The 72,089-nt window shown below is 38.7% G+C and overlaps 2 protein-coding genes across 3 annotated transcripts; both read right to left on the reverse strand.

Moving 5' to 3' along the window:
* Window positions 1-737: 737 nt before the first annotated feature.
* Window positions 738-13,646, reverse strand: LOC146498968 (regulator of G-protein signaling 21). 2 transcript variants are annotated; one of them, XM_085137856.1, is made up of 6 exons: window positions 13,420-13,646; window positions 4,130-4,183; window positions 3,950-4,045; window positions 3,813-3,862; window positions 3,546-3,712; window positions 738-1,771 (listed from the first exon to the last, which is right to left on the reverse strand). In XM_085137856.1, the coding sequence occupies exons 2-6, from the start codon at window positions 4,153-4,155 to the stop codon at window positions 1,586-1,588; spliced, it is 525 nt and encodes a 174-aa protein (XP_084993982.1). In that variant the 5' UTR covers window positions 4,156-4,183; window positions 13,420-13,646; the 3' UTR covers window positions 738-1,585. The 2 variants fall into 2 exon arrangements, with proteins under 2 accessions (XP_084993982.1, XP_084993981.1); XM_085137855.1 differs by lacking the exon at window positions 13,420-13,646 and having other exon boundaries at window positions 4,130-4,771.
* A 7,134-nt stretch (window positions 13,647-20,780) lies between these two features.
* On the reverse strand, window positions 20,781-32,230 carry LOC146498969 (regulator of G-protein signaling 8-like). The gene is made up of 4 exons (XM_085137857.1): window positions 31,882-32,230; window positions 24,360-24,425; window positions 21,209-21,375; window positions 20,781-20,975 (listed from the first exon to the last, which is right to left on the reverse strand). Exons 2-4 carry the CDS (start codon window positions 24,412-24,414, stop codon window positions 20,799-20,801), a joined length of 399 nt encoding a protein of 132 aa, XP_084993983.1. The 5' UTR covers window positions 24,415-24,425; window positions 31,882-32,230; the 3' UTR covers window positions 20,781-20,798.
* Window positions 32,231-72,089: the final 39,859 nt, after the last annotated feature.

Genomic DNA, 72,089 nt, shown 5'->3' on the forward strand with positions numbered 1-72,089 from the left:
TAAAATCCATATGCATTTCTATCTAATGACTAGTAACTATAACAGGCAAACTCAAACAGAATATACACCTAAAGGCCCAATCTTTCGTCCCTATAATGGCAGCTGACTAACAGACTGGGATGTGTTTAGACTCAACTGCCATGACACAAATATTTGTGTCATGTTGAAGTGGATGTTGATTGTAAACTAGCTAACACAGGGAAACAATATAGCAACATAGTTTCACAGCCTTCTTCACTTGTGTTGGAACTACAAAAATTGAGCTTCATAGTTTGTTTTCATACCTTTCATTGGTGTTCTCTTTCATATGGTAGTACATGAACTCTGGGCTTTCACCTTTATATTAAAAACAGAGCAAATGCCTCAATATAGTATTTTAAAAATAGGATTTCCAGTCATAAAGCTATTAGTCTTTGACCAGATAGCGTTCAAATATCCTTTTGAGTAATGGTATGAGGCGCTTACTGTTGCAAAAAATATAAGCTACTGTCCTTTTATTATCAAATCTGATAAGTGATGAAGCAGATTCTCTATGACCACGTCCACTTTCTTTGCCCCACAGTACTCATCATGGTTGGAAAAACTGCTTAAATTTGTTAACAACATCAGGCCATGAGTACAAACCGATGTGACAAAAACCTTTATTAACGTGGAACTGTTAGACATACACAGTCTCTCTATTTTCATCTGAACAAACCTTTCCCAGACTACTCTTTCTGGCTTTTTTTAAAAAAAAATTTCACAAGTATTTTCCCCAGTCATTGTCTGTGGGTGATGAGATTATTCCCCTAACAAGGCAGCACATTGAGGGCTGATCTGTTACGCATCAGGTTGTCTGATGACTCCTGTGTTGTCATTTAAGCCCTTGAGTTATTATTAGCTGCCTCAGTACTCCTTTTTAAGGCACAATCTTTAGGAATAAGGCCGTTTACAGAACAGAGTGGGATCGAGGGTTAGAGTGGGGGGTTACTTTTTTCCAGTTTAGTAAACCCTGATGTTGGTGTACAGAGTCAGGCCCACACCTAATTAAAGGATATAGCAGACATGTGACTGAAAACAAAATCCCTTTGCTGGGTAAGCTGTGGAAACTGTTATCCTTTATTTTGACTCATGCCCTTCCTCATGTCTCAGTTAGTCAGTCAGATAAATATAATTCTGACTATATTGGAATAAAAAGAATACTTATAGATGAATGACTACAGTTACTGACTGAATCAGCCAAATTTGGGCAAGAAGTCCTAACATTTCACATCAGAAACAAGCTTAACTTACCTAGACTTTCAGTTAACACATACAGTATTTCAAAGAACCTTGAACTCTGCAAAGTCCTCTAAAGTACTAACACATACCAACATTCTTTATACGTACATATCTCCACACTCACATTACTTTTCTGTCATTGTGTTTGCCTTGCTGTACTATAGTCCACGGCATTTTATCAGTACAAAAAGAAAAAATGATATTGCACACTGTTAAAAAAAATTTTTTTTTCTGTTTGGGTTTAGAGTGAAACAGTAAATTAGTTGATCCAGTGTGAAATAAAGTTTTGGAGCAGCTGAATAGAAAACAGGGATGGTAGCTCTCTTTAAAGGTACCACAGAGTCCTGGATTTGCGCTTTAGACTCAGGTAGGCATCTGAGTGCAGGAATCTGGGGCAAGAGTCTCTTTCCATCAGCAGGTAAACATGTTTCTGGGCCTCGTCAAAGCAGGAAAGGCTCGCTTTCTCAAGTGCCTGCTTGATCTTCTCTCTAACATGCTGGTCTACATTGATCTGAGAAGGAAACAAATGTGACAAGTCAACATATCATCATGTAATGTGTTCCCAAATTATCTGTGTTTGTTTTCAATTTGTAAAATGGTGCCTGAAAAACGTTAAATCCAAAATAATTAAAATGCCACCACCAAGATGTACAAAATACACCCCTGGAAGGAGGTAAGAAAATACCTCTTAATCCTAGGGTTACATTTTTAAGAAAAAAAAAGTCTATTTTGTGGTCAATTTTATTACTGGTACAATAAACAAAACATTAAAGCAAACATTAACTTGCTAGCTCTCTTATATGTTTTTCAACTCAGATGAAACTCCATGAAATTCAGAATTCTAGCTACTGAGACAGATCACACATACACACTACTTGTCCCTGAAGAGTTTCCTGTCCTGTTTTGTTTTTTTAAACTATGTTATTTCTTGCTCCATTTGTATTTGGATTCTGCTTTTTCTTTGTAATTGAAATACTTCATTCTTTCAAAGAAACATTGAAGAATATTTAAAACATTTAGCTTGCCATTTAGCTGAATGATTACTATTGTATTGGTCTCGCTTCACTTCAAGTTGCAACTAACTAAATAAGAAACCATTGTGGTAGTTCCTTGAATGGCTACATAAGTCAGTCCCCCATAGACTTATATATTATATTTCCAAGAAATACAGCATTAAAAAATTTTTAACAGCCTGCTTAAAAAAAAAAACAAAACCTAACTTTATTCTCTGTGGGTAAAATCCCTCTTTAAGACAATGTTTTTTAAAAAATACCTTATTCATGTGGATGTTAGAGGTAGGAGTGTGACTGCTTATCCTGTCACAGGCAGCTGGTGGCCTTAGTTCTCTAACTCCAGTTATTAAAATGGACTTCTTCCTCTTCCCTTTGTCTATTGTGTTATTGCCTTTTAGAGGACTTTAATTAAATTACCTAACAAATAATATAGCATGCTGTGAGGTACATCCTGTATTAGAAGTTTGTGTTTCAATTTACGATTGCAGGTTGCTAACCTAGCACGCTAGCTATAGCTCATAACTTAAGACTCCAAACTCCAAATATGGCCACATCCGACTCCAAAAAACTAACATAAATATCTAATCCTATAATAATGTGTAGTAGAATTAGTATCCAAGTGTATGTTGCTTGACAACCCCACATGATACATGTGCTGCTTACTTGCCACCACTAAGTGATTTCTTACTAGGAATGTATATATTGTGTGTCCAGTCTGTGGTTCACAATGGGAAAATTCTGTGCCATGAAATGAAATGAATAACACACTACATAACCTCCCTCCATACTCTTCTACTTTGGTACTTTAACTTGTTTGTTGGTATTTTTATGTGTTCGGTATTGTTCTTACTGTCTTGTACAGAAGAGGATTAGGGCCACTGAAAAAAAAAAAAAAAAAAGGGGGCACGTCTTTTTTTTCCTTCTTTTCCTGAATTCTGAGAAAAAAGTCAGAATTCTGACTTTTTTCTGTCAGAATATGTAAATTCTGACAGAAATATGACACAGCAAATACTGTACTAAAAGCACCAGAAGCACTGGAAGTTATGAAATTTGGTAATCATCTGCGTTGCTTCACTGAATTTGTAAAAGTTTTGTACAGTTTTTTCTATGATGCAATCATACTTTCCTCTTTTCTGTAATGCCAGTTTGATAAAATGCAGTTTATATTTGGGCTTACTTTTAGTTTACAAAGTTACTCAGAAAGTCCAAGAAAGTAATTTCTTCTTTTAAGCATGAAATATTATTCAGCTCTGGTATAACGGACAAACTGACCTCTCTGCAGGCTGTAGGCTGGATGAACTCCCGGTAGATCTCCTCTGCTCTCCATTGAAGGTCTTCGGGTGAGGTAGTCAACCTGAACTCTTCACATGCGAGCCAGAACTCAATGTTTTCCTCACTGAACTCAGACTGCAGAAAAGAGTGGAATGCTGCTAAATACTCTGCAAAGAGGGAAAGGGTTAAACATACAGAATTATTCATTACGTGAAATTCATTTGTAGAATCACATGGCTCAGTTTCGTGAAGAGTAACACTTCTTACTTTTGTCCTTTAGCAGTTTTTCCAGGTGAAGTTTATGGTCAGTCTGACAACTATAAGGAAATGATATATGGCTATTATTTTCTTTCTAATATACACCATGGAGATGAAAATAACTAACAGTTCCAATCATATGATACCTCAGCTTTGAAGAGTACATCTCATCATTACATTTCTGTACACTGACACACTGGATATCCTTCTTACGCCTCCTGCAGTTCAGTACAATGTCAATCCTTAAAAACAAAATCAAGTCGAATATGTTTGTTAATGTAAAGTTTATAAATGTAAACTTAGTATCATTAGTGTGCTTGGCTTACCTTCGTGGCCGCTTCATGTTGGGCATTAAATCCTTAAATTCGTAAAGTCGAATCCTTGAAAATAAGAGTTTGGGCATTTTAATATCCCTGTAATTCCCTGTAGGGAGATACAATAGCCTGCTGTGATATGTGTAAAAGCACTGTTCCATCCTGGGCTTGTCCTTAAACTGCCAGGAAAGGTATACTTATGACGCTGTGGGCCTGCTGGTACCTGTATCTAAACGGCAATTGGATACGAATTCAAATGTCTGTTGTTAGACTCATCTACCCTTGTTACTGACTCACAGCTGTAAAATTCCTATGGGAGAAATGTTTTTTCTGTTACTCAGATTTCTGGAAAAAGGTATTTAAGTGACTGGTTGACTACTTGATGTGTGTGTAGTCCATATAGGGCGATATGAGCGCTTGCCTTTTTGTCTTTTGCTTGTCTGTATGGAGATTCTAGATGCACTACCTATGCCATATTTTAAATCAGTACTTCACAAATGGTATACCGAGACATGGGTGTGCCGTAAGGGAAGTCCAGGTGTGCTGTGGGATCTTGTGAGAATCATAATTCATTGTTACAATGAATGGCTGGACAAAAGTCACGAATTAGCAGTTAATTTACTGATCAGTTGTTTACATGCATTCATGCCCCTGGGAAAAAAAGGCATAACTTTTGTTAAAGGCAACCGACTGACTGTGATTGACAAGATTTTCTTGTGTGAAAGAGGCTATGATTAATTAACCACCAGCAGAGATGACCCACAATCTTAAAAACCCAGAAAAAACAGCTGTATTGGGATGTAAACATGCAGTAAAACAGGGATTGGATATTGTATATATGTCCATTTTTTGTTGCTATGTGATGACATGAAGAGAAAAATTATGGGAATTCAACCAACTGGTGAAGATGTGATAACACATACAGTGAGCCCAGAGGTATTGGTACAACAGGTCAAATAATCTTGAAAAGGAAGGGCGCCAAGGAGATGATGCCATCAGATGAAAACATAGCTGACAATGGCTGCAGTGAACAATGTCAATTGTTTTTAACACTGTTTCACTCAAACATTTTTGACACTGTTGTAGCAGTGATATAGTATAGAGCTGTTATATGTCTACAAAGCATCTACGGATTACCAAGACAATCCCATGCATCCACATATTTTTTTTCCCCATCAAAAATACCTATGACCTCATCTTCTGATGCTTCTTGCACACACTTGTTGCCAGGTTACAAATTTTCCTTCCTAGTTCAATCCCCACTTTATTTTGATTAGTTGGCGAGAGACATTAAACATGGATGAGCGCAGAGAAGATTCAAAAGTTGAATCGTTTTGAGCCGAGTGCAGAAGCAAAAATGAACTTGGGGTTTTTCTTGTTGCCGAGGACTCTGTGAACACGGAATTTCATTTGTCTAGAACATTAGGCACTACAGGTCAGTTTGTATTTGTAGGCACAGGCCCTAAGCCACCCATTGGCAAACATTAGCTAATGCTATCACTGTGCACAGAAAATAAAGAGGAACCAACCATCCCTTCAGAGACAAACCTCACCTATTTCTGAATCAGAGTGCTGGATCTGAATCAGAGGGAGCAAAACTGTGAAACTGTCTACATGACAGTCTTGATTTTCAAAATATTAAAGGTATTTGATGAATTGGACAAACAGACTTGTACATTTACTTGTGTAAAACAATAAAAGTAGAAACAAAGACAAGGCATAAAAAGACTAGCAGTTTTCAAGCACATTCCAAAGTACCACACCCTTGAATCACTCTTTTTGCTAATTTGATTAAATGATAAGTTATATATATTCTGCATACCAACAATAAATTGAACGTCATGGTAACAAGTGGCTTTCAAGTGAGAGCGGCATAACTCTAACACCCTAAATATTGGGTTGCAAGGCAATACATTGTAGAGCTAATGGCCTCTGATTTTAAGCAGGCTCCAGGACAATTGACCACCAAGTTGGGCCTTTGAAGGTACTGTTGAGGAATAGGGCCCAATAAGTCATTTGCAGGAAGCTCTTTAGATCAAAGACAGCATGGCTATAAGAAGGACAACCAAAAAACGAAAAAGAATAACTCAAAAGAAGCTGTTTTGAAAACTGAAGGTCCGAAAAACATGCGCACAGAAACCGAAACATGCACTGAGTCATACAAGGACAGAGTAGCAGCATTTTAAGGCACAGGAAATTAGTAGGGAAGTTTCTATAAGTACTGAAACTCCTGAAGCGAGTGACCCAGACAGTTCTGAGAACAACTCCTAAAATGCAAATGTCCCCTCTTTACTGTCCCCATCAGCCTTAACATGCAAGCCTTAAACTATATGTGTAAACCGGCAAGACAAAATTCCTCTTCTCTGATGACCCATATTGATATACTAATGGAAATTTTACAACACACAAAGTCGGTGCTTGTGTGCATTTTTGGGTGGGTGTGTTAAATCAGGTGTATCCATTTGGTGCTTTTCAAGATTCCCTCAGGGGTCTCGTCGTTGGGTATACTGCTGTGTTTGTGGTTAGGAGAATGTTGAAGTGGGTTTATTTCAAACTTTCCCCTCTAACACTACAAGAGCTGTAGCAGATGCACGTGTGAAGCTGGAGATTTAAATTTTCAGTAGCCAACACCCTTAATATTGCATGCTTGATTGAACTGCACTTTCACACCAGGGCATGAGAAAATCCACAGAATACAGAACAGCTCTTTGTTAATCAATGTCTTCATCATGGGTCCATTGAGTTTGTGAAATTGCAACGTTGTGTCACAAGTTCATTAAGTTGTAACAAATGGAAATGGCATTTTAATAGTCTATATAAAGTATAAGCATTATACAATACTGTACAATCTGGATTATCATTGTTACATTTATTAGCTTTGATATATTGCCCACTTCCAGGTTAATGTCTCTTGTACACCCAAATAGGTTGTTAATCTGCTACCTGTGCACAAGCTATAGATAATAGCATGGCTAGCTAACTAGATTCAACAATAATCTTGTAACATTCAAAAGAAATAAGAGCTTTTGATAATGTAGAGAAACATTCAGTGAGGCTATCAATCGCATTTTAAAAAATCTATATCAAAATTGTAAGCCAACGATTATTAGATTTTTTTTCTATTGCTGTCCTAACTCCAGAAGCAGTGTATATTACCATGCCTAGCTACCTACTAGCTTCTGCAGTGACAAAAGGACAAGATTTACATATAGTTATTTTGTGAGTCAATAAATTGAATATGTATGTAGAGATAATAGTTAAATAATGAACCAAGATGAAAATATACAGTTATCTAGAAAGAAAATATTATAGGGTCATTTAGACTAAATGCAATGGCATTTACTGAACAACTGGTTACAAAGTTTTTTTTTATCTGCATTCTATTGACAATAATTTAAATCAAACTTCATATTTTTTTCTATGTTAAAGTGTAGCTTTTGCCAGAAACAGGATGTGTTTCAGGTGTGATACACGTAAAAGTTCTGTATTTGCAGCTGTTCAACATAAGTAGCAAACATGACTTTTAAAGTTTCTTTTAAGTTTAAAGTTCCTTTTAAAGTAAGTTTAAAGTGGAAGTATTATGTAGGCCTGTACATTTATATATGATAGAGGATACTACAGCATCTGCTGTGTTACAGGAGAATTATAGACTAAATGAAATACACTAAACAAGGGAAAGCCTCATGCTCATATGCTGAAATCATTTCTTTAGTCAAATGAATGTAAATAATATGACCCGAATACAGGCTAAAATAAATTATGATAAGTCCATACAATTCAATTTCTAAACTGGAACTCTTTGGACCGTGGATAGAATTAGAAAGGTAAGGGTTGTATGACTATCCCAAGGATCAAACATACAGAAAGGACCAACACATTGTAGAAATGGTTCATTTTACTATAGGACTTGTATTCAGCATTCTTTTAACAATAGACATTGAAACGTGATTTTAAAGCAGCATTTAAGCTTCCCAGTGCATGAATTGACCTCAGCAGTTAAGGTAATTTCTAATAAAATAGTAATCCCAAGCATGCCTTTATCAAGTATGTGAAATATCTGAATTTGAATCCCACTGAAAGTCTCTGTGGGATCTATAGAAAAAAGCAGTTTAGGCATAGAAAATTAGTAAGCTGCAGCTTTACCTTAAGGAATAAGCTAAAACTGGAAGTTTAAATGTGTTTGAGGATTGAATCATTTTCCATTTTTTTAAACATCATGTCTCAAAATATATCTTAAAAATGCTTTTTTTTAGTTATCTTTTTTATGTTTATCATGACTGGCTGATATTTTCTCACTGAATTAAATTTGCATTAATATCTTGGTTAATTTATTTATCTCACCCTGCTTTGTTTTTATAGCCTTTAAAGTAAATGTTCATGTGTGCCTGGGCCGGCTTGAGATTTTGCAAATGGGCAACAACCTGCTACACGAATTATTTCCTGTTAGTATTTTTTATACTTGATGCTGTTTCTAAATGAAAATGAAAGGCAAATGATAAGAGACCACAAAGAAGAGCAACAGCTAGCCAGCTTATCTCAGCGATCCTGACACAGATTGTATTCCTTATAAGGTAAACTACACGGGATCCATTCAGTGGCCCAGGTGTCATTCACGAGCCATTACAACAAAACCACTGATTGGAGTCATAAAATATTCCAGAGATTACATTTTTTTCATGCAATTTACAAAAAAAGTGGAAAAAACTGCTCTGTGCTAATTAGCTTGTAATGAGTGACGCTAGTAATGAGACGTGTTCAAGTTAACAAAACAGGTTTCAGTTGTGCCGTTTTTGTTCTCAAATTGTTTTCAATTTAAATATATAAAGTAATACAATTTTAATAGACTAAAATCTCAATTGTTTGTATATAGATGGTGAAAAATTTGAACACTGGAGCTTACTCGGTCAAGAGGTGGGTTATCAATGAGACTCAACCTTTTGATTACAACACATTAAAAAAAATGCAGGGCAGGGCACTTCCAGTGCTGCGGCTGCCTGTGACACTTGCAAAACATTGTGGCTCTACAGCCTTGTCTTCTTCAGTCTAAAACATCAGCTAGACTGACTGACAGTTTAATTAAAAACAAATGGAAACACACAGTGGGTTGATTTCCTCTTGTGTTGCACGGTCGTACAACAGAGCAACCGAACAACGTGCCTTTTTGCCGCAGTAACTTTATTGTAGTTTTGCATCACAGGGCACTCGGGTGATTTTGCCTACACCGTACATGAGTTTCACTCAGATTTTGTGGTAGTTAAAATTATTCCACATGCGTTTAAACTTCATTTACAAATGATCTAGAAATATGTGAAAATGCTTATTTTACTCAATTAATTATACCATCTTTAGTGACTCATTTTTCTATTTTCTACTTTACTTACTGTGTCTGTTAACGTCATTCTAACATTATATCTTTGCTATTTTCCTGGTCAAGTGCAGTCCTTAGAAAATCAAGTAATGTTATCTGTAACAGACTGTTCTGAGGTGACAGCACAGAAGCACAAAACTACGTGTCATTTTTACGCTAACGAATTGAGTCAAATATTCTGCTGACACATAGCAGTATACAAACAACAAACACAGGCATCTGACTGAACAGAAAGCATGGTCGTGAACATTCTTTTCATATTTAGCCATTCAGAGGAGCTATTTTTGGACTACTAATATCTCTGTAGATCTTGTTGAACCTGACACATACTTTCCATCAAATCAAGTTCATTCCCACCTGCGTGCAAAAGAACATACAAAAAAAAAAAGCTTTATGCATCAATCCGGTTTACCTCATTTTTAGGGTTTCTCAGTTTAAATTTGTATTCTCCCATTAAATATCTAATGGTCTTACTGTTATAACTTATTAAACTACATAATGGCTACTGTTAATGCAGTAGCAGTGGTTCTGCAGCTTTGGAAGTTAAGGAGAAACAAAAGTTTTTAACAAGGTTTTAAATACCTAATGTAGATAGAGACAGTGCTAGCTAGTTGCTGTTTACCAGGAGCACTGTTTTTACTCTTGTTCTGATTTAACCACTTATTTGCATTTTAAACACCGTGGTTCTTCTTTTCTTTGTGTCGTATGTTTTTTCCCAAGTATGTTTACTGCATTAGAATTTCCCCAGATTTTCAATAATGTCCTTCTTTCTTAGTCTGCTGTATAAAACTACCTTTCAGAAGTGCGGTTGTGACATTAGCATTACATAATAATGGAAAATCATGAAGCATTTCAACATATCAGGCCTGACTGACTGACAGGAAGTGGACTTGGTGAGACAATAACTCTAGCAGCTGTAATAATGTGGTGAAAAAAAAAAAAAAAAAAAAAAAAAAAAAGGACACTAGAGACCATAAAAGGTTCTGTCACTTTCACTTAACTTTGTAGGAACAGCTTACAGTAATTACGTTTAATTAATTTATTACTAGGTAAAAAAACAAAACCAAAACAAAACGTCAGCATGTTTTCATTCTACGCAGATGACAGAGAGGTATTTAAGATTTTGCTGTGAGTACTGGGAACGCTGTTGTTACTCTTACACGGAATTCAAACAGCTCTTTGTTCTTCTTCTGTGAAAGTGTAGAAATCCAACTCTATTTTGTCATAGATGCTTTCAGGTCATTACAGCTACCAGCGCTAACCCTACTCTGAGCCCAACCCTATGTTTTAGAGAAACACATTAATGTCAGATTGATTATTTTCCTTGTTCCCTTGTTACAAAAACATATGAAAAAAAAATCTTTTGATTGCCTACGATGATGGTGTTACGGTTGGGGACTTCACCACAAGGGATCTCAGAGGGTTTAGTGATACCCCTCACCACTGGAATCCTCTGAGTTATCAGTAACCCCTACCTCTAACCTCTAACCGAGCCTAAGCAATCAGAAATTGTAGTTTGGATATTGAATCAGGGATGGGGTTAATTCTCACCATCACCCAGTCACTTAAACCCTTCTCTGACCCTAAGCTTATGCTATCAAATTATGTATTTTTTTCTTTAAATTATCTCAGCCATCTTGGAAAAAAGACATTTCTGTAAATATACAGAAAGGCACTTTTTGCTTGCTTCCAGACCACAGGGGTAGTTTTCAGGGCTAGATTTGGGGCTGACATAAGCCTTACAGTGATAAGAAGAAGAATAGCATTGATGTTGCCCACACATCTGAACATATCCTCTGCTTGCCCTGTGGGGAATAACAGCTTTTAATTAGATTTTATCTCATCAATCGCAGGCAAGTTAAAATTGGCACCAAGCTTTGTTTGCACGCATGACTCAGGCGGCTCAAGAAAAGACCCTTTACTATTTGAGTCATCATACGACACAATCGTATCAACCCGAGGAGCTAGAAGAGAGAGAAAAAAAAGCCCTATCTTTGTTTTTGGAAATGATTTCTGCCAACCACATAAATGATGGCAAACAAAAACAACTGTGGTCACTGTGACATGCCGTCCCACTGAGCCTCAGGGTCGCTCGTAAAAGTGCCGCATCGGGAGTCGGAAGAGACGCACAGAGCTGATCCTCCGTGCTGTCTGGAATGAGCTTTTCCATCATGTTGGACATGGTCATGTCTATATGAGGTACAAGTGTGAATGAATAACCAGCTCGCGAGAGGAAGTGAGGAATTCTAGTACTCTTTTCTACAATAAGGCTCTGTGTTTCAAATTTAAGAAGCCCAGAAAGGGATTTTATGGGAGTCTCTTTTATCGAGTAAACAAAAAAATGTTTTGTGATATAATTTTTTGTTGGGGGGGCTTCACACAGAGACATGACTCACAGTTGATAGGAAGCGCCTATGTAGGTTTTGTTTCTTGTGAAAGAGAGGTGTGATGAGGAGCCGGTCAGGTTTCATTTTCAACATCGTTACAGTTCGAGAAAGCTGTATGCAGCGTGATGTTAGCAGCGCACATTGCATTCAGCATGATCATATTCCTACTTTTCCACCCATGATTAAAGATCAGCTACTGAGCTCTAAAGCTTTCCTTTTAACCCAAGTCTAAATATGTAAACAATTATATTTAATATGTATATTAAATATAATAGACAATATCACAAATTGCATGCTGAGTCTGCAAAGACCTTCACTCATAGTCCTGCTACATTTAAAATCATGTCTCTTGGTGTGCTGACCTTCAACTTGGTCACATTGAAAACCACCTCTGTCTCAGCAGCCTGACACTGTGAGGAATCGGTGTCGCAAGTGTTTCACCAGAACACTGTGTGGAAGTGAAACGGCTTTCTATAGCTGATGGACACGAGGCTGTTTTGGAGGGAAGTCAGACTGTCATTTTCTTATCATGTCATCTACATTCCCCAGACTTGAGCCTGTGCCGCAAGTGTCACTCTTTGTGTCAGCATGAATTTTTACCACATGACACTTTCCTGTTTTTAGAGCATAGCTAATGATGAAATCTCTCAAAAGTCTTGTGAACATACACAACCTGGTGCTCATTCGACTCCTACAGTGTTGTAAACACAAAAGTTGCTCATTCTTTGTATGTAAAGTTTGACCTAAGGTTAGAGTTAGGGTTGATGACAACTTATTCTCGGTTTATGGTGCAGTGGTTGTGTTCCTACAGGTAATGGAACCATTTGCACTCAAAAACCCCTATAGCATGTAGTAATTTGACTATGTGTAGATCGAATAATGATTGGTTGAAAAGTGGGCTGGAACAGGGAAGGGAATGCCACTAAAAGTCACCAAGAGTGGAAGAAGTGCAAAAAAAAGTTATCAAATACCAAAAAAGAGAGCAGGGAAAGAACAGATTGGCTGCAGTGGAGACTTTTCATTGTTTTTAAACACTCGGCCTCAGTTTGGCCCTTTTCTGTGGCTGCTTGAAGGACCAACAACGGCACAAACAAGAGTGGCCCACACACTGGTTGTGCCTACTCTTGGAGCACCCAGCAACCAAAGCTCCACAGCCAACAGAACCATTTTCCAGGATAGAAGCACCTCAGAGGGTTAAAAAGCTTGCTGCCTTTCCTCAAAATAAGATTTGGGGGGGGAGGGGAACCCAGAAAGCCTCCAGATATCATTACACAACATGCTAATCATAACATGTGGTCTCAAAGGTACCAAAGATGCAAATGAAATAAAAAAAAATAAAAAAGTTAAAAATGTGCAGTATAGTTTACTCTGCCTGATCCATGTCATACCCGTCTCATATGAGGCTGAAATGATAAGAGCTGGCATTTGTCTCCATCTAGTGGTTGGGTGTGAATACTAATCTAAAAGAATATGCAGAGTGAGGCAAGATTTAATTACCCAAACAGTTGATACAAAAAAAGGAAACTACCCTCAGGCACAAACAGTACCTGGTCAGAGGGCCCGGTGGCACCAGTGTCCGGGAGCCTCGCCTCTGTCAGTGCGCCCCAGGGTGGCTGTGGCTACAATGTAGCTTGCCATCACCAGTGTGTGAATGTGTGTGTGAGTGGGTGGATGACTGGATGTGTAAAGCGCTTTGGGGTCCTTAGGGACTAGTAAAGCGCTATACAAATACGGGCCATTTACCATTTACCATCTAGAGGCCACCTGTAGGTACTACTTTGTTTTCATTTGATTGGTTCTTAATCACAATACTCATAAAATGCTGGAAAAGATTATTTTTTTCCAAAATGATGCACTGTGTTGCCAAAAGTACTCACTCACCCATCCAAACCATTGAATTCAGGTGTTCCAATCACTTCCATGGCCACAGGTCTATAAATCTAAGCTCTCGGGAACTGACATCACAGAGGGGGAGGGGGGGGGGTGAGTGGATGCTGAGGCACAGCACATTGTAAACACAAACACAAGACCAGGGGTGTCCAACTCCAGGCCTCAAGGGACAGTGTCCTGCAGGTTTTAGTTGTGTCTTTAAATCAACACAGCTGATATAAATGGCTAAATTACCTCAACGTGTCTTGAACACACCTGATTCAAAGTAATCATTTGATTCAGGTGTGTTGACCCTTCAGGCCGAGAGTTGGACACCCCTGCACTAGACACTCGTTCCAGTTTTGCACCAATTTTAACCCCTGACTATGGCACACGGTTTTGTCCCTTTCATCTTTTTTACGAGACATCCCCTGGTGATTAAGACAGAAATACGATTGCCTTTCAGTTATGGAAGGCATGCAGTGACGTGTTTGTCTGACTGCACTGTGCCAGAGTTTGGTGGAGTAGGGATTATGGTGTGGGCTATATGTGAACAGTTTAGGGATGGTCCCTTACTGTTCCAACATGACTGCACACCAATGCACAAAGCAAGATCCATAAAGACGTGGATGAGTGTGCAAGCTAGCCAAGTTCTTCCAAAACACAGTCAGAGAGAGTCCTAACCTCAACCCTTTGGATGAATTGGAACAGGGACTGTGAGCCAGGCCTTCTGGTCCAACATCAGTGTCTGACCTCATGGTCAAAAGAATGGTCAAAAATTTCCATAAGCACTCATAAACCTTGTGGAAAGCCTAAGGGTGGGCCGACATCCTATTAAACCCTATGGATTAAGACCAGGATGTCAGTCGAGTTCATATGTGTGTGAAGTGCGTGAATATTTTGGCAGCGTAGTGTGCCTTAGTGTATCACTGAGGTTGAATGGACGTCTTGAGAGTACTTCCTTCCTCATGAAGCCTATAGCTATTATTAAATCCTTCCTCTTTCCTTCTCTCGCACATTGTGTTCCCTCTTTGCACCCTATTACCACTGACACCTGATAAACCAAAAAACAAACAAACAACAACAGCGATAACTGTGTCAAATATTCTCTGTGAATGATACAGCGTGGTTTTCCCCACTTTGTTTTTTTCCCCCACATTAACACACCTGTCGGCACACTAGCTGGGAGAAAGCTACACGGGAAAAGTTGTCACATCCTTAGATTACAAGCTAGCGTAAAAATAAAAGCACTCTTTCATCACTTGCCCCATATCTCTAAAGCTTCTGTGCTAAAGCGCTGAAGGTCTGCCACAGGAGAAGTTAATTTGTGGGAGTGTGTGTTGAGACTGTGTAAAGTTGGGGGAGAAGGAACAGTTTGTGGGAGTCAGCAGAGACTCGGTTGCCTTATCTCCCACCCACTGCGAACTCTGCCACTCGTGCCCCTCCGAGTCCCAAATTCCCGGGGCATTATCTCTGCCTCGGCTGCTCACATTACATCGACCTGCTGGGCCTTCTCTTCCCCTGAGCCCTCCTTCTTTAACACGACCCCCATCTTTTTTCCTACCCTTCTTTTGCCCTGCCATGCTTCTCTTCTCAATCACTTCCTGCTTCCTCTGCCTTCCTGGATCCCACTGCTCTTTTCAATTTTCTCCAGTGTTTGTGCTTTCACTTATTTCTTTCTCTATACCCTTCCTCCTCTCCTTACTGCCTTTCCTAATTCACCCCCACCCACCCCCCCATTTCATTGTAAACTCACCACAAATCCTTCTTTTTGTCATTACTTGTCTCCCCATCTTCCACTCTCCTCCCTATTCCTAATCCTTCTCTGCTTTCCTTTTTTTCCTTTTTCTAAATTACAGATTCTCTTTTCTTTTTGTCTCCTTCTCCTCCTACATTTTGACCTTCGCTGTCAAGCCCCTTTTCTCCCATCCCACCCTATCCTATCTTATCCCGTCCTATCCTGTCTCTCCTGAGTATTAAGTCCATGCTGAGTTCCACTAGCGCCAGAAATACAATCAGATAATGGCAGACCAATCAGACAGGCAGAAGCTAGCTCCCTGCAGGATTGCTTGCACAGAGCGACTACATTCTGCAGATGCCGTGTGTGAGGTCCACAAAAGGTTTCCATGCATGGCTCATTCAGGAAACATAACATAAGGTCAGAAAATATATGTCACAATCTCTTGTTTATATCATGCTGTCCTCATTTTGATACATCTTTGTTTCTTTTACTATAAATGACGGTAGTTGGGAATTAGATGCTAATTTCCGTCATGAGAAATGTGTGTTGTTACATTTTACTTTACACTTTTCTTGTCTTTTTTTGTTGTGCTATGAAAACAGATATTTTGCCTTTCAGGGAAAATAAATGGCACATTTGCATACTTTGCTGTTGTGTGGGATGCTTGTAACCAGTCTTGTAACCACTAAAAGATTAATATCTGTAAGCTCTACTCTGCTGTTAATGTAACACAATATAACAGAAGCCACTAAAAAGCGTATGACTGACTATGCTTAAGAAATACAGATGTCCACAGAGAGTCGGTACATTTGGAAAGATCATCATTTATTAACAAGTTTCATGCTAACTACTGGAGTTGTTAGCAACCCAAGGAGGACCTGTTCTGCTCATTTCCAACTTCATGAAGTTATTCTTGAACTCGTATGCGGTAGCGGAATAGCTTTGCATAATTCACCGTTCAAAGTAGCAGATGCTGGGCCATCTTTGCACTCTGCACCATGACAGTGAATATGCTATACATATTGTTATTGTCTGTGCCATGTTGTTATTGTCACTATTGTCTGTTCTGTTATGAACACTGGGAGCAAAATAATAGCATGTTTCCTTGTATGTGTGCACATACTTGGCCAATAGAGATAATTCTGATTGTCAGTCCACCTTCTGTAGCCAGGTAGCTGGTTTAGCTCCCCTCCCTCAGATCTGGTTTCTTCTTGGAAGCAGCAAATCTGAAAGACTGATCATGGCTGTTTGCCTGAGAGGACTATATTAAGGATATCCATATCTGTCATTTTGACATCTCTTTGGTAGCTGAAGCCTGAGTTTTTGGTTTAGAGGCATTACCTCTACATGCACCGTGCTTAATTTGAGCATTCTTCACTATAACGATATCTGTGCAATATATGTTCCATTGTAAAGGGCTATTTTATTCTATGTGCATGAGGGAACGTGATGGAAAGAATGAAAAATCCTCTCTAACCTTCACTAAGCACCCATTAACTGAACACAGGACACATGTGTGAGGCAAGCAGTCTTCTGAATGCTGGGTCCAATCGTCACTCTTACCTGAACTGAACTGAGAACCTCCTGCATCTTCATCAAAGGGACATGTTCAATCAGCACGGGCTGCAAACTTGAGAAATAAATTCACTTTTTTTTTTTTTTTTTTTTTAGAAAAAGTCACTTCAGCTGGGATTTACTATATACTTAAAAGCAAATGTTTTTAACCCATAACCCCCATCCCCCACAAAAAAATAAATAAATAAAAAATAAACAAGTAAATAATTATTTTAACCAGCATGGTGGTGTCAGCTTACTTCACATATTGAAGTTACAACAGTATGAAGAATGCTTCATTGCTTACATGGATGATGCAGTGGTGCTATGTGTTATGGAGAATTCATGTAAATCACTGATTCCCATTATGTAGACTGTGGCCCTCCGGTGGACCAAACGTATACTGCAAGTGTACAGTGTACAGAGGTATGTACAGTTTTATTGATCTATCTATCAGATAGATAGATAGATAGATACTTCAGTTTCTCTTGTATTTTGATTCAACCGAACATTTAAGGTCAGATGGGCCTCTGTAGGATTTTCTGCTTTTGAAGTGGGGTGCAGCACTTTGACTTTGAGAATGGTTGATGTAAATTCTCAAATCTTATTCAGTGACATTAGCTCCCTATGAAAAAAATCACTATGGAATTAAGTCTTAAATCACTTACAAATAGTGACTCCTTGCTGGAACATGTTACTTTCCATGTTTTTTACACTTGTTGTATAAAATCAGGCCCAGGACTCCTGACGTCCATTGTTGGGTTTGTTGACTTTTCATAGCAGGCTGTGGTGTGCTGATTAGGAGAAGCATTCATATAGCTGAATCAGTAACTTTGGAGAGCACCTCGGTGTATTATTTTCTTTTTTTTCTCTCTTTGAAATGCCTCTTACATTTTCAGTTTCATTCCAAATATTTCCAGAGTAAGCTTTTCATGACACTTCAGCACTTGCAGTTCATCAGCTCTTCATGTATGGTTACAGTATCTCTTCTGCATTCTCAGTGACCGTCCTCCTTTGAGGTTTGATTTTCCATAGAGGAAATCAAACCTCTTGTCAGGCTCTATTTGCACTTCAAAGTACTTGAGGTCATATCCTCAAAATGCTTTAAACCACTTATAAGGTGTCAGAAGACTTTTATATTTTTATAATGAACATCTTGAAAACTGACATTATCTTTAGTTAGCTTGGCTCTTAGATTTAAGCCTCTTTCACAGAGGCTATGGAAGTAACCATTAGTTGATAAAAGTCATGTCACAAATATATGAACTATTTTTTTACACATGTAATGCAGCCCTGAACATTTGTAGTAGTATCACTGTCGTTAGGTCCCTGTTGTCCTTCTTTCACACCTCAGTAGCTACAGTATGGGTTGTACTTTAAACAACACTTTTGAGAAAGTTGTAGAAGATTTTTTTCATCCTCAAAAACACTTTTGCGAGTAATTTATTTTAATTCTTTTTTTTTGCTTGAGAATAAAACAGCAGAGATTCTGTTTCTCTTAAAGTCTGTTTTTCAATGAGACCACACGAGGACCCAATATGTCTTCATACCCAAAGTGGCTCAAACTAGCTGTTATTTACCTTACTTCTGAGGGGTGTACTATCTATGGAGCAAGCTTGACCTAGCCTTCATCAACAAATGTTATCTAGAGATGGTGATTTTAAACTTTATCTGTTAACTTAGGCTGTCTGCGTCAGGCTCGCTGTGACACGTGACATTTAACTCTCTATTTGTGCAAACACGGACCTGATTCAGGCAACTGGAGCAAGTCATTTACAGTTTTAGAGAATATAAGAAAATTATAACAGTCAAGGCAAGAGTGCAAACCTACCATAGACGGTATAAAATGGGTGTGAAACATCAGAGGCCAGAATTAACCTGGAAAAGACGACAGTTGAGCGCCCTAAATTTAGTCGTTTTAGCTGTATTTTCATAAATTTTACAGCCTGTCCTATTGATAAAGAACTCCCCGACAGCCATTCATGATACAGCAAAGCAACAAAGTATACTATATACTATAGAATCTTCTGTTTTTTTACAATGTGTCTACAATAAAATTAATAAATTAATAAAAAAAAATAATAATTGTGTTGTATAATTACAATACAATCATTGCAACAGGCTACCAGAACGTTTCCAGACACTTTTACGCGTGTATTTCCTACAATTTCCTACAAAAAAGGCCAAAGAGTCGTGCTGACTGATTTCTTTCATTTACTGCAGCAGCATTTCTTTTCGAAATGGTCCACGTAAGTCCTCAGGTTGAGTGTTTTTACCTTCACCACCTTGAAACTGAACATGACAAGCAGGAGGCATGCCTGTCTGTGAAACCTCATGCTCATTAGCCAATTATTAATCCTCAGCTCTGGCTTTTAGAATAACTCTAATTTATAGAACTGACTATGTTTTTTTGTTTGTTTGTTTTTGTTAAATATGATCTGACATTAGTGACTGGAGCCATAAACTCATCTGTAAAGTATTTATTGAGGTCAAATCATTTTGTTACAGACTTCTAGAGTTTGCTCCCTACTGGCAGTTAAACAGAACGCAAGTTTAAGGCATTTTCCTTCTGTCTAACCGTTTTAGGCCTGGAATCTAAGTCCATCTTTGATAATGTCCACATGCTACACACAATTCTTATTCTTATAAGTGAATATATTTATTTCACCACTCTATTTTAGCAAACCAGCTGAACTGTGCTGGTCCTAAACGCCAAGCTTGATATTACAAAGCAAGTTTTATGTTAGCTGGTTTGTCAAATCCAAAAGCTCCAGTCAGACATAACGGGTATCACAATGGTGCTCATCAACTTTTTGCTGTTAACCCAGGCTTTGTGCTTCAGGCTCTGTGCGTGCTCACATAGAAGAGGTGCTTGACACATCATTTGACAAAATGGCCACAGTGAAGGCCACATACACTCATTTGCAAACACACAGGCTCGTGCAAACTATTTTTTAACCACTAATCAGCCACAGCGGCTGCAGCATTTATCCAACAAAAACAACAATACAGTGCTTTTTTAACACGATATTTACTGTCAATATTTTGACAGGGAGCGTACAATGCTCCGGTGGTATCACATTGTACAGTAATCAGATGATTGGCAGCCTGTTTCCAAGCTGTGCAGCAAACAAACTCTTTCCAGAGGCAGCAGGTTATGTACAGCCAGACTAAATTAAATCTAAACCCGTGTGATTCACTGCTGCAACGATAGAACATTTTCGTACATTTCCTACTGCCATAAAAAAACACTTTTCAAATATACACACAGAGAATTTCATCAGGCCAAAGAGATGACATCACCTGTTACATCCTATCATATTGCTTAGGCACTGTTCACATCTTATTAGTTTGTGTGATTGGATACCAAAAGAGAGTGTAATGAAAAATTTACTTTCCCAAAACATATTCTAAATCATTTAAGGAGGCGCGTTTACAAATGACAGAATTTACCCTTGATGTTCATCCAAACAAATGTCAACCTTTCAAGGCGTGATATCTTTTTTTCTTTTTTTTTGAATTACAGGCGTTTTGTGCAACATCAAATCCAAAACAAAAATTGACTTCAAAAGCAGCTTAATACATTATTTAGATCATGTTTGGCTTTTAGATCCTGTCAGTCTCCATACCAACAGCTCTGTATCTCCTTTCACTCCTCCTTTGTCTGACAGGCAGCCCTTTTTGTTTAACTGAGTTTCTAAAGAGTCTTATGAGGTGTCAGCCGTGGTTTTTTTTGTCTTCTTCTTCTTCTTCATCTTGCTTTCATTGCTGTTCAACCTGCTCCAGGAGATCTTGGTAGATTTCTGATTTCAGAAATCGTGGGTAACAGTCGTTTTCCATCAGGCCATATATCAGTTTCTGCGCCCTGTCGAAGCAATTTGGCCCCGGCTGAGAGATATTTTTACTGATTTCTTCTCTGGTCACACAGTCAATGTTTATCTAGGTTCAGAAAACAGCAGCTTTTATTTCACCCTTTCTTTCTGAATATATTTTTACATCATGTGTTTAACTGTAAAAGATAAACTGTGTAGTACTGAATAACAGACAGTGAAAAATTTCCTTTTATTTGAATGTTTTTTATCGTAAAAGTGAGTCAAATCACCACCAACCGGGGGTGATTTGTAGATACACAGGTCTGACTTTGTTTACTCCTCAATTCACAAAAGCCATACCTGTCTAGGTGCACCAACTTGGACAAACTCAGTGTATATCTGTTTGGCAGCAATGGTCATTTCTGTCACTCTGATTATTTTCTTGTACTTTTTGCAGGCCAGCCAGAAAAGAAGGTTCTCATCACTGTACTCTGTCCTCAAGAAGTCCTCAAACACCAGCTGGCCAGCTGTGCAAAAACAACAAAAGCACTTTGAAATACAGTCAGTTTCATTTCAAACCCTGAAGAAGTAAACACTTGAATTTTTAAGGACCTGTGTGTTCAGACTGCTACAGTTTTATAACCCTACAGGTTGGATTTTTTTTCCTCTTCTGTATTACACCACAAAACTCAATCAGTCGCTTCCAGAGCTCAGGTAGCTCACATTTGTTATGCTAACAACTGCATATATAAAACAGTATATCTGGTAACACCCTAAACATACAGTAAAGGCACTTTAGCCTATTATTTGTGAATCATAACATGTCATAGGCCGTTACATTATTATATTTTCTTTTAAAAGTGTCTTATAGTGTTATATATACATATATATATGTAAACTAGATTTTCGATTCCATAAATTATTTAAAAAAACAACAACCTTATATTCCTCAAAAGTATGTTACCATTTCATATTTTCATTTTAAATTGCTGGAATTATTATTAACTATGTAAGCTGTGGAAAATTACGCTTAAATCATTGGTTTCACTTGTGCTTACTGATAGTTGTTACTTTGATGTCTTGGAATAAAAGATTATTGATTAGACAGCTGTTTAAAAAGAAATATCTTTGAACCATGGTTTGATTAGTGCTGTGTGCTTTCACATTTATGCTATCAAGTGAAGTGTTTTTTCTAAAAGTTCAAAATTGTTCCAAAACAGCGGTGGGGAGGAGGGAGCCACGTTAACTTTCTTGCCTGAGAGTTTTACAAATATCATTTGACTGATAAATACATTGTTCACTACAAATATGTCACTTTTTAAGGTTTAGACCTTAAAAAAATATCATGGTTTGGGTTCAAATACAGTTGCTGCCAGATGCTGTTTTCTTAGTTACCATGGTGACACAAATTTGAAATGCATCACTACAAATACATGTTGTTCAGAGACAGGAAAAAGCGTAATAATTCATGCCCACAAAGACCACAAAATATTTCTTTTTTAAAGATTTTTATGACTGTTTCACAAAATGCCATGAGACCTGACAGAGCCAAAGTAGGATCATTTTTAAACCTTAACCACATATGGCAAGGTACAAAATAGAAAAAAAAAATCAGCTTGTTGAATAGTTAAATTAAAAATGATCTTGTTGAACATTACATTGCTTTTGGCAGCCTTCCTAATCATGCTGCATCTGTAAGCTACTTTGCAACCCACCTAAACCCCAGCTCATCTATTTCAAGCTATTAACTTTATTTTTGACTTCATCAGTGTCATGTCCTTGATGCCAATTGCTCTCTGTACTGAGGGAAGCTACTACTGCTCTCCCGACTGGGGAGGACTCAGAGCAGAACCAAATCGCCAAATATACAAGTCAATGGGTTCTTTTAGACTGAAGGTCTGAAACTCAAGCTCTACCATTCCTGGGACTCTATCCACCTCTTTAGATGATCATTTCAGAATGAATTAGCTTATATGATGGCTATTTTACATCCATGCGCATCGTCATAATTCATCACAGTCATTGCGGCTGATTTCAGTGAAAATAAATGAAAGATCCAAAATGGTAGCATGGACGTAAACTTGAAAATAACTTTTTACACTGATTTGAAGGATTCACATATCTAATCTACAGGAAACAGCAGCTCATTTGGACTTTTCTGCTATTTCAATTTCACTGTCTGTCACCAGAAACTTCTGCCCTGTGCTCTTCAAAAGAGGCCTCTTTTGTTCACTGTAAACTGCTGTAAGCTCTTAAATCAAGTTTTCCTGACGACAGGGACAAAAAATTGGGTGAAAGCAAATTTAAACGAATCATTCACTTTCAAATTTATAAAGTATTTTAGGTAAATTTCATGAGAGCAACAAGCCTCCTCTGAAGGTTAAGCAATTCTGTATCTTTCTCTCACATTCTCCTTTCCTCCTAACAGTGCTCGAAAGCTCAAAGAAGTCAGTGAACAAAGAGACGATGCAGAAAACTGCCAGGCATTGTGGTGCATGTCTGGAGGCCCTTTTAACTTCAAAACCTTCAAAAAACCGAACCCCGCGTGCTCTGCCTCTGCATCATATAATTGCACACACCAATATTTCTTGTTATCTGCTCCCCACACTCCTTACCTTTGTTATGGGCGTATTCATGGAGCTCTGATGCCAACGCGGGTGTTAAATACTCAGCTCGTCTTAGGGGAACACAAACAAGCAGCTAACTGCGAGCACCGGTGTTATTCACAGAAATCGCTTTACATAAATCACAGCTGGCGCTCTGACAGTAATTGACAGGAAACAAAACACATCCAGAGGCCACTTGTTCCCGTCTACAAATCACTCCATATCTGAACTTTCAATCACAACAGAGCTGACTGGTTAAATTCGCATGAGACGTAAAGGTATATGAATGCCATTAGATTTTTTTTCTTTTCCTTTTTTTCTGCCCCTGTTTACCTGTTTATCAAACGTGTCATTGCAGTCCTTCAAAGGGAAATGGAGCAAATGGAATGCGAGATGAAATTTATACTCCGGAGGGCAGTCAATCTTGATGCCGAAGACAACAGGCTAAAATATTACAGATGGGCTGAGTTCATTTCAGTGGAGTGATGAGAGACGAAAGGCAGCGTAAAGAGTGGGAAAAAGAAAGAACTTATCTGCCACCTCAGTCATTTTCAAAAAAAAGGGCAGGAGTGTGGTCAGGTGATAGCCGCGAGCGGGTGCCGGCTTTATAAATGAATAAGAGTTGGTTGAAATCATCCTATCTACACCGGCAGCTCAGATTACGCTTCTTATCTCGGCCAGTGTCGTCCTCCTTAAATATATCTTCCAAATGGGTTTGATGAACTTGAGGGGAGAATATATCCTCGATCCTCCTAAAGAAGTCTCGAGGGCAATTCACCAAGATTTGCAGGGCCGAGCGGCGCAGAATTGAGAAGGTAGAAAAGAAAAAAGACAGAGAGAGAGAGGATGAGGAATTGAGAGAGAGCAGCCTTTGACAGGACAATGAGAGGAGTAAGTGGCCTTACTTTTACACTCCAGAAGACGGTCAAATGACTCCCCCCACGCCATCAATGACATCATTAACAGGAGCTCTGCAGAGCAAAATTGAAAAAAAAAAATCTTCATGAAACGTACATCTTGTCAAACAGACAGTGTACATTCTGTACAAAGGATCAGGGCACATTCACGTCAGAGATAAGCTGATAAAAAGTTAAATCCCAAATTGTACCTACTTATTACATTAGATTAACTAATTAACGTTTATCTCTTAAACGTCACTTTTTAAATTAACTGATATAAATCATTCATATTGTCAGTTTAATAAAATTCCAAAAGGGTACCTCATCTTGTCATATTTCCAAGTCTAGAGGATGAAATTAATAACAATGAGTAACATTTTAGCTGATATTGGCTCCTAATTGAATACCAGGTATCAGTACAGTGAATGACTTGATATCTGATGCTAAATATTAGATCACTCAGTGCTTCTCCTGGATGTGAGTTCATTCCTGACCACAGCAGTGAAAGAAGTATTCAGATATTTTCCTTGCAATTTTTTGCTTTTACGTATCATCAGAAAGTATGTCATAAATGCTGACTTCATAATGTGAAAATCATTGGTTTGATTGGTTGCCTATAAAAAGGAGTGCATGATTTCATCCCAGAAGGATGGGACCATCAGCTTAATCAAATGATACAGCCATGCGAAAAATTAAGTGCATATTTACTGTTTCCAAAAGGAATTTTGAGGATAAGTAGCAGCCAGGTGCTGCACCTGATTAAATGATCATCATCAAGTGTGAGCATTTGTATAAAAGCATAAGAACCTGAATGCAGTCTGGAGCATTCAGGTGTGTGTTAACACAATGCCAAAATCTTCCCTGGAGTGGATGGATGCCCCAGAAAATTCCCCAAGAGAAATTCATGTTTAGAGGAACTGCAAAAAACCCAAGAGCTGCATCTCAGAGTCAACTGGCCTCAGTTAGCGTGTTAAATATTAAAGTTTATGACAGAGCAATTTGGAAAAAGCTGAACAAGTACAACAACAAGTATAGAAAGTCTGTTATCTCTAACAATAACTTGGCAGCAAAGGTTTGCAAAGCTCCATCTGAATAATCCGCAACCAAATTCTTTGGACAGAGAGACCAAATTGGAAATGTTTGGTCATAAAGTACAACACCAAATCAAACGCAGCATATCAGCACAAATACTTCATTTGTGCATGATTTGGGGTTTTTTTATACTACAGGAGCTTGACTCCTTACAGTCTTTGAGTTCATCCTAAACCTCTTTATACCAAAGTGTTCTAGAGTCAAATAGAAGCCATTGTGCTGACAGCTAAAGATTGGCAAACGAAAAGAACAATGATCCCGTTCAACAGCAGCAAAGCTTTCACAGAATGACTGAAAAACAAAACCATGGTGCTGCAATGGCCCACTCAAAGTCCAGACGTCAACATGACTGAAACGCTGTGGCAGGATCTTAGAAGAACTGTGCAAACATCAATGAACTGAACCAACGCTGTAAATAAGAGTATGCCAAAATTCCTTTGCAACAACATGAGAGTCTAATAAATTAACTAAAAAAAACAAACCAAAACAATTACTTCAAGTTATTGCTGCCAAATGTTTTTCTACAATGTACAAAAACATAGGGTGTATGTAGTTTTTCGCAGAACTGCATAGAGTACTGTGAAAACTTTGTTTTTCAACACTTTATAATGTAAAACATTTGCGAGATAGCCACCTGTCATAATAACCACTTTTACGTTAAGTGTCCCTGTGGTGTTAACACATTTCACCACAAAGGTTGCAAAGAACCCAGGATGAGCGTATGCTGACTCGTGCACTGCATCCAGAGCCTGAGCTGGCTTATAGCCCCCATTGACCATGTTTCTACAAAGGAAGTCTCTGTGGGCTTGTTTTCACCTTCGATTGTGTTTCTGGTTTTGTTTCAAACTTGAACATTAAAAGACTGATCGTGTGTGTTCTGATTAGCATAGAGATTTTTGTCAATGTGTGGGATTATAGCCCAAGGTTTCTATTGTTAACCGACAATGCATTTCAACTCATGTTACACAGTGAGGCAAATGTAATGTAACCAGTAGGGTAACAAATAACTCCATTGAGAAATAATACAACATAATGTATTACTTAAAAAAATAATATTGAGTAATGCTTCTCCTTCAGAAGATTCCCGGATAAGATGTAAAATGTCTTCAAAAATATCTATAGAAGTTCAGTTGCCTTTTTCTGACTAGCAACCCCAGCACTTCTTAAAGGAAGGTGAACAGAACAGTTCACGCAGAGGCAGGATAAAAGTCTGTACCTCAGTTTTAATGGAGTGTTTAGGTCAGTTGACAGAAAGAGCAGGAAAAAGTCTTTAGTCCAAAAATGCAAAAACTCCAAAGGAACCCCCCACTTTGCTGTAACTAAAATTGCAAAAATTTAAGAGTCGTAAGAGTCGTAAGCACACTGCCCACTAGAGGACAATGGGCTATCAGGCCACCCTCATAAAGTCTGTTGCTGATTGGTTGTTCAGAGACAACACACCAGTGATTTGCTGGAGGTTATGTTGTAGCTGTGGCAGTGCTCATCTTGTTCGTCCTTGCACAAAGGAGCAGTTATTGGTCCTGCTGATGGATTAAGGACCTTCTATGGCCCTGTCCAGCTCTCCTAGATGAACTGCTTGTCTCTTGGAATCTCATCCATGCTCTTGAGACTGTGCTGAGAGACACAGCAAACCTTCTAGCAATGGAACATATTGGTGTGCTATGCTGGAGGTGTTGGACTACCTGTGCAACCTCTGTAGGGTCCAGATATTGCTTGATGCTGCCAGTATTGACCAGCCAAATGCAAAACTACTCCAAAACAGTCAAGAAAGATGAGGAGGGGGACAGTGTCAGTGACCATTCTTTTTTGGGAGGTTGTCTCATTGCTGTGCCCTTAGTGAACCAAAGCAGCTGAAACTGATTAACAACAACCTCGGCTACATAACTGACCAGATCAATATCCCAGAAGTTTAACTGACTTGATACAACACTCATTAAAAAGTGCTGCTTTAAATTTTTAGAGCAGGGTATATTGATACAGGTTGGATAGTTCACTGGTGAGGAAAAAGTGTGATAGAACACAAAGGGAGGAAGCAGAACTAGGAACAAAAGGACCGGGTTCATGCAGAAGCATTACTTTTATGAGAATACTTGTTTAGCCATTAGGCAAAACAGTTACTCCCTACAAAACTGTTTTTAGGCTCTCCTAGATCCAAATTTGATGATGAAAAGCAGATAATATCATAATAGTCTTTTAAAATATGAATATAAAATAATACAAATGCAGGAAAATTATCAATACTGCAGTTTGGAAACAACAGTAACTAAATATCTTACACATGAGCTGCTAACATTATGCAGATGGAAGTTAGACAGCTGTGGGGACTGGGGGTACTAGCATGGACTGAAAAGCCTGTAAGTTTAATTGTAACTCATCTACAGTGAGTTAGATTTATGTCAGAAATCTGTTTTTTATGGCAAACCAGCAGCATCCTCTTGCCATTAATACACGTGTTCAGAGATTCTAAATTAGATGAAACTTTAATGATTCTTGTGGGCAAACTGGGTCGTTGCAGCAGCAGGGAACCAGATGAGAATAAGTCAGAGCGGTAAATGTTATTCAAGGAATTAAAGCAAGTGAACGTGCTGAAAAGTAGAGCAAATAAATAAAAAAAATCAGCGACAGACTCACAGGATCAAATACTTGGCAAGACCTAGTCACGCTATCTGACATTCGGATGACATAAGAGCTGCTTTACAGATAATGTCAATGACAGATATAAATATGGATTGTAAGCAGGCAAGTACAGTAGCTTCTGCTTGTAGGGAAACGTGTGCTATTTATATCTGTGACAGCTCCTCGGGATTCTGTTAGGTACTATTTTTTTAATGCAACCTCCTGTATATTCCCACAGGCTCTTCTAACTACAGCATACATATTCATAACCCGGGGTGGGCTTTCAATTACTTGCTGAATTATATAAGGCTTAGAACTATTTAAAGTAAGTGATCTAAGGGAGCACTAATAGGAACAAACAGGAAAGATGGCCAAGATCTGACGGGAGGAATATGACGCACTGATGATAGCAAAGGTTTCACTTTTTATGCTCGTAAACTAGTCTGACAGTACAAAGTGGTAGAGCAAGGACTAAAGCGTCCAAGCTTTTGAGCGTAAAAAAAGACTTTATTCTACCTGCGTTAAAGAAATGTTCCAATAAATACTTGAAGATGAGCCAGCTTGAATGTTTTTGATACTGTTGTTACTGAGTTTCTCAGAAGTAAAGATGATATTAGAGCCACATATGCTCCCATCCAGATTTGATATCCTTTTAATGGAAGCTGTTGCATACAGTATTTTGGCAAGACAGTGCTAAACCCCATACTGGAGCTATTACAAGGGCATGGCTTTGTTGTAAAAGTGTCCAGGTACTGAGATGGCTGCAGTCCAGACCTGTTTAGTCAGACCTGATTGGGCACATCATGGAACGAAAAATATGACAATGAAGACTCAGGACTGTTGAGGAGCTGGAATCCTACATCAGACCAGAGCAGGACAACATTCCTCTCTCAAAAATCTGCATGCAACACAGTGAAATTGCCACCCAGATTTAAAGTGAGCTGTTGTTTGTTATCAACAAGTAACACGTCCAACCTAAAACATCTGATATGTTTTATATATTCTCCTGTTCTCTGAATAAAATTACGATTTATGAGATTTAAAAATCATTTCATTCTGTTGTTTACATTTTACACAGTACCCCACCTTTTTGGAATTGTGGCTTTTTGCTTTAGCTTGTGCTAAAGTTGATTTGAACTGAACAAAAATTGGCTGATGCTTAGCGGTTCAGGTTGGAACTTTTGCATGTATAAAGCTAAAACAATTAACAATTTCAAGTCACCAGGTGGCCAATTACAGTTAGGCCTTCTATTTCTGTAGGACTAATATTTGAGACTGGAGTTTAAAAATAAAAAACTGAAAATGAACTGAGAAAAGAACAAAGGAAAGCGCTGAGAGGAGCAGGTGCAGCAGAGAAGAAGCTGCTGGTGTGTCTGAAGCCACTGGAAGACAGCGCTCCAGAGAGGGTACACTTTAAACTTTGCTCTGCCCTGCTTCTTTATAAGATACACACTGAGAAATGTGCACATCATAGATGAATGTCCTGTGTCCGAGATTCAGAGGATGCCTGGCAACCAGAGCTGTGAGCTTTTTTGGGGACCGTTTTTAGAGCCTCAGTTATGGGCATCATAATTTCTTTAACAGTGCTTGAGAATAATTTTCCCATATGCTAGGCTATAGAGAGCTGTCAGTGTGAAGAAATATAGAAATCAAGAACACTTCCTCATGTCAGTGGATTTTTTTCTCTCTGTAGGATGTCATTAAGTCAGCAGCATCAGCCTGACACTGTAAGCCAGGCATTAGTACCTGGTGCAAGACTGCTCCAGGCAGCACAGTCCAGCCTGCTGTGGCAAGCCAACATTGCAGAGTTAGTGTCATGCACTTTTCTGCTGTGACAGCTGCCCAAATGACTGAGCATAACAGACAGATGCTGGAGACTCGTGTTGCTTGCAAACTAGCAGATTTCCCCCATATTTTTCTATCAGATTCTAGTTAACAGATTAACATCTGTTTTTGCTGAATTCTATGAAACATTTAGCTGCAAATTAATGCCCTGACGAAGGTAAGCATATGAACTAGAGAACCTTTTCTTCTTTTAAATTAAATCGGAGGCTAATTCCCTTCCATCCAAATAAGTGAAAAATGTAAGGGAAGAGCACGCCGCCTTGTCCTTTAATGTTCATTAAGGTTGTCAGAATAGTACGATTTTAAACTCGATAAGAGGAAAATCCTGGAAACCATTTTTTGATATGATGTTAAAGATTTTGACCCCATCGTTCAACAACAGAAGTAATGATGACAAAGTCAAATGCTGACAAAGTTTACTTGTTAATTAACAACTAATTTCCCCTATTAAAAGTAACTTTAATAGGGGTATTAAAGTACCCCTATTACTTACTAAAGTAAGTATTTAGGAAAAGGTGCATTTGTTTTAGAAATTATTTTGATCATCACGAATCGTGAAGATAACATATTTTAAAACCTACTAATAAACAAAGGATACAAGAAACAACACAATACCTGGCATCTCAATGATTTAATTATTGTGGAAGAGCAGTATGGAAAATGCAAAAGAGACACACACACAAAAAAACCCACAGATCGCTCACTCTCAGTCTGCATTTCTTTGCATCCTTAGCTCTGCTTTTCAGGCCTGAGGTCTGTCTGATTGCACTGCTGTGCTCTAGATGTTACTATTTATTTACTCAGATTAGTTCCCCAAACTCTGAACCCTCTGCTCAGTTCAGCTACAGTTCCCCGGCTGCCGTGCACAGACAGCAACCTGACGGATTCTCTACATGTCCATAATCTGCTCTGTCATGGCTTAATATCCCATCTCTGACCTGTAGTTATTCTTCTTTTATCTAACTATCATTGCTAGTCTCTATTATAATGTAGTATGGTGTTATGAATGTTAACTACTTCAGCTGTTAGTGAGGGGAGGCACTGTGACCCTGTCTGTCTGGAGCCATGCAGTGTAAAGCTGTGTGTTAGTTGGAGGAGGCAAAGACAGAACTGCTTTTGTTAATATTTATGCTAAACGTCCAGAAGAAGAAGAGACGAGAGATGAGGGTGGAGGTGGGTCTCAAAGTAGCTTGCAGATGCATATAGCACATCAAATATGAGAAGCTGTCTTTACTTTTTCAAACCCTTTTGCTTTTTTATGGTGTTGACAAGATGCTGAAGGCAGAAAATGCCATATAAGAGATTAATAGAAAGGCTCAAACTGACAGCCTTGGCACATATTTCTGTTAGATAATTGTGTAAAAAGCTCACTTGTCCAAGCACTGTTGCTTTAAATCATTCAATTCCTAAAATTATTCATAACAAAACAAAACTCAGCCAAAGGCTGTGACATCTTTAAGTTCTGTTTGCAGTTTCATGACCATTATCAAGCAGTTCTTCAGAAGTACAGGACAAGGCATCAGAAGAAAGGCTATCCTAATGCAGGCACTCAGTTTTTGGAGTGCATCATATAGAACAGAGAGCACACTCAGCTCAAAGTATTCTCGCTCGTCTTTGGCCCTTTTTCATGTTTTCTTTGGGAGGGAAAGAGTGAAGGGAAAGAGAGCTGCAGGCATACTGAGAAATACAAAGGAAGAAAGTTCCAATAAAAACGGCACAGATCACAGGAGCCCCATCAGAAACACTTGTTCTCCAACTCGCAGACAAGAGAAAACCATCCGCAAAACACATCCCAGTTTTATTTTAGCAACTTGTTTTCTGTATGGGCGAGATCAGAGAAAGTCAGTCATTACCAAAGAACAAAGCAGACCGGAGGGGAAGTAAAACAGTGAGAATATTCAAGAGTACCAAAAAGCTCACTGACAGACAACCTCTTTGTCTTGAAGCGTGAAGACAATTTGAAGCTCATACTTACAACATGTGTTTTCTGTTGCCGAAAAGTATTTTTCTGCCGTTGTGCAGATAAGTGTCCTCCTTGTCGGGCTTCTCTCTCTTCCTCTGACTTACTTTACAGGTACAAGTCTGTGCATGTTGAGCTGCGCTACAGGCGTTTCCAGGGTTGACAGAAATGTCACTTTTCACTCGTCAGTTTTTAACCGCGCTCTAAAACAGAAGCGAAGCCACAGGACTTTGGCACCAAAAGCCCACATTTTGTTGCTTTCCACAGATGTGTTTCTCAAGCTAGCGTTTATAGACATTTAGAAATGTGAATCATTTAAACTGAGAAAGAAAGATAGACCTCAAGCAAATCATTAGTTCCTAACTCCTCCCTGCTGCTGCATACCTGTTTGGCTAAGATTTTGGCCCTTCGAGACTGCCATGCAACCGATGTGAGGAATCTGTTAATTTAACAATAAAGCACAAACATTTTCTTTGCTCATACTAAAAAATGGCTAAGATAATCATTAATGTTATTTAGTGAGACGAACATGTCCTCACTATTTGTAGCAGTAGGTGTTACGCTTTTCAGTGACCCAGTAAAATTTGCCTTAGGTATTTTCTCATGGAAGCAATTGTGAAACTGTCAGAAAAACACTGGCCAAATTCAGAAATAGGAAACAGGAGGTCTGAGAGTTTGTGAGCCACAATTGGATATAGAAAATTGTACAAATGAGCCAGTATAATAGAAAAGGGATCAGCATTAAAGCCTTAGGCAAAGGAGGGACACTAATTACAGCAGTAAATATCATTCCTAGTTGTTTAGGAAGGGTTAAAATAAAAAGAAACCCAGGAGGTAATGCTTCAAGTGCATTTGCTGTCTGACAAAATGGCAAATTTCACAATGTGTGAGTATAATTACTGTAGATCTGTGTGACTAGTTGTTGCTATAGCAACATAATATTCAACTAAAAAAAGCAACAAAAACAGCAATCACTGCTAGTGACAGAATATCATACACTTTACCTTTTTTGGCAGTATTTTGTAATATTTTGAATCCACTTTGTTATTTTATTGGTATCAACTGTGAGTTGTTCTTATAGGAGAGCTGATTTTGCTGATTTGTTGATTGAGGATTTAATTCAGGAGACACTCTCTTGATTGGACCTAAATGTTATAAAAGAAGTAAAATGGTTTTGAAGCCCATCACCGTCAGATGCCGTCTGATTGTAAAGGGGCTGCAGTTGGCACCAGTAACAGCCTTAATTTGGGTCAAGGATTGCCCAGTGTCTTGACGGACAGCCAATTGGACCCTACAGCTCAGTGCTGGTGAAATATTTTGGGGTCTTCTACTTGACTTTTCTGTTCCATAACCCTCAGGATCATTTAAGAAATTCCAAATGACTGTCTTACTGCCTCCCACCTGAGCAGCGATGGTGTGCTGCGAGAGACCCTGCTTATGCAGTTCAACAACCCGACCATGTTCAAAAGGGGAACGTCTTTTGCCTTTACCATCAGAACGTCATGACAGTGTGACTACCTGACAGAAAATGACAATGAATCCACATTTTTGCACAGATGTGACCTTTTAAAGACACGTCTTAAAGTTTTGATCAGCTGTAAATCAACCTGTTTCAGTTTAAGAGTTGTTTTCAATAAATTGCATGCTTAAAACAAATGTTTTGTCTCACTCCTATTTCTTCTTGTTGCATGTTGAAGCTCTACTTGGACCCTTATTAAGATCCAACCATGCAAAATCAGATTTTTTGCCATTTTTCAAGTGGTCTTAAGCGTTTGATCTGGACTGTATAATTGGTGTGTTACTCAAACTACAGGCAACCTGCTAACAAACAAAACAATCACAAAGAGGTTTTCACACAGAGCTCCGGAGCTCGTGCACTGTGGTGCTACATGCCAAATGCTCAAGTAATACACATTCTTATGACTGGTGGTTACTGGGAGGGTGACTGACCAGTCTTTAGGCCTGCATGACTGGGACTTTACCAGTTGATTTCACCGGCTAACAAGTAGATTTGCTGCCTTATATTCACTGAACAGGAATGAAAGCCAGTCCTAGATGAAACATGTACTATGTGTACATGAGTTGTTTGAGTGTTTGAGTTATCCTCCTTTATGTTTCATCCTGAACAACTAATTGGGCAGCCCAGTGTTTGTATATTTGTTATTTAAATGGCAAATCCACGCTGCCTCCGCAACGTTCCTGTGTTGCAACTGTAATCAGCATGCCTTTGTTTGTGAGTGTCCTGCTACACTTTTAATTATTCGCTATATTATCCCCATCAACCACTCTCCTGACCTTCAAACCTAACTTACTTTCTGTCTGACAAAACTTTACTGAATGTTTGCACTGAGCGTGAAAGTACAAATTTATTTCTTAGATGGCTGTGAGTTAGTTAAATGTCACTCTGCCTTTACTGACTCAACCTCGTTTTATGATTTAGGCAGCTAACTATGCTGTAGGTGTGTTCTTACAGGCTTGTCACCTCATAACTATCGCGGTCTCTTTCCCTTGCATGAAGCAGGCATCTGTGTAGGGAATAGGAAGCTCTTTGACCCAGTTCACTCTGAAACATCAAACTCCTTGGAGAAAACCATTGGCAGAAAGAGGCAGATGCTGAAGTATCAGGCAGAGGTTGGGGTGTAATGTCCTCATCTAACACGGAGAGAGAAAGACATGGAGAGGGATGGGGCAATGAAAATGACTGATGGGAGCACAAATGGCAGAGCTGTGATCAGTAGGAAAGAAGTGGAGAGGAAAAGAAGGGAAACGGGGGACAGCGCTGACAGCTGAGCGGGCCTACCTGTCCGCCCATCTCTCGTTTTCTGTCTTGATTTGCAAGTCCTCGACGGGCCGCTTGCAGGGGCCAACCCGGAGAACAAGAACAGATGTCATAAAACACCGCTGCGACTGGGATTTGCATCTGTAATGACCTCACTGGAGATGCTGCGAGTATGACGTTCCCACCGCAAACCTGTCACATACGCACTCTGAGCGGTATTCATCCCTGTATCTGCCAACCCATCACTATCACCATGATGGAAAACTGCTTTTTCTTTTTGCCTTTCCCACCAAATTACATATCGCTTGGCTTTTCCTCATGGCCCACAGTCTTTGTCTTAAGTTTACTTGTAAAATCTTATGCAACATCATTTTTGAAATATAATTTTATACATATAAACTTGGTCAAAACACTTTGTAGGTATAAGGGGAAAAGATTGCCAAGCAGGTTTACAAATCTGGTCTATACCGGACTGATAATGTTTACGCTTTAAGGTTGCTGAGCAAGTTCAGTGTGTGGAGATCAAAGGTTCAGATAAAGAGCAACAGAGTGGTTTTCCAATAAAAGCCTGGCTGACAATGAGATGAGATGGAGTGATTATATTTAAGAGTGACCCAGATGCAGCTGTATCTCCAGCTCCACTTTGTAAATCTACAATAAGCATACTACCTCAGACACTTCTGATGAGGCAGAGTGGATTTCAAACATTAACACAGGTAACTATATTATTTTCATAGTATGGCATGATGACACCAGGTGTTATGTGTTATTGACTGGTTTATGATTGGCTTATAAACTATGCCTGTTTCACATGGACGGTTCTTGTAAAGTTGATGTTTATACTTATATGCCATACTCTAGACTTATATTTGAGCTATAAATATTTTTACTATAAAGTTAAAATTGATAGTTATATAGTACTGGTTTTAAAGAACATATAGAGAGCCCAATTGGCAATGGTATAATTCATTAACCATAAACACTGAGACTAGCTCGTGTTCAGATTTACTCCTCTTTTAGTTTCACTCTTATTTATAGGTTATAAGTTGCTTGTTAAGACTCGGGTTCTAAAAGTACTAATTTATTAAAAAAGAGTTAGTCTCACAACCGCCACATCAAGTGCAAGTTACATTTATCCATTCTTTCTGATTATAATTGCGAATGCCTTTTATCAGCATTTCATAAAATCATTTATTTATCACTTAAATTGTAGAAAAAGTGATTTGTAAATATAAACATTTAATCATATGTTGACAATAGGATAATATAATGATTTTATAATAAATTAAATTAGCTAAAAATTTGATGGTTGTTATAAAGTGTTATGTGCATGTTGGTACATTCTAGATTTTCATGCAATACTACCACTACTACGAATAATAATAATGGTAATAATGGTGGTTTTGCCCCAAGGTGACATTGGTACATCTCCATGTTTCACGTTAACAAAATTGAAAGCTAGCAGGCGAATACAGAACTACATGTAGCTGCTTGAGAGCAAGATATAGTCCCCCAGACTGACAGAGGGTTGAGTGAATGCTACTGTTGGTCTCTGCCTGCTGCATGTGTAAATATGCAACTTCTTGCTATCATGTGCCTCTTTTAAAGATAGTCAGTCTTGACAAGACATCAGTCTTGAATGTACAAATTCTTTTGTTACACCAAAGCAATCAGATAATCATTGATTCCACTCAAAGTCCAGGCCAATGTAATGCAAATTATGTCTACAGACTACAATTAAGAACAACTAACATGCCGTACTCTGGGATTCAGTGAAATAAAAGCCCTCGCCCTAAATAGATAACCTTGGCTTAATTAAATGAAACAAGACGCTTCTGTGAAATGTATTTCAGTTACGTTAAACTCCAGTACATTATTTTATATTTTGTATTTTACAAAACACAAATAAATGTGTCTTTATTTAAAGCTTTCACTTACTGGTGGCGTCTTTCTTGCCCAGAGAACACAAAAAACTGTTTTGACTATGTATGAGCTGCTGAAGGACAGGTCTCTCATGCTTGCTCACAGGGCACATACTGAACAATGGGAATATAACAGTTTTGCATGGAGAGAACATCTGCTTAGAATTTATTCATCAAGGTCCGTCCTAAATAACCCACCTTTGCTTATAAGAACCAGGTAATTGAACTGTACATACTCATATTCATTTGCATAAACCATTAACGTAAGATGCCAGTAATTTGGTAGATGAAGGCCACGGGAGGCCCACATCCAGCCTAATAACACCCTTGGATCACAACAAGCTATTTAAAACTACAGGTAATTTAACTTTGGTATCCAGTGTGCAAAAGTCTTGAGCCACACCTCATGCCTTTTTATTTTGTTGGAAAATGGGTGCAAAGATTTATTGAAGCGTGTACAAGGAAATGTAGTTTATACAATAAAAAACTGAGTTTCTGGATCAAAATCTGACGGCACTTTTATGCCTTAATAATTCTATGAGTCCCAACCCCACTGCCTCAAATGTAGCCCCAAATCAAGACAGCGCCTCAACTGTGTTTACAGGATGGACACACTTACAGAGGTATTACTGTTATACCTCTCCCCTGACCCTCTCTGTACATATTTACTGTAAGTTTAACCAAAAATTTCAAATTAGCATTCATCACCGACTTGTTGATGCTGATTTTCTATTCAGTTCTTGTGTAATTTCGTATGCCCCAGCCTTTCCTCCCTGTTTCACTTCCTGAAGATGGTTTCTTGACAGCCACATATCCATTGAGCCCATTTCCAAGGAGGCTTCAGTGAACAGTAGATGGATTAACTGAAAGGCCAGATGTATCCCTCAAATGTCCTGTGTCAGGTGTTTGCTGGATTTCTACTGTTTTGTAAGAACAAGGCTTTCAGATACCGTTCACCTGCTGTAGATACTTTTGTAAGCCTGCCACTTTTTCTTTTGTCATCCACTTGTCCAGTTTCCTGAAATTTTTAGAGATACAATTTAAAATTGGTTCTTTTGTCTGCTTCTATGTGTAGACATAACCCTGTCAGGTGCCTTTTTTACGCTTGAATGATTCATAGGTCAAGAACTATTGCTCAAGATCATAGAAACCAAAGGAAAGTCTGGCTCCATGGAAGCAACATATGAAGAAACCTTTTTGCACAGTCCTCTTATTGGCACATTTGCTTTAAAGCAAAAGCAAACATTTGAAATGATCTTCTTCTTCTTCTTTTTTTTTTTTTTTACATCATTTACACCCAAATCCACGAGACAATCGGGGAGACCAGAAAAACTCATTTTCAGATATATTTAGAAATAAATACAAATACAAAACACTGTTTATTTTAAGAATGCCATCAAGAACAACAGAAATAGACATGAAGATGTAGGAAATGCTGCTGTATTATAATTAACAGAATCGTATTGGAATGAGGAGGCTATAACTCTAATATTTTAAACAGAACTGTCGCATGAAGCTGTTGCAGCTTATGCTGCAGTATAAATAACACAGACAAATTATGTTTCTGGGAACAGCTAATGGCATCATGCTCATCAGTAGTGCACAGTATAACCACATGTAATGATGTTTAATTGCCTGATGTGACTGTAAATAACTGCGAAAGGCCAAAATACATCACTGGCTGGAGGTTGTATTTCCTGGAGTGATAGAAGATTTTTTTATGTCAGGGCATGAAGTTCTGTTTTAGTAAGTTAACAGTGGGTTTCCAAGTTTGTGGCAGCAGTTTGGAAAAGTGCATTTTGTGTTTTAACAAGACATCACTCCCGAGCTCTAGTCTGACTTCATGAAGAAGCTGCCAATCCGGGGTAGTGTCGAAGAACATGACTCCACTGCTTACAGCCTCGACCTCACTCTATTCAACACCTTTGGGATAAACAGGGATGCTGGCTGCGAGCCGAGTCTGGCCTCGCTAATGCTCTTTCGACTGAATAGCAGAAAATCCTTTGAGTCGACGAAGACGTTTTCGTCAACGCTGGGCGAAAAGTCCTCTCAGGAATGCTGTTATGGCAGAATCATGTTGCAAATGCGAGCTGTTTAACATTGAAACGTAGGACGAATGCTCAGGTGTGTGCATAGCTTTGCACAGTATCTGCCTTTTGACAAAGTTTGCGCTCAGATGAAGTCAGGGAGATGGAAAAATGGAGGCAGAGGCAGGGGAAATGACTTCAAAATCTGCATAAGTGAACAATTTAATTGTAATTAACTTCTCTTAGAACATAAATGGTCTGGGATTTTAATTTCTAATCAATTTAATCTCCCTCTGCATCTGTCTCGCACTTGTTGTCCCTCTGATTACAGATGGAGAGCAACACAGAGAGTTGATTAGCCTTCCTCACCCCTGTTTGGCTGTGTCACCCCTATTCTCTAATTACATTACGTTTGACAGAATGCTCGCGGGGCACGGCCTATCCAGAGCGCGGTTGGAAATACACGCGGCTTTGGGTGTGATGCAAAAAAGTCAAGACAGTGACAAAAACAGGAAGCAACACACAGATAGGAAAAAAATATAATTTCTCTGCTTCTGTGTCTGGAGGGGGGGGGGGGGGGGGGGGGGGGATCTCGTTGCCGCAGGCCGTGAAAGTACATCTCAGAAGCCCTCACAGCCTACAAAGGTTTATTTATTTTTTTGCCTGTTTTAATGCAATTCTGCTGTGAAGCGATAAATAACACCCATGCGGAGCATTAAAAGATGGTATAACAGAACTATTGCAGCTGCTGTGAGGATCAGGAGTGAAAACCCGAGTTGCAGGTAGGGTAAATAAAGCTCTCTGCTGGTGTCGACGCTTTTATATCTTTTTTTTTTTTTTACGTTTCCTATGGTGTTTTGTAGATGGTACAATACAGCTCCACTGTGGGGAGCTGTGTCTCTGCGTCTGCTCTGTCTCGCTCTGGCTTCCTTTCTGTCTTCCCCTCTGCCTGTCTGTCTCTCTGGCACATGGCATCATATGCAGTGGCTGTGGGCCGTTGTTCCTCATGTTAAAAGCTCAGCTGGGAAGTCTGAATCCCTCGGACTAATGCTCTGTGGCCTCGGCGTTTCACAGCTCTGTAGCTTGGAGTGACCATTTGGGCGAGGGAAGCGTGCACGTGTGTGTGGCACATGTGTCTGTTTGGGTGTTTTGCTCTTTGCGTGTGCTAATTCTTTAATTTACATTCATCATGCAGAGAGATGAGACAGCTGTCAAAGTGAGTCTGAAATGCACATGTGTGTGTGCATGGCGGTAGTTAGGCTATGTGTGGTGGGAGTAATCTCTCTGTTGGTCTTCATGCATATGCAATTATCCTCTTCTCTGTAGGCAGAGTTTGCATTAGTATGAAAAAGGTGCTTAACTCCAAATTAGTGACTGCATGGCAGGTAGCTTTTATGGGCAAGGGGTGTTTTTGTCTTGTTTACGAAGATGAATGGCCAAATACAAATACAAGACCAACTATTAATGGAATCTCATTTGCAGGCACACCTCTCTGCGGGACAGCTGAAATGAGTTATTCTTTTTCTTAACATTTTTGCAGTTGCCTGTGATTTATTATCCTTCTCACATTGACAAACAAACTCACCTGAGTTCTTTAACATCATGTTTCCTTATAACAGCTATCTTTATAACACTTCAGCATCATTATTCAATCTGATAATAAGAAGACATGCCGAGGAGGTGAACGAATTAAACGATCACGGCACAGGATCTAACGAGGTTTCAGTATTCTAGCGATTTAGCAGACAGGGAGAGTCGAAGATAACCTGAGTGAGTCTGAAGGTCTTGGCATGTTAGTCCTTAGGGGTGAGACAAACCTTTGGGGTCCCACACCTAGCTCTAGCTGTACTGCCACATGGGGAGCAGTGTCAAAAATATGTGCAACAAACTTCTTCTAATATGGGCTCCATTTGTTTGTGATTGTGTTGATGTAGGTCCCTGAGCTAATCACCTGCCTTGGAGAATACCAAGGGGAAATAATGCCTTTGTAGACGAGTAAAACCAAGTGTTAAAAAAATCATCTCAGCTTTTTTGTCTTTGACGTTTTATGTGTTTTTTTTTAACCAATCAGCACTTCACCTAAACTGAACATAAACGCCATTGAGCGAAACGCTATTGTCTTCTCGGAGAACTGCATGCAGGTTTCCCCAGCTGCTGCACTGGTTTCTTCCTTTAGTCCTTCTCTTTGTGTCCAATGAGCTTTGTAACTTGGGGCAGGTGGGGATGCAGGTGAATCAATCTTGTTAATATTCGGGCAAAGCTCCACAAAAACATGCTGCTAAAGTCCCCATAGTGCAACAGATCTGACTGCCTCTGATGCAATGGCATAGATCAGGGGTGCTGAGCATTGAGCCAGCTAGCTAAAGGGTCAAATCTCTCCCACTGGATGGATTTGTAAAGTGTGACAATCAAAACAAAGTTATTATTAATTACCATAAACTCCAATATATATTTCATTTTCCAATGAATGGAAAATGGAAGACATGCTGAAAACAGTATCACAACACAGACTGAAAATCTATTTAAAAAAATGAAAATGTATTTTTAGACCTCACTAAGATGTATTAATAAAAAAATAAAATAATATTTTTGCTTAGTTCAGCTGGATTCAAACAGCAATGAATATCACCTCAGGAAGTAAGAGACACATTCTACAGCTAGCAGTTCAATATTCAGGCCACAGAAATGTTCTTTCACAGTAACGTATCCAGGATGTCACCACTTGTCAATCATTTCTTTGCACTTCTTTCTTTCTTTGCAGTTGGTCCAAGTTTTTTCACAGTAACGTATCCAGTAACGTATCCAGGATGTCACCACTTGTCAATCATGTCTTTGCACTTCTTTCTTTGCAGTTGGTCCAAGTTTTTTCACAGTAACGTATCCAGTAACGTATCCAGGATGTCACCACTTGTCAATCATGTCTTTGCAGTTGCTCCAAGTTTCTTACCGCTTAGTTTAACATGCCAGTCAGCCCCCCAAAAACTGCTGAAGCCAGGTATGTTCACGCTGTGGTCAGAAGGTAGTAGATCTGGAGTCCGGCAGAGCAGCCCGGCCCATTCCAGATCAAATTCGGCTCAGTTTATGGTCTCTATTGCCTGAATTCGACTCTTATTTATTACAACATCCCGCCAATTTTTAAATGATGGTCCTGTTTAGAATAAAACAAGAGTTGCACTTCAGAGCTTCCCTACTTTTGCATTGAAGAGCTGCTACAGTATGAATGTGCAGTGTCCTCATTTTCCAACATAACCCATGCTCTGGTTTCATTCACACAATTTTAGGTGTGCAGAGAATTTGAAACAGGGTTCCTGTTACATAAAAATGTACCGTCTCAAACCTGTGTCTGAAAACTGCAGTAGCAAAGTAACACTACAGTAATTTGAAACTTTGAACCACCTCCATCAGATGCAGATGCATATTTTGGGGGGGGGCGTTTCAGCAGATAGCTCACTTCCTGGTCCATTGATCCATTCTTCAAAAAAGCTGATTAATGTATATCCATCTTTGAAAAAAAAAAGCTATATCACTGTCAGATTGTCAGACTGTTTTGAGATTGCTTTTTTGGCAATGCAGTTCTCATTTTACTCTCTACAATCCTGCTCAAATTTGGTTGACTAATAAAATCCTGAATATAACAGACAGACAAGTGCAACCTAGAAAGCTTCCAGCACCAAACACTGCATTACTTTGCCTGCATACTCTGCATGTTCAAGCAGATATCTGTCTACAGAGATCAGAAGCAAATAATTACTTACTTCTCAAATATAATCAAGTGTCTAAGTACTGAATTAATCCCACTGAAAATATTACTTTGAAATTAATCTTTTTTTTTTTAATTCACAAGGTTCAATTTAAGATTTGACATGTGAAACTGAGGGCACTCTGGACAATGTTTCAGAACATGTTGGGAAGAAAATCCAAATAGAAAGAAAATTCGATCTCGTCTGTTTTCTTGATGTGTTTCTGAGGTTACTCGTCTTGAATGTCGACTGAACCTTGCACAACAAAGATATAATTTGGTCCATTAGAGTTCCTTATATGCTGGATACACTTTGAAGAAAGGGAAAAGGAATTTCTGGAATTACAAACTTGTATTAGTGGGCAATTTCAAAGAGAATTCAAAACACACATATTCAGGTAAAGGATTTTCAGAAATGCAATACGTTCAGTCATAACTTTCAACATGAAGTATTTATGATTACATTTTAAAAATTCAGTTTCCAATAAAATCTTTACAGCCTTTCTTTTCTTTTGAAAACCTCAAAATCATCTGAGTAATACTCATACCCTGGCATTCAAAAAGAGTCATTAGTGTGGGGCTGTTTGCAGGCAGAACAGCACAGAGTTTAACTGATACGTGATGGAAACAAATTGCCACTCTACTGCACACTGGTTTTGTCCAAAATACAGCAGCAGCAGCAGGTACGCATACAGTCACACTTTAAGCTTTCACTCACCAAATGTTCACACACATCACACATTCACACAGTACAATATTTCTCTCCAGCGCACCCCTCATTACATCTTCTCGGTAACTAATGATCCTCACTTTCTATACCCAACAAAGAGAGATGCCATTCTCCAGTCTTACAGGCTACAAGACAAGACAAAAGCAGCAACTTTGTTGAACACTTTCCTCCACCAAGAAGAAAAAAAAGAACAGAAAGAAAAACTGGGCCAACAGCAATTAAATAGCCAAATTTCAGGGTTTGTTAAAGCTGAAAAAGTATGTTCATGGGGGAACGAAAAGAGGGAGGCCCCTTGTTCTTCAGTCAGAGAACAAAGACTCCCCACCCTCCTTTGCATTTTTTTTGCATCTCTCCAGCCTGAAGATGCAGATCAAGACTAAGTAATTATCCTCTGATTGAGTATTCATAAACGATTATGCTATTGTTTTGTCTTTAATGATGCAAATTACGACTAATTACCTCACGTTAATGGATACCGAGAGTCTTAACAAGCTGTGGAATGGTGCAATTAAGCAACTGTTTATCTAACAGTACCATGTGTAAATATTAGTTGTAGGTGTGTATGTATAAATAAAGTGAATGAGGCCATCTTTTTTCTTGCTCATCATCTTCATGAGTTTGATGGATGAGGGGGGGGGGGGGGGGGGGGGGGGCTCACTCTGCATTAAGAAAACTAATTCCATTAGTAGGCACATGAATAATAGCACAGCCTAAAGAGAAACCCACACAAATCCTTTAAGAGGTTTTATATAATTGATAAGTAAAGATGTATTTTTTTTATTCTTTTATAAAAGCCATACTGAAAGTATTTAAAGTTTGTTGTCAAAACAATTATTTCCTAATTTTTTCTTAGTAGAGGTCAGTTGCCTGAATTAGTCTGTTCCCTTCTTTTTCTTGCTTTTTTTCCCCTGTCAAATAGCCTCTCATGGACTCCAGGGAATCATGTCGCAATTTGCTGCTGGCACTTTCATCATTAAAACTTTTGTACCAGCCTACAAGCCAACAACTCTCCTCTGATAAGATTTTCTTGAGCGTGTGAATAGAAAATGAGTTCAGTTACAGATGAGCAAGGAGAAAAGGCAAGGCAGGGCTATTATTCTGAAGGCTGCAGCCTTACACCAAAAAAACATGTTAAAAAATATCGCTGAATGGTAAGAAATGAGATGAAGATCTACTTTAGCCTTTAGTGCTGCTAAATGAATTAATTGCAACTGCAATTAACCATTAATGCTACGATCAGATTGTGGAGTCTCTGTCACAAGTTGATTTAAAGTAGTCGTAGTCGCATCTCTCATTTCCTGCTATATTTCAAAATGGAGTCGAAAGGAGCCAGTCACAAGGCTAGAGTTGTGTAGCAAAATAGCAGAGCAGCAGAAATCAATGGCAATAAACTTCCCGCCTACTCTTTTTAAAATGAAATAAAGAGCAAGTAATTTTTTTAAATTTTTCCTTTTTATTTCTTATTATCTTTAGACAAACTGTGTCAGTGCATGTTTAAAGAATGTGTGGGCATTAATACAATCATCATTGTTTTCTGATGCTAGCTTTATCTGTTTATTCTCCCCACACAGCTGTTCAAATACTCTAGCCTGAAATAGCTAAGTAGGTGTAAGTAATTGTTTTAACCAATTGGCCCATTTACAAATAAATACACAGAAAGTAAAATCACTCACTAAATCCTGTTTCCCTGGGTGAACTGATTTTTTTTGTCCCCATCTTATATTAGAGATTGTACAACCAATATAGAAATGGAAAAAAAAAAATGTCCTCAAAACAATGTGGTAAAATCTTCTTGTGTAATTGAGGTCCTTTGGGATGCTGAATAAAGCCCTCAGATTGAAATTCTGTGCAATTAAAAACAGATAAATGGCCACATATTATGAACAGTTTTGCACATGCTAGGGTTAAATCCATTGACCTGTTTCTGTTAACAAAGTCAGGATTGTGTGACATCAATTGCTATTAAAGTCACTGCCTTTTTTATTCATTACGTTGCTAGCTCAGGATGTTTCAGGTAGAATGCAACAAACTGATGTTCTTGTTGCAACCGTTAACCACTTACATGCATTTATATTGTCTCACTTTTTTTCTTTGCTTTCTATCTTCAGAAGCATGCGGTGAACAGGATGTTACAGACATGGCCCTTTAAGGGTGAAGCCTATTGGTAAATGTATTGCAGACTGTGGAAAAAGGATGTATGGGACTGCCCCTGGGTGTTTGTGTATGTGAGTGAGGGAGCGAGTTGGAAAAGGGGAATTACCAACGGCTACCAAAAAATGGAAAGGAAAGGCATAAAAGAAATATAATAACTCCCACGGCAGCCAGGGATGTGTTGGCGATGCCCGTTGTGAGTAAAGTGATAGAAGCCCACTGTGCACGGTGTTTGCGCCTCTGAAGAAAATAAAGTTCCTTCAATCGCAAAGTTGGCCCGCGCAGTAAGCTAGTTATTGGCTATGATCCGAAATAATTGCCAGAGGTCTCCTTACTACGGTTCGGGGGCGCGGACATGGCGAGGTAACAAGGAGGACCTAGTTTGCTGTGTCTTTTTGCAGCTGGATACTGTTGGGTGCATATTGGGCACATAAAAATGTAGGTGAAATCTATTTTTTAACTGAATTTAGATAATCTTGGCTTTTTTTTGTATAATACGAAACAAATTGACCTAAAAATATAAAGATTTTCTATATTTGGTTCTGGCTCTAAACTGTGACTTCATGTGTAATGGGGGAAATTAATTTGATAAATAAAATAAAATAGTACTTAAAGTGACTTTGAATATTATTGTTTTGAAGGGAAGCGAAATATTCAGAACTCGCAAATACAATGAAAAAATCTGCATATTACATGATAATCTACAAACTTTACTATTATGTAACATCCAATTTCACATCGCCATGCCATCGCAGCCAAGAACACAAACTGCGGTTCATATCGTTTAAAGATATTTGTCTGCCATCAGAGATTTGCTGTTCCACTTATACCACAGCAGCTAACACTTTAATATCCCTATAAGGTCACTGAAGGAACTTTTGCATTATTTTGCAGCATCACCAAATTTATAGGACTTTTGCATTAGCGTGATGAGGTGCCTTCACTTATCAGGCATTTCATTCACTGTATTAGCCAAAAACAGACACTTTACACTTTCATGCAGTCATTTTATCTTTAACAGTAACTCATTTTAAAGAAAAAATATGTACATCAACTGTGACAGCATGAAATGAAAAATAACGTGATAGTGAAGTTTAATGTCCACACACACACACACACACACACGCACACACACACACACAATTCGTAATCATAAGGCACATCTACTTGCCTCTTCATTTTCATTAGACCCAATAAATATGATATTAAAAAAAATTCACCATTTTTCTACGTGGTAAAGGGTTATTATCAGGAAGACAAACAGGAGGACACTTTTCTCTGGATGAAGAAGTGGATCAATGAACTCACCGCACACTAGGACAGCCGACTGTGAGTGCAGAATATCCTCACATTTCCATTTGTTTTGCAATTTCCGAGTAGAACTTGCTGCACAAGCTGATGTATGACCTCTTTTTAGTTCCAAAGAGAGATGAAGGGGTACTTCCCAAAGTCTGATCTGCATAGGCCCATTCTCTTAGTGTCCTCCTCAATCATGCTGGTTACCACGATTGCTGCAGAAGCATTAAACTACTGTGAACCGAATAATTAAATTAAGCTTGCACTGCAATAACTTATCGGTGATATGGGTGTTATATAGTATACGTTTTCATTACTAAATTGAATGAATTAGTCTAACTTATAGCTCAACTATATCAGTAGATTTCTGAGGGGGCACAGTGACTTTATTGGGTGGGCTTGGACCCCTGGGCCCATCCATAACGCCGAGGCTCTGAAGATGCATTCTCCAAAGTGCCTCTCTTCTGTTCCCAGCATCACCACTGAACAATACATATCAACAAATGACCAGCAAGGAAGCAATCTATGCTGTTATGTTGGTAGCAAGCTAGCTGAAAATATCTAACACCAGCCATAACAAATACATGTTTTTCTAAAAAAAGGCCATCTGGCTAAAGGGATATTTACCTAATTAAGTGAAAAGATGGTTAACTACAACAGGGTGTTTAATTAATGAAGGGATTGTTTGGTTTGTGGACTCTAATCCGACCTTGAGCAGTCTTTCTACTGGCTAATGCTAGCATGGCTGCTATTAGAAATGAATTGGTAATTCAGGTTGTAAATTCACCCTAAACTATCAGGGATGATATAAATCAGCTGGTCATTTCCATGCTACTTTATCAGTTAGCATTACAAATTACCTCTAATTGTGCAGAGTAGCTTGTTAACAGGTAACTGGCTGATGTTCGCTTGATTGCACATACATATAAAATACATTGGACGTAGCTACCATGATGTTACCCATCAGTTTATTATCAAAAACTACTGATATTTTTTGCACACCTGCAACCGTGTACTTGCTGACATTAACTTGTCAGCCATTTTGAATTTGTAACTATCCTGAAAGATTGTTAAAAACCTATTTATCAGTATTTTGTGTCAAGATGGGGAACAAACCCCAGCCACTGGACTCTGCCTGCAACTATAGTCACTGGATCAAGTTGGCCTGCTTAGGTATTTGCCTGATTTTTATTACATTTTGATATTGACATGTCTCTGTGCATTATCTGTGAATTATCCCTAACACCGTCAACCAATGCATAGCTCATTCTGAATAATGACAGTGAAACTGAGGTGAATTGTTGAGGTTGAGTTTAAAAGTTTTAGGACGCTACAGTCTAATGTTAGCTGGCATGACGTTAGCTTGTAACTTTATGTTGCTATTTAACCATCTCATTTCAGCTGTGCAGAGACAGGAGGGTCACATATCTGATCTGCCGACAATAATTAACTGTGACAATGTCGAGATTAAGTATGTTCATGTAGGATTTCTTATGTTAGAATCCTCACTTCAGTTCACGAGTGAGGCTTAAGGTTAGGAGGACGAGGACGAGATTGAGATGAGAATAGAAACAAACCTTTCAGCTTTTCATGTATTTTGAAACTGGGTTTTTTTGGAGGCCTGGAATTTAAACGTGTCTGTCTCTAAAGCACTTAAGGTCAACTTCTGTTGTTAAAATGTGTTATAGGCTATAAATAAAACAGACATGACAGTTAACAAAAAAGATTCAGACGTGTGTCATAGTGCATGTTTGAGGTATATTTTTTCATGTCCAAAAAACATTTTTTGAACATAATACAGTGAGCTACATGCTGAAGTTAGAGGATAGAAACAAGGTATAGATCCTGTCAGGCTAGTATCTATCCAACATCAATACCAGAATTAGTATCGATATTTGAATCGATCTGCCCGCCTCTACTAGACTGCATGAGTGTAGCATTGACTGCTTCACAAGTGAATGTTCTTGTCATTATACATACATACAATACAATACAATTTTATTTATATAGCACATTTAAAAAAACACAGGTATGCCAAAGTGCTTCACAGAATGAGTTAAGAGCAATTGGTCTCCCAGTTGTACAACACACAATACAGAGATACAATACGTATAATCATTTCAAATATGCTAGTGTCCTAACAGTATAAAGCACCTTCAGGTGACTGTTGTTGTAAATTGGCACCATATAAATAAAATTGGGTGGACTTATTAATGCAACATAATACCATGCAGAACAGTCTGTACCTCTCATCACTGTTTTCTTATGGAAATCCCAAGCAACTCTGCAGCTCTCCAATAACAGTGGTTTTTACTTTAAAATTAATTAAAATGGCCAAAAAAATGTAGTACAACCATCTGTTTTCCCTGTAACAGTTTTTCCCTTTTCTAACTGTTATTCAATAATAAATGCTCATGGATTCTCAGTCTTATACCGCTGCATGTCCTTTCAAAGTATCCTGTTTCTGTAACAATATGAATATTCATTACGTGGTTGCGCCGTGGCTTTGTGGGCATGTTTATTAGCTGTCTTTTAAACTTTTTGCATTCCCTTTGGAAGCCGGCACTTGTGAGTGCACAGCAATATGCTCACAACTGCTTGCACCCTGAATCCTGACAATTTGTTTTCCTTGAGGGACTGTAATAACTTCAAAAAGAGAACATTTGGCCCTTGCTTGTGTAAGCAGATGCGAAATGGCATGTACAACTTTAAAAAAAAAGAAACACACGTAAGTTTTTGTGAAATGCCACACGGAAAGGCAAAATGATGACTCTGTTTTTAATGCATCTACACTGGGAAGTCCTGTATTTTTGTATCTGCTGTTTGATTCATGGAGCAACAGAGGGATGCCTGCCTGTGCAGCTATTCCTTTTCTTTGTACCCATAGAGAAAGCTCTTTAGTGGCAGCAGTAGCTCAGAGGATAAAAACGTGATGGTGAGCAGTCCCTTCCATGTCTCTTGGTGCTCCACTCAGGCTAAATTACATGTCATTGCAGCCCAGTTTCATCACAGCCACTTGCTTTGTCTTCTTTTTTTGATTTGTTTATTTGGGTCTCAAAGTCTTACATAAAACAACGTGAATTCTTGCACAGGGCTGTATTGCTTCTAATGCTTGCTCAATATTTCAAGGCTGCAGCTTTTTTTATTTTATTTTATTTTTTCCTTTTTGCCCTTTGTGCTTCTGAAGACCCTCCTTTTCAAGGGTATAGTATCCTTCTGGTACTATTTATAGCCAATCCGCACTCATACACACACACAGTCAGAAGGAGAAGTAAGCATGTGTGTATGTTGTGCACGAGTGTGTGGTTCGGGGGCCAATTTGATATTGGTAGGTCATTTAATAGCAAAAAAAAGGTAGTGAGAAATGAATACTTTAGTTCTCCATGAATCTTTACCCTCTGCAAATTGTAGATAGAGCTCTCTCATGTTGAGCGCCTGGCTGTCCTTATTATCTCCCCAGAATGCCATCCTGCAGGTTGTCCCTTATTTGCACTGCATTGTTTGGTGCCTTTTCTAAAAAAGCTGCCTGCTCTTGCTGAAGAATGTGACACATGGCGCCTAATGGCATGCATCAATGACACGCCAGCAGGAGAGCGAGAGGCTTCCTTCCTTCCTGCCAAGCTCTGCGATCAACTTGGAGTCTCACCCCAAACGACAGAGCAGAATAAGTCCTCAGATAGGGATTAGTATGAGCGCAAACCGCAACGGGACAAATCACAAATAAACAAATGCTGGATGTTGGATTTGGTTTGGACTGCATTGGACACACAAGCTAATAACACATGCAAATACCAATGCGAGCATGCATGATCCTTTTCTTCACACTAAAGTGAGCACACGCCCACCCACACCCACAGAGACACAGTCACACACCCTCCTCTCCACATGTATCTTAGTAGTGGGTTCACTGAAGGGGAAACTCATGTTTATGAATGTGTAGGGTTTTTGGATTGCAGTTGTTTTGTTTGTGAAATTGCTAAATTGGCCAACCTTTAGTTTCAGATTTTAGTAGACCTGCGGGCTGTATAATAACACATGAACGGCTCAACATTTTTCTCTACATAATCATTATGAAAAACAGTGCAAGCTTGATTGACAGAGCTTGTTAGAGGGCCCTTATTTTTCCAATCAGCAAAGTAATTATAAAGAGAGCCTCTTGGGTTCCCCCCATGTAATCTGGTCACAGTGGCTAGATCACCCCCTGATAGGAGAATGATTGCTGAATCCCCCTCAGATGTGTTGCCTATGAGCCTGCTAACTCTCGTCCCGCTGTCTCCATTAATGAAAATATCCCTAATATTACCAAAACGTGTTCCTCCAGTCATTTAAATGTACGCCACAAAATATTAGCTGTGCCGCACACCAACTAACAAGCTACAGCAGGCGGGAATGATGTAAACACCTTATGGAAAATGTTAAACCCTCTGGTAATTTCTTATAATCATATTTATAAGCAGCGTTTACATGGGAAGGTCACATTAGGGCAAAAAGCAATTATTCTAAGAGCATTTGCCAGGTAGAAAAGACATGCGTGGCTGATAGCAGTTGGATATGTGTTTTCAGAGAAGCGAAATAATTGGCGTGTTACATAAAGTTGACCCCGCGTTTTAGCAGCATCTGCAGAGGGGAGTCAGAAAAAAGATCTTTATTATTCCAGACTTTTAATACAGCTCGGTATTAGGCTAGTCCTCACCCAAAATGGCATCTTTGGTGTTAAAGAGTTTTTTGTTTAATCTCCATCTAATCACATGGTACCTGAAAGCCTTCAACACCTTCTGAAATCTGCAACTAAATCTATTATTTTCTATTTTTCAACATAAAAAGAGGTGTTAAAATAATCGTATGTATTTAATATCAATATATACCCAATTGATGAGCTCTATTATGTTAGCCAATATGGTTACTACTGTGATTTGTTAAGTCCTGTTGTGCCCATTGCCATCTTGGTTTTTTGAAACCATACCTGATGAGCTACAGGTGGATCTTAATGAGTCACCGACGGTACTGCTGGGTAAAACCGTAGTGACATGTCAATCACAAGAGGCCCTACCTGCTTCACTCTGAACGGGGACCTTAATTTCAAAATAAACATTGTGTCTGGTTAACCAAGATTTCTATGTACTTGAATGATTTTTCAAGATATTGAAGTTTCTCCAGTGATGTGAGAAATGTTCACATTCCTTGAGATTTGTCTGCCATATTGGTGTAACAACTGGTTGCTAGGTAAAAATGTGTATTCCTTGACCAGCTAGCAGTAGTTCCCGGAAGTTGCTGGCTGTTATTTGGCAAAATCAGCTGTGAAGTAGGTGCTGGACCAAAAATCTCCTAATAATTAATTTTTTCCTTGCTGGTCTTTTAAGAGTGGATTAAGAGGGGCTTTAGAAATCACTTTCTTAGTGACTGCCTTCGACCTCTAGCAACTCCTCCCAACTGGTTGGTGATACTCATTTTTCTTTTGTTGCCAGATGGTTGTGAACTATCTCTTAGCCTGTTTGACTGGGTCTTTATTGACTTGATCCGGTCAAGTCGCATGTCCAAAATGGCAGGCAAGTCAACATCATGTGGTTAGTGCTCACATGTCAGCAAAACCTCAATACTTATTGGCTAATGATTTGTGATTGACAAGTTGTTAGTCAATGAGCAGTCAGTTTCAAAGACATTTCCACTCCTCACTCAAAACATTTGGTTTCAAACATCAAGATGGTGATAACAAAACTGCTCTTCTGGGAGCTTGACAAACCAGCAGGTGACATCACAGTGAATACTTCCATCTTTTATATCTGTGGAAGTAGGGTCATTTTCTCATAGATTATTACAACCAGAAGAATCCTTTGCTGGCCATTATAAAGAATACAGACTTAGACCATTTCCACATTGGAGAAAAACAGAAACAGGAGCAGAAACAGGTCCAGGTTTCTGCAAATTGCACACCATTTGCTGAATGGTCCTGATGGCTATCAGATGGAAGTAGTAAGTGTCCTCATAACATTACCAAATGTTGTAAAATCATCCTGGGCAGTAGACGGTAGTACATATAATGAATAAGGAGTCTTTCATTTACAGAACCTGCTTTAGAAATTGCACCTAATTTAGACATTATAGGCACACAAAGACTTGAACAAAACTACTCCAAGGGCTACCAAATTTGTCACAAGCACACTTGAAGTTCACCAATGAACATATTATATAAGTTTTAATACATAACCAAATGCAAAAATTTCAGGGTGGTTTAATGAGAACATTTAATGGGAACCCATGTGCCAACTATTTCTTTTATTTCATGTCCGAAGCGTGAAAATGATCCCAGCATTTTCTGTTGCCCAATAGAGAATACAGTACTCAAAACTGTTTCCACAAGCATGCAAGGACGATGCATATCAACATATGGGTGGCAATATAGTGTGAAACATGGAAGATGGCTTACTAAGTGGCAGTGAGATTGGTGTGGTGGAGAAAAAGCTGAGCTGTGAGAAGGCAAATTGTCATATTTTTAATGGCAATGCTGACCAAAGCAAACTGATGGCATGGCCAGTTATCGGGTTTGAGCTTTGCAACCTTTTAAGATGCTAAAAACGTTCCGGGTGCTGCAAATTCTTCAGCTTGAGCATAATGCATCGAGGAAACCTGCCTTATTTCTTTTAAAACCAGCTGTCAAAAGGTGCTAGAGTTGGATCTCACTGTGTTTTTGAAGATGCAGGTGTCTGACAGCGCAGAAGTTAGATGTATTTTTAATTGGATGTTACAGGCATATGGCAGTTCAGCTTCTCACACTCGATGCGACCAAATGGATGAATATTGCTTTTTGTTCTGAAGCTGCTCAGTACTCTGAGAGAGACTTGCTCTTAAAGCATATTAAAAGGCTATAGTGTCACCTCCATGCTTGCCTTCTCATCACTGATGGGGTACTGATGATGCGTTGCGAGTGTAAGCCCCCTCTAAGCCGCAGTGATTGGACCCATCAAGAGCGGCAGAATACACGGGGTGATAGCTGTAATACTAATCTCTGTCACCACCTTTTTAATGACACTACTCACTTAGCCACAGGTGTATTGAGAAAGCCACATCTCTGCTCTGATAATGGGGGGGAAAAAAAGAGAAATAAATTTGGTTACCCCAGTCTTTCAAATTGGACATAATTCCACAAAGCACACTGACACAATTCACTCGATGTTTCGCTGTTGACCCGGAAAGGAGCCGAGGCAGACAAATGAGGCCACAGTAATCCATTCTTCCCACCGAGTTCCGAGGAAAAAAAAAAGAAAAAGAAGAACAACGGCGAGGCCTTGTGATATTAATGCACGCGCGACAAAGAGACCACAGCGATAAACATTGAAATTCTGTGAGATACATCAAAGCCGCTGCATAATGAACCCGTGTATCTTTAGGGCATGGAGACATACAGTAAACTCTATGCCTGTAATGTGATATTTGCCCATTTCAGAGTGAGCCTTGAAATCATATTTCATCCACGACACCTCCCGCATTCTGTCCGAGCACAACTGATTCCCACGGGCCCGGCTTGGCGCAGCGGCAGTTCTCGTCAAGAGCCGGGGACAGCGCAGGTCGGACTGCTCGACAACACAAACACGCCCACCCCCAGCGCATGATACCCTGCCGCTGACGCTGTACTTCATCCACTTAGGGCAATCACCTGATCCCTTCAGGTTGTATGAAAATTAAAGAGGTTCAGAGGTTGTTGTGGCAATTACTGGGGACTTACAGTTGCTTTTTCATTGCAGCTTCCAAGCCACGAAATGGATTATAAACATGCTGGCCTTTCTCCACACTCGCCAGCCTGTGCTAAATTATGTCCCGAGGAAGTGTTTTAATAACAGATTTTTGCAGAGTTTACACCACACTGCATAAGAAGCAGTGAAATGAATAAGTACCCCGCCACCTGGGTTCTGGGTCATTCTGGTTAATAGGGTGTGATATAGTCACTGTATGACTGCAATAGCGGCTTCTGGTGGGAGGAGAGCCAGGTTACTGATTACCCCTCCAAACATTTCAGGCTCTTTCATTCTTCTAGTAAAAAAAAAGAAAGAAAAAGACTGAGGAACATAGTGCAAATAATAAGCTATTAAGCATGTTCATTTTGAAAATGTATTTGCATATCACAGTTATGATAATATGAATTCAAAATAATCCTACTTAATTGTTATTACATATAATTTAAGCTATTATGAAATTTTGATAATGAAATTTTAATTCTTCTACCTCAATATCATTTCTGTTATATAATCTGGTTGACTGTCACCAAACAAATGATGCAACACTATACTGCACTAATTCTGCTAAACTGAAAAATAACCCCACCCCCCAACTGGTGTTGTGTTTATATTAATTTTACTTTCTATCTGTATAATGGTTAACACATTTGCCTTACACTTAAAAAAAAATCCCTGGTCGAGACTGGGAAGAGATACAAAAATGCCGGCCTGAGGGAGGTCACAAGCGCATCTATTCTGTTTTCTGCCACTCCCAAGCCTAGATAAATGGGAACATTCCATCAGGAAGGGAATTTGGGAACCCCTGGGAAATAAGGGAGCAGCGAAAGCACCTCACTCTCTAAATAAATTTAAAATAAATTGAATTTTGTGTTACACAAGTGATAAAAAAAGAAACCAACTGGGAAGAAAACTGCAGTTCCTCTTGTGGCCACTAGAGGCTGGTTCCAAAGATAAGTCAATCCCGCAGAACACTATACTAAAATATAACATTTTGTAACCTTCTACTTGTGCTGGTATAAAAACAGTTTTGGTTTCTGGTGGGCGATTTTGTCTTCTGTAAAGCATTTGTTTGGCATTGGTAAGGCTTAAAGCTAGGGGCTTTGCTTTAATACTTCACCTCCAAGATTCTGAGTCACTGAAACTTCTTGACTCTCATTTATTCCTTTTGAAGTGTTCTGAGTGAAATGAACAAACACATGTTATGACATGCTGTGTAACAGACTGTCCAAACGCTTGTGGAGTAGTTTTTATGAGGGAAATTTTTAATTTTGAAAAGTAAAATTTTATTATTCTATTACATAGAATTAGCAGGTATTTGTGGCTCTGCCATACAAACAAATTCAGTAATACCTGATAAATTAGCACTGCACACAAGGAGCTAAAGCCATCAGCAGAATGTGAAGATTTGACAGCATGTGTAAAACTTTTTATAGGTTGTTGAAGTCATCAAAGATATTAACTGAAGTCTACCTAAGGCTGAACTGTAGCTTAAAACCAATTTGTACCATACAATAGAAAGTCAGGCTTTATTTAACCAGCCAACTCACCAAAGTCACTGTCAAAAACCATTGATAGTATAAAACACAAGTCAAAAAATGATCTCAGTTCAGTTTTCCATCCAAAGGCCACCAGGGGTCAATGACTGTGTTTCCAGAAGGACTTCTGTAAGAAAACAGCTTTCTGTGTTGACATCTGTTTATCGGCTCAGTCACTCATTTTAGATTAAAAAATTAAGCCTGTTTATTAAATCTTGTTTTAAAGTGGAGCAGTATCTTTGGTATGATCCCACACACTAAAAGTGTATATGGTTTCACAGAGCCACAAATCTTCTATTTCTTCTGTTTTAGTTAAATTCTACACAAGGTAATGGAAAAAAAATATATATTTAAATATGATCACTTCTAACTACACAAAAAAACAAGCAAACGTTGCAGCAGCCATAAAGCTGACGGCTTAAAATCTTGAGCAGTCTGTAGTGCTACCAACCTAAAACATGTTCATGTGGAGCTCTTTGACACCTCTGAAGCTTTACGTCTCTTCAGTTTACTTTCATTTGGTAGTTAAATGACTTTTGGAATATACTTAAAAATGTAACACCTTCAGTTTCAACACTACTGAAATACAGTTTACATTCAGCAGTGCTGTTAATGTGATAAATCCCTGCAAATATAACAGAATTATTGTCACCTTGGAGCAAGTGAGCAAGTTGAAAGGTAACACCTATTTCATGAACGTGTATGTGTTAATGGGACTGAATTAATGTTATGTTTCTGTCACATTACCCCTTGTTATTTTATTTATTTGTTTGAGTATATTAAATGTTTCTATTTCTATTTTAAGAAACAGTCAACGTGAACGCTACTGTCTTTTGTCTCGATTAGGTTATTGTACACAAAAAGCAGCACCGGCACGGTGGGAGGGCTAGCATGGACTTAACAGTAATTCATTGCATGTTTTCTTCTCAAAATGATAACCATCAAGTATCTTTCTGTGATGCATAAACTCCCCGCTGCTCCTATGGCGTTATTTTGGTTTTGAATATTATATTATAGTGATTGCCAACAGCCAGGAATAATAAAATCAATTTGTCTCACTCACCGGGGAGGACAAAGGAGCTATGGTGCATTTCTCTCTCTCTCTTTGTTTTTGTTCTTTTTCAAACTTAAAGTGTTGAAACTTTGGGATTTCTAATCAATTTTCAGCCATGTCAACACTCTACTGCAACTCGTCATAACATCTCAGCTGGATCCTTTGCTTTCAGGAGGAAATGTTTGGCAAGTTATCATAACGATTTCCACATCTGAAAACTGAGAATAATGAGAGAATAATTACTTTCCTCTGATAAGTCCTCCTTATGTCGGACTTGCTTGTCTGTGCTTGTTTAACAATCTCAGATAGACACGTCTCCACTTTACATCCATTAATTTTTCCACACTATTGGTTTTAAACCAGCAGTGAAAACTCTTTAATATGTGTTATCAGGATGACAGTTACAGTTTGCAAGTTTTCAAGTGACTCTACGGGAGGTACACTAGATTTCCTGACTGCCTCTATTATGAGGAGCAGAAATGTAGAAGCTTCAATAATTACTTTTGTACATGTTAGAGCATGAATAGGGATGTTTGTTTTGATCTCTCATTAATTGGCCCTGGGGAACTTTTGCTGATTAAATTTATGAATGCATTTTCATATTATATCTATCAATGTAAACAGTGTGTGAAAAATCATACTGGGACCATTACATGCACCTGTATGAGCAGGCCTTAGAAAATAATGTATAAGAATTTTGTTGCAAGGCTTTGCAATATTATTGTTCGCACATAGAGAGAGCTAAAAACTGATTAGCCCATTTAAAACTGATACAACATGAATATCCCTTTAAAACTAGTGGAGTGGACTCCAACAGATTAGGAATTTGTCTTTTCTCCTGCCTCCCTCCCCTCACCCTTAACATTTAACAGATGGCTGGTCCTCCCTGAGCCCGGTGCTGCGGCGGTTTCTTTGTGTTATAATTGAGTTTTTCTTTCCCACTGTTGCCAAGTGCGTATATACTGCCTTGAGGTGACTGCTTATAGATGCTGATGCTATATAAACAAAGATAAATTCAACGGAAGTGAATTAAACACTTGCTTTTTGGCTAATGCCATGTTGACTTTTTTTTTTAGCATAGCCGTTACCATAGGTGGAGTGCTAAATTCTCAGCTAATACTAGCTGACTTGTTTACAAAACAGCTTGCATAAAGTGTAAGGGTGCAATGCAAAGACACACATGTCGGTTAATTAGTAGTGACTAATGGACTAATAAGATTAGCATTTCACTCATCAAAACTGAATCACAAACGTCTTGGATTTGTCTTGTCACAACAATATTAGTCAGATAATGAAATAAACTGCTCCATAGCACCCATATGGAAAAGATATATATAAATCTTATAAAGTTTGTATCTGTCTTGTGTGAAACTTGTATGAAAAGCATGAAAGTACTGAGAAAGTGGCCACTTTCATGAGTAAATCATATACGCCTTATATGATTCACTATATGAAGCAAGCTAAAGCTGATGCAAGTTTTTCCTATTTCTTTTCCATATGGGCATTTTCAAGCATGTACTGTAAAGTTTCTATTTAATGTTGTAAAGTTTAACATTTTTACATGGGAGCCATTTAAAACCAGCCTCAACAGACACCTAGAAGAACTACAGTTTTTGGAATTTGCCTACATTTCAGGTCTTAAGGTTGCACAACTCCAAATAGCACTCATGGGACACAAAAAGTTGATGGACATGAGTAATTATAGAAACATTTACAAATGTAGAAATATAATAGAATGATAGCTCCATGCTTCATGGTTTCTTTTGTGTAGGCTTCAGTGGAGTGTTTGGTTTCGGGCCACTGGTTCAGTAAGGTGAACTGGTGGCTCAAACTTGGAATTTTGGATTTCCAAATCAACTACAGCTGTGTTTAGAGTAATTAGTGATGGGTCATGGCCCTTTTCAAAAAGCTGTCTTTGGAGAATATAGGGCAAAGCTAGACGTTAGCACACTGCAGACTGAAAGAAAACTAAAGAGAGAAGAATTTATCCAGAGAATTTTGAATAAAACAACAGGAGTGTTCTTGGGGTGAGGTTAATGTGAATGACCACCTCCAGAAGTGACAGAAACCAAAAGATGAAGGATTGCACTGAGACATGCTTAAAAGAAGCGTCTGATTCATCAGTGTTGTGAAGGAGAAAAAGATGCAGGCGTTTTCTCAAGTTGCAGTCTGTTTGACCTCTCCAGGCCTCCATACATTGATCCCAAAGTGCTGTAGTTTTTACCTCTGCTTGGTAAAGATTATTTTCTTCTTTATCTTACTTCTTTCTGTTCAAGCTTTTCTTTTCTTCTGACCTTCCATTTGACTGGCCAGCTTGTCTAAATATCATCATGTGGTGCACTGGGACTATTTGTATTACTGAGACATGCACATAGGTGTGCACACACTTGCACCTGTGTATGTCTGAGTGTGCAGAACCTCACCCTGGGAATACTGCCGTGAGAGTGAGAATCATGCGTGATGCATGGACTCATCTTGCTTTGTTAGCTTTTGTCAAACAGACTGTTCAGGGCCGGCCAAAATAACTCTCAGTTTACCAGAAAACAGCCGTGGGAGCTACCAAAAGGCACACGAAGTGTGAAGATTTAATGTGATTTTTGTTCATTTTTTCTCACTTTAAAGGCAAATGCAAATGTTTTTCCAATCACTTGTCAGCAGTGACATTAACTGAAAAGACACTTATGTCTCATCAGGCTTTAAAGTCTCTTAACTGCTTTTAATGTGTCAAAGTAAATACAAAGTTTGACATTTATAGAGTCCCAAAAGTATTTTGAACAAATAAAGCAAATGATGCTGAGAAAGAAATGAGTAAACTGGATTTTGACCATGTTCATTAGTTGTTTGGTGAACTAATATCCACGGAAGCTGCCGCTTTACTGTCTCACCGGATCAGAAATTAGAGTGACTGAGTGGTCATTAAGGGGTCAGGTACAAACCAGTTTTTATGATGCTATAACTGTAAATATTCCTCATCTTCTCTGAGACATATTTAGAGGATTGGAACAGCCTCATTTATGGTTGACCTTGACCAGTTTGCAGGATTTGATTGGAGGACAGAGGAGTGAGTTAGCGATGAAGCATAATTAACACAATGCATTATACCCCATGCTGTTATAAGCCGACCACTGTTGCTGTGCTTTTTCTTTTCTTTCTTTTTTTTTTATCACCATCTTTCCATAAGACCAACAGAGCACATTTGACAGCAGTCTAATGGCATTTATTTCAAACAGTGGGGGAATTCTGTAGAATCCTTTTTGACCCTGTATGTTGAAAAGTGCTAATGAGATAGCCAGTGCTTTAAAATGTGGCATCTACGTGTCTTGACTACTGTCAGTTTGTAATGAGATTGGAGTAAGAATCTGTTGACCACCTGGCTACGTACATTTGCTGATCTAGACAACTGGTGCAGATTATTTTGAGCGTGTTTGGCTGTGGTGACGTGAGGAAAATCAAAAAGCATATTTCTTAGCTGCATCATCAACCAAATGAATAACCAACAGGACGTCTTGTGAATCAAGTCAGCATAAGCCCCTCCCTCCTCTGGTACCAGCATTAAATTATATCGAAAGGGTTTTTAACCTTAACCCTCGAAAAACTCACCAGACAAGGTGCCAAAAAATGGCAGTAAAAAAATGTAGTGAAATACAAAAAATATAAACGGACCAATTAATCACAGAAAAAAAAAATCATAATGAAATTTGCAACAAAAGAAATAGCAGCAATTAATAAAGAGATAAATAATTGGCAATATTAATGAAACAGACGGGAAAAATTGCAGCAGGGAAAATTAATGAACAAAAGCAAAACAAGTTTTTAATTTAGCTTCGGAAACGCTTATTTATTAGCTTAAACCATGACAAGAATAATAAATAAACAGCACTCGAGCCATTTAACGGGATCCTTTTTTAATTTTATTTTGTATTTTTCTGAAGCCAAGCAAACTCGTGCACTTAAGTGACCTCTAAAATGTTGATCTCACTTAGAGCTGATGCATTTTAATGAGGGCCAGTGCCACCATTTCCTACTTCTGCACTCCAAAAGCCACAACTCACTGATTATTAGCACATAAGCCACGTTTTATTAGCGCATTTGATGAAGTTGTAGCCAGTGCAACGAATGTACCCTGCAGCTTTCATATTCTTTCACAAATATTTGACTATTTTTCTGTTTGCCAAGAGCTTTTCAGCATGCCAGGGCCCAGAGCAAGCCTTTTGACATTTGCCAGGATTGCCAGATGGCCTGTGCATGTGTATGTGGCGTTTGGCTGTGCATGTGCGTACACTGCCTGCCACATATACTCCCATTAATAACATATTATTAAGGGAGATATTTTTTCAGATGGCATGAAATGCATTAGCGCTGATTTAACGTGTGCTGATGTCATCTTTAAAGCAAAGATGATTCACTAATGCAAGGACATGCTGTTTTTATTCGTTGCGATAAAATATTAATATGCAAGCCTGCGAGGTGAGGAGGCATCTAATATGTTATCAAATGGATTTCTGAGTTGCAAAAAATGAAAAGCCTACCTTTGCCTGAATATGTCTGTTTTCTCAATAAAAGAGCTGTCTTCACACCGTCAGAGGATCTTTTATGATACTCAAGGAGAGCAGACAGTGAAGTATGAAAGCCAGAAAACAAAACAGGAGCCTTTCAAAATAATAAAGAAAAAAAAAACCAGATGTGAAAAATCTTAAAACAGCATACAGTTCCTAACACAGTATTAAAGTCCACAGGTTACACTATTTTTTTCCCAATTCTCCAATAGTTTCTTTAGTTTCATTTCAAGAAAAAAAAAGTTTTCCTATATTGCTTCGTTTTGCACCTTGGAGGCCTGAAACTGCCAGTCAGAAGGAAGATGCTGAAATTGAGGATCGATCCAGTGCAAGTGTGGTGGAGCTACGTGGCAGCTGTGAGATCAACATTGTGGGTTAAGTGGCATTCAGTAAGCTGAAGAAAACAGATTCAATAACAACTAAATCAAGGATAAATGTGTTTATTGATGTTAAACGGAAAAAAAGCAGGATCCTAGATTCTTTATTTAACATTTTACATTTGTTCTCATTAAGTAGTATCCGCTTATGTCCAGCGCTTATAATCACCTCTTAAAAAGGTTGATAGGAAATGTAGGTCACTCTCACAGGGGCTCATTTGATTGTTGGGGCTCTATCTCGTATTACAAGGTCTTTATCTTACAATACTGAGGCGTCTGTTTGGTGAAGTGGTGCTATATAACAAAAAATTGAACTGTATTTTTATTCAGTTGAATACTAATAATTATCAGGTCACAGTTTATAGACTCTTCCTATGTACACTCACCAACTACTGCAGTCCAGTACTGCAAGGTGTACCTAATGTCTCGCAGTACTTGGTACCCCTTTGACATCAGAACCTGCCTTAATTCTTCATGGCACAGATTCAACAGGGTGTTGGGAACATTCCTTGACATCTGTTCACTGTGGAGACAATTTGAGTACAGTGAGCTCATTTTTATTTTCAAGAAACCAGTTTGAAATGATTTTAGATTTGTGACATGGTGCGTTATCCTGCTAGAAATAGCCACCAAAAGATGGGAACACAAAACAAAACAACTGCTGTATAATGCCGTCCGCCGTCTTAGTTGAATTGGTCACATGACTGCATCACCTGACTAAAATACATCATCGTTTTCGAAAGCCTCCGTTTTCACAGTCCACGCTGCGATGCAAAAATGGCATTTTCAAATGTATCCACTTTGGAGAGCGTTTTCAAAGACCTTTGTTCTCCTTGACCAAAAATGCCGTCTCAATGTGGATGGAAGGCCAAAACGGAGAGAAAAAACATTTTCAAACGAAAACGTATTAGTGTGGACATCGTCTCAGTTTCCCGTAGCGACCTGACAGAAGAGGCACCCAGTGTGATTTTCTGCTGCTGTAGCCCATCTACCTAAAAGGTTAATTTTGTGTTGTGTGTTCAGAGATGCTTTTATAATACCTTGGCTGTAATGAATGGCTGCATGAGTTACTCTTACCCTCCTATCCGCTCAAAGAGGTCTGGTCATTCTCCTCTGACATCTGACATCAACAAGACATTTTTTTACTCAATAAGCTCTAGAGATGTCTGAGTGGGAAAATCCCAGTAGCTCAGCAGTGGATGAAATATTGAATATTCAGACCAGCCTGCCTGGCATCAACAACCATGCCACATTCAAAGTCACGAAAATCACCATTTCCCTCCATTCTGATGCCCATCTTGACCACGTCTGCAATCCTAAATGCATCAAGTTGCTGCTGTTATTAGCTGATTAGATAACTTAGTTAATGAGCAGTTGAACCGATGCACCTAACAAAGTTGCCAATGAGTGTATATAGATTTTATTTATGAACCATGATGTTGTGGTTAATAGTCGTCAATGTGAAACACTCACGTGGAAACGTAACATAAAAACAGATGAAAGCCATCCCACATGTGAAAACGTATTTTGTATTCTTTATACATTGCAGAGCAGATCCCACGGGAATGTTTCTTCTCTGTCTCCATTGTATTTTCCACATTATGAGATTGATGAGAATGTGCACTTCCAGTGACAGGATTTCATTCGATTATATTTGATTCATACCGTTTCCGTGTTTCGTTTTTTTCCCCCGTCACATCTCTCCAGGACACTCTGACAGATCTTGTCTCGATAAGTAATTGCCGTTAGAGATTTCCGTCTGACATGTTGCCCGTGTCTTATCAGCAAGCCTTTGATGTGCACTTTATTGAAAATCGCCACCAACTGCCGCTGCTGGTTGGATGATGTGTGTTAAAGTGCTCAGAGCTACACAATGGCCAAACAGAGGCCCGGCGTACTATATTCCACTGCTAAAATGCACCATTTCCTCCTCTCTCGTGATTCAGCTTCGACTGAAGTCCACAGAGCTTCTTTTTTTTTTTCAATATTAAACACCCACAACAACCATCGCAGCACAATGAAGGCTGCAATTATTCCAAATCAATTGTGTGCCGTTGCATGGCAATACAGACGGTCACCTTTTTGTCCGACAAAAATCCCATTTTATTATCTGTCACCCACATTCGACCCCAATTGTTTTTGCTAACTTAGGCGGTGGACACCCACAGATGTCAGCACAGGGGAGAAGAAACAAAGAGCCAAAAAGTTTTTTGTTTTTTTTTAGGGGGGGGGGGGGGGGGGGGTGGTAATGTTTGGCAACAGTATTGGCTGCTGAAACAAACCCCGCCTTCAGATGTGCACTGCCGCCAACAACGATGGAAATTGCAGGATGCCAATTGTTTTGTTGTTGTTTTTCCTCTGTGCAACAAAAATAATTACACATTCATACAAAACTGATTTAGGACGGTTTTAAGGGGGGAGATGCAGAAAGAGAGGCAGAGTGAGAGAGAGGAGCTTGGCATGATTGCACATTATTTGGCGTAATTACGCTTTCACTTGAGGATCTGTGTGTTTACTGCACTGCAACATTGTGTTTTTCAGCGGAATTTGGAAAAATGGATTTGTCACCTCTTTGTGAATTAAAAAAAACATACGCACACACACAGTATTACATTTATTCTTCAATGAAAGGCTCACATTATCACAAATGTAACTGCTAAAAAGAGACAGAACCATTTCTCTGTGTTTTGCTCTTTGTTAACAAGCTGATTTAATGTGTTATTTGTAATGTCAACAACACTGTTTGCTGATTGCTGATTTTGGATTGATTGGCTTTTTACAGCAGGCATGGAATTAGCACAATGTTGCAAAACCCTGGGTTAAAGACGGCCCCCTTTGCTTTTTCTTCTATCCTTTCATAGCACAAACTAATCTTGCCCGGCGCTCTTTAAAAGCAACAAAATCCCCCACAGAGCTGCAGGTTTTTTGTAAATCAAATCCTGCCCACTACTAGGGAAGTAGTTCTCTTTTATCATGAGCAAGATGTCAAATCCAATGACCCCTTTTTTGGCTCTACCAAGAGCCTGTTAAGTCTGCACCTTTCAACTCAGAAAATCACAGTGGGAGAGTGGTCGAGCAGAAAAGGGTCAGAGGAAATGCACGGTGAAAGACGGAGAGACATCGCTGGGAGAGAATGGATTGTTTCCCCAGCATTAAAAGCTTAATGGACACCGAAAAAGTAGCTTTGATGCTACATCCGTGAGATGAAGATGAAAAATAGGTCCAGGCAGGGAGAGTGAATTGGAAATTCGCCGGACTGAGAGGCTGCAGAGGACAAGTTGGACATTAAGAGGACAGCAGTTTATGTTTTCTAAAAACTACCTGTGACAATTTGTTATATTTCTAAAAGCATGACCTTCGAGCAGTTTCCTTGAGGGACTTCTTCAGTCAGTTTAAAAAAAAAAACCCACAACCTAATCATTTCGTATTAATGTGCTCATCCTGTATTCATTGTCCTAATGCACGAATCAGCCGCAGTAATCTTGAAGAATTCATGAGAAAGATAAAGAACAAAAAGATCGGGTGTTCTTGTAATCTCACATAAAGAGCACTGACAGAAGTCCTCCATTATGCATAACGATGTTTAAATAGAGCACCGAGATTTGTTTAAAAGAAGGATAGCTGCATGCATAATTTTGTGTTTTGTGTATGCTGCAGTGGTGTTTGGTTCAGGCCAGTGGTTCAGTAAGGTGAACTATAGTGGCCCCAAGCTTGGAAGTTTGGATTTCCAAATCAAGCAGACCTGCATTCAGAGTAATTAGTGATGGGCTGTAGCCCTTTTCAAAAAGCTGTCTTTGGAGAATACTGGAAATGATAAATTTTAGCGCACTGCAGTTTGAGAGAATCCCAAAGAATCTCTTCTAAGAAGTTTGAATAAAACGCAACAAGAGTGTTTTTGGCGAGGTTAATGTGACGGACCAGCTGTAGAAGTGACTGAAACCAAAACCTGCATCCTGAATTAAAAGACGTGGAGGGTTAATAATACTGTAGATACTTTTTTTCTGTTAGCGTGTGACTTCCACAGCTGGTCCATCATGTCATTGTCTCCCTAAAAACATTTTCTTTTGTGTGTGCGCTTGCAACACGTTTCCAATTTATTGTTGTGTTTTTAGGTTCCAGTGTGTTTGACCTTTCTGGGCCACCTTATAGGAAAAAAGGGATTTCTGGTAAATATCAATACAGCTTATCTTTTTTTAGTGATATTTCACCATCATGAGCATCGTCTTAACCTTTTAAACATACAATGTTGCAGATGTTACACTGACACTGGTTTGAAGTAGTGATGGGATTTCCGGCTCTTTTTAGAGATCCGGCTCTTTTGGTTCGGCTCACTAAAAAGAGCCGGCTCTTTCAGCTCCGAACCTTCAGGTTGTTTTGTTGCTTTAATTAATTTATTATTAACAATAATATAAAAATATGCACAAAAGGAATTACTAACGTAAAAAAAGTGGTTTTATATATATATATATATCTATATAGATATAGATATATATAGATGTATATAGATATATATAGATATATGCAGTGGCCTCTAGAGACAAAACACGTACAAACTCCAAAACACATTTCTAGCATGAACTGAACTTCCAAAACAGAGCTACTAGATCACTTAAATTACACAATTGAAAGCATGTGTGTATTGTATATTCAAATAATTTTAAAAAATGTTCATTTACCTGTTACTACCACACACCAAATCCAGTCGTTGGTACTTGCTGGCTTGTGTAGCCACTAGGTAACAAAAGCTCAACACTGCCCCTAGCATCCTAGAGCACTTCTGTTGCCTTTTGTACGTGTTTTGAGTTTTTATGTGCTTCTGAGTTTTTACGTGTTTTTACATGTTTTGGAGTTTTTACGTGTTTTGGAGTTTGTACGTGCTTTGTCTGTAGGGGCCACCGTAAATATACTTTTATTTATTCACTCCACATAAAATGTAATAAATAAATCATATAATACAAAAATCAAGTATTCACATTTCAACTTTTAACTATTTAAATTTTCAGCTTTTTCCTTTTAAACAAATTTAAAGTGAAACAACACAAAACACTGCAAACCACAACACAATTAAATATAAATTAAAATATGAAAACAAAAAGAAGATGCACATTCTCTGTCATATGGGCCTGCATGAATAAACTTTCTGAATCCTTTATCATCTGCAACTGAAAATAGTTGTGGATGATTACTATACCTTTCTAATGTGACGTTGTTGTCCCTGGCTCTCTTTCTCTCTCTCTCCCTCCCGCTCTGTTCCTGTGCTACTGAGTGTAACTACCGCCCCTCCCCCCTCTGCCCAGCGTAAAGCACAAGGCTGCGTGCGGAGTGAAGCGGAAAAAAGTGCGAGAGAGAGAGGCTGAGAGAAAGAAAAAAAAACCCCACGTGACGGCTCGCGATAAGGAGCCGGCTCGCGTTGTTCACGTCAAAGACCCGGCTCTAAGAGCCATTTCGTTCGACCCATCACTAGTTTGAAGTACATCTTCAGATGTCCTAGCTGGACTCTACCACAAGACAGTTTTTCTGCAAGAATTTTCTTCTATTTCTTTATTGATTAGAATGAAACAGAATAAAAATAATAGCTTCCTGATCTTACAACCTTATATGTTTTAGTTCTTCTTGTTAACCTGCTGAGCTGACTACTTTCATGTCATTATCCTGACATACCATACAAACAAAGGATAACTGTAGTAGTCTAATGCGTTACATTGACGAATGCAGTGATTAGATGTAATTTTAGACAAAAACCATAAACAGCTTAATAAATAAAGTGTTGTTTAGTTAAAAAACGTTTTATATGTCTTTGTACATGGAAGATATTTTGTGGGCATCTGTTCATAACCATATACCAGCAACATTTACTTATACTCTTTCAAATATAATCTGTAAGTATACTTGAATGAATATCTGAAGTGTAGTACATGTTCATGCGCTTACTCTTAGCTGTAATGTAATTCAGACAAAACTGTGAAAGTTGCCTCTTTGTCTTGCCTTGTCCATCATAACTTAACTCACACCAGAATTTTGTTTTTCCAGTCTCTAAACTCCTCAAGCAACAAACACAAAATCATCATTTTTAACTCAAACCAGCAATCAGACAGCATGGTGGTGCGGTGGTCAGGACTCCTAGAAGTATCCTGATTGCCTCGATCTTTCTGTGTTTGTCTGGTCTCCCTGTGGTTGTGTGGGTACTCCCATGTGGGGCTTCATCCCACAGTCCAAAGACATGCACGTTAGTTTCATTACACATTCTATATTTGCTGTGGATGTGAGCTACATGAAGTGTATATAATAAAGTGCTGCATGAATGAGTGGTTAAAATGTGATTCCTTGTCTGTAGTTCAGTGGTCAGTAAGACTAGAAACAATCAACACAGATGCATGCATATTACAAATCTAATATTGACACAATTCCAGTTTGCTTTGTATAATTCCTTACTTGAAACAGCTGCTAACGGAAATGGAAGACAAATTCTTATTGGCCCTTGTGGAGACACGAGGATCAGGGAATCTGTCACTCATGCCTCCTGCAGACTCACTGGCAAATAACAAGCCTCATGCAGGGCACACATCGGTCTTGTTAGTTGCCAGTTTCAGTGGATGCTGTTAAAGGTCTGATCAGTGACTGTTTAGCAACTTGACCTTGATGCTTGACCTTGAGTGCAGCAGTCCTGAACTTTGGATGCTTGTAGCTGCACACTCACTTCTACAGTCTGCCAGAGACAGTCTGCCATCAGTCTGAAACTAACAGACTGATGCCTGAAAAGTTGATACAAACCAACCCAGATCATTGAACTGAGCTGTTCCATATTGTTTGACAGTTTATCTGGATAGTTTACCAAAACATAAGTGAGACCAGTGCTAGAAGTTCGGCTATATCCCCAGCTAAACTACATTAAGTGTTGCTGGAAGTGGGTGCAATCTCTAGCCAGAGTTTATGGCTGAACCCTGTTAAAGGGGAATAACTTCAGTTAAAAAGACAAATAAGTTTAGATTGTTAGTAAAACCCCACTGGTGTCTCTCTCTGTTTCACTCTTAGTTTCCTCTGTCATCATTCTCTTTCGTCTCATTGCCTCTGCAATGATGTCTGCACTGAGAATCTGCTTCTATTTGCTATTTAATGGAATACAACTCTAGTTTGGTTTAATACCCAGCTCGCTTGTTCTCATAGGTAACCGAAGACCCATCGTTGTTGATGCGTAACTTAGTGCCGAAGCACACAATCAACCCAAGCTAAGCAGTGTCAAAGCACTTCCTTTTGATAGTGCAAATGAAAGACTGCTTTTCTTTCTTATCTTTTTTGCCCATTACAAGTCAGTTTATTAAAATGATTTTTGTTGGATGTAGAGAGGCACCGTCTGTGCTCTTCTTCTGCTTGCTTGCAGTGCCTCCTCCTGACATTCAAAGAAATCCATGTTAGGATAATTGATTACGTTAAATGGGCCTTAAGTGAAGAGTGAATGGTTGTCTATGTTTGGGTTACTCTTGTAATGGACTAGCAGCTGATTCCTATCCCACTGCCTCTCACCCAATATTAGATGGGATCGATTTCAAGCCCCTTGCAACCTCACTTAGATAAGTGCAAAAAAAGGATGGATGAAGTAATAACACTTATTTTGTTAAAAATGAATAACAAATACTAAAATGTTTTGCTTTATAACAAAAGAGGGGGAGACAACCCAGTCTCTACACCACCCCGCATCATTAAACAAGCCTCTCTATGTGATGATGTTGGTTCACTGACAGCAGCCTTTCACTACAGGCATCATAAAAGGTTATTTGCTGGAGCTGTTTTTAAGATGAGCTTTTCTGTGTTTACGTGGCTTTTCAAACAAATAACATATCAAGTTGCCAATATATTTAATTTTTTTAGATATGTGTGACTGTGAGTGGTGCAAAAGATAAATAAATAAAATCTTAATTTGCTGTCCTGGGATTCAATTTCCTCATATACAGCAAACAGCAGGGATGTGAATAATAATGGCATGTATAAGGCTGTCTGCAAAAGTAGCATCCTGATCTGATCATTTCAGCCTGCATTATTCTCTTTGAACACCTCCAGTGAATCTGAGCCTCTGTGTTCAGCGTAACATATTCAGTCAGGCAGATGTGCCGCTCATGACCACCTGCATTTGCTCAAAGTTTCACAAACTATAAACTCCTGATGCAGGTTGAAAAACTTACTGACCCCGGCTATAAGAATAAATCGCTTGTGCTGATTCTGAACATAGAAGCCCCAGAGGAGTAAATGCTAAATGACGCTTAGTCTCAACAATGCACATATTTGTGCTGACAAAGTAGTGCAGCAGTTTTCTCTGATGAGATAAAAAGATTTCATGCAAAACACGTTTTTAATTGAGCACCAACTTTTAGTCTCACAAATGCTTTACTTCCGCCCTGTCTCCCAAGATAGAGTTTTAGGCCTCCCCTCACTTGGTTATGTTTTGCAAGGAAAGAAGTAAATAGAGGTAGAGATTTGTGCAAATATTCATGGAAATACAGTATATAAGATAAAACTGGATCTAAATAACTTAAAAGTCAACATTTGGTATCAAACAAAATAGGAACTCTTACAAAGATATGTATTAATTTTGCTGCAAAAGGTTGACTGGATGATTTATCTGAAAAAATATTTGATAATGATCTCCGAAACACAGACTTACATCTTGATTTTTTTTTAAATATTAAAATATATAATAACAAACAAATCACAGTTGAGTTAAAAGGCTTGTGTGTGATATGATCAACAGCCAATATCTACAGGGAAAATTAAATATTAATGAAAGTTAAACTTTGTTCAGTCAAACAAGTGAGTTCTCTAAGAAGCTAATCTGAAGGCGCTAGCTAAGCCTGCACATGTTCCACTTGCATCTTTTATTAAACTGGACTTTGGACGTCTTCTCTCCACCATCAAGACTTTCCTTGCTAAATTACCAAAGAAGGTATTAACATCTTTTTTGCAATCTGTCCTCTCTATATCACACATGTTCACCAAAGTGGTTAGCAAGAGGAAACTTAATTACCACTATGATAAATTACAGAAGCTCATCTACTTGCTAATGCTAGCTCTGTTTCCAACAAAGTGCAGATTGCAAAGCAGTGAGAGCAGATCCAGTAACAGCTCATCTTGGATGCTACCATCAAGGCTTCATTCAAACAGGAGAGGTTTATCTACAATGTGCCTGTGGAAACAACCAGAAAAAGCTGCTGACCGCTCAGTGGCATGGAGACGGACTGCTGTTTCCATTGAGATACAAGGCAAACAACACTTCCTGGACAATAGCTAACTGTGGCCACAAGATGGCAACAATGTAAATTATGTGATGAAATCTGTGAGAAGCTTTATGATGGAACACTGTTTGAGATGAAATGAGATTTGAAATGAGAAATGACTTTCACAAGGTGAGCACTGCTTGCCTTGCTTGTCCTGACTGAATACAACTAGTACATTATGTTCAAACTGTTTTTTTTTTTAATGTAAGGATGCCATAGGAGGTACAACAGGATGGGAACATTTTGCAGATTGTCACCAAAGAAGAAGAAAAAGCTGGTGTTATCATAACCCCCCAATATAGGAAGTGAGGGACAATCTGAGGAAAATTTCAATTCAAAGGACATAAAAATCACAAATGTTTTAGAATGCTATAATTTTCTTTCACCCCAAATTGAAATTTGTTGAGCAGTGTATGGAAGATAAAAAACATTTCCTCCTATATCAAACTGTCAGAATTGGAGAATTCACACTGAGGCTATTGGAATGTCTTTTTTATTTAATGAATGCAAACCATATTGACAATGTGTGACACCGATTTTTATACTAATTTAAGGCAGTCGTAACATGAGCAATTCCTCAAAAGGCCACATTATCCAATAGGAACACATTCTGTGGTTTATGTCTATTAAAATCAAAGCATTTCAAGAAAAAACAGTAACTCTGGTTGTCTTAAGTTCTAACAAATCATCCAAATTTTTTATTATCTAACTTTGATCCCCTCTAGGCTGCTGTGGAACTCCTATGATGGACTGAGTGTTTTAGCCTGGTTCTGCTAGAGGTTTCTTCCTGTTAAAAGGGAGTTTTTCCTTCCCACTATTGCCAAAGAGCTTGCTCATAAGGGGTCACATTATTGTTGGGATATTCTTTTTGTTGTTGTTGTATTGGGTCTGTACTTTAGAATATAAACCTTCTTGAGGCAACTGTGATTTGGCGCAATATAAATAAAATTGAATTGAATTGAATAGCCTAAGCACCGGTATCGCCTTCAGATCAGGTGGAGTTTGATGATGAAAGTTGGCAAGCACTTTGAAACATTTCCAATGTTATACCTTCAATATTT

This window comes from Neolamprologus multifasciatus, chromosome 17 (genome assembly GCF_963576455.1).
Source record: "Neolamprologus multifasciatus chromosome 17, fNeoMul1.2, whole genome shotgun sequence".
In the NCBI taxonomy this organism is placed as follows: Eukaryota; Metazoa; Chordata; class Actinopteri; order Cichliformes; family Cichlidae; genus Neolamprologus; species Neolamprologus multifasciatus.

Excerpts from the sequence above, each read along its gene's own strand:
- LOC146498968 (XM_085137855.1), bottom strand. The coding sequence starts at position 4,278 with ATGGAACAGTGCTTTTACACATATCACAGCAGGCTATTGTATCTCCCT. Across the intron at positions 4,046-4,129 it reads AACATGAAGCGGCCACGAAG|GATTGACATTGTACTGAACT; the intron begins GTAAGCCAAGCA and ends TTTGTTTTTAAG. Across the intron at positions 3,863-3,949 it reads ATGTACTCTTCAAAGCTGAG|TTGTCAGACTGACCATAAAC; the intron begins GTATCATATGAT and ends ATTTCCTTATAG.
- LOC146498969 (XM_085137857.1), bottom strand. The coding sequence starts at position 24,414 with ATGATGTCATTGATGGCGTGGGGGGAGTCATTTGACCGTCTTCTGGAG. Across the intron at positions 21,376-24,359 it reads CCGTCTTCTGGAGTGTAAAA|CTGGCCAGCTGGTGTTTGAG; the intron begins GTAAGGCCACTT and ends GTTTTTGCACAG. Across the intron at positions 20,976-21,208 it reads AAGTTGGTGCACCTAGACAG|ATAAACATTGACTGTGTGAC; the intron begins GTATGGCTTTTG and ends TTCTGAACCTAG.